The sequence below is a fragment of the Ostrinia furnacalis genome, unplaced genomic scaffold (assembly GCF_004193835.3).
Source record: "Ostrinia furnacalis isolate ACB-3 unplaced genomic scaffold, ASM419383v2 OfSCF7556, whole genome shotgun sequence".
Lineage (NCBI taxonomy): Eukaryota > Metazoa > Arthropoda > Insecta > Lepidoptera > Crambidae > Ostrinia > Ostrinia furnacalis.
The window spans coordinates 941,253-1,013,341 of record NW_021137795.1 but is presented as its reverse complement, the minus strand read 5'-3'; the positions used below and the strand labels follow the sequence as shown (position 1 = coordinate 1,013,341).

Genomic DNA, 72,089 nt, shown 5'->3' with positions numbered 1-72,089 from the left:
TCCACCCTGTATACCTACAAAAATTTATGTCTCTTGTAATGGGTAAACTTCAATGCGCATCGGTCTTTAGAAAAATTTTTTTTTTGTTTGTTTGTTACAAATCGAAATGTGACCGATTTTTACGGGTCTTATATTCGCAGAAAATGTGTTTTTGAGCTCATTTTATTGCCCCATAAGACGTGATGCCTTAGAGCATTGGTTCCCAAACTTATTTGAGACGCGCCCCCTTTCGACCATACAAAAAATTCCGCGCCCCTCCTCCTCCAGTCAAGATTATTAATTATTGGTCGTATCAAGCAGTCTGGAATGCATTCTCTCAGCGGTCGCAGGTTTTGGCCCCCCTTTAAAGGTCTTTGCTCCCCCCTGGGGGGCGTGCCACCCATTTTGGGAACTAATGCCTTAGAGTTGGAGGTTGCTTAGTTTGCTTGGAATAACCCAACTATTTAACTGAACCTCTATTTAAGAGTGTCTAGATATTTATCAAGAGATACATGAAACCCAAAATCTTGAAGGAGCAATGGACGTCCTGTGGCCGAGTAAATATTATGATGTCAAGCTTTTAGAATATTATATTAACCTACTTAGTTTCAAATTCAAATTTAATTTATTGCTTTACTACTTAAGTAACAATTTGTAATTTTTATTTGCCTTGGGGACACTTAAGTACTCGCACTTAGGCGGCACGGCTACAGGTACAGTCAGCTTCAAATAGTTCCGGACACCCAGAGCGGCCAAAAAGTTGACAACAAAACAACCTTATTTCCAATCCAAGTCTTCTCAAATAAATGAAGAATTGTAACAAGACGTGTTGCGAACTTTTTGGCTACTTTGGGTGTCACGAACTATTTGACGCTGACTGTATCACACGGTTTTGGCACGTTTTGGTTTCAAACTAAAACCATCATAGAAGCAAAGATTTAGGTTATTTTAGTTATTATTATGTGTTGTTTTCCTTCACATATCTTGTTGTTATGACTTGTAAACCGCAAGATAAAGTTTAAATGATAAATGTATTTGTTATGAGGTAAATAAACTCGGTTATGACACAAATGCAACCAGGAAATCGGGTAGTAAGATTTTCTTAGGCCACGGAGCTCTTTATTTTTATTTGTTTTTGAGTGAGTTTTTGAGAGACAGATAGCCCCTTTATCCACAAATTGTCAAATTCGCAAATTGTTAAGCGGTCGCAATCTGCCAAATTCGCAAAATGTCAAATTTTTAAAACTTGACATTTTGCGAATTTGACAATTTGCCCATTTGATATTTTGCGAATTTGGCAATTTGACAATTTGCGCATAAAGGAGATAGCCGAACCACGCCGAACGGTGAAGGGGTCGGAATCGGACTGGCCGGCCGACTCGTGTCGTAATCCAAGGAACGCGGGTTCGAATCCCGACTGTTGTGGTGAACCTACTCGTAACCCAAGCATATTTACTTAGCTTACCACGAGGGGTTAACGGTATTCTTTAAAAAAAAGACTAGTGTATAAAAAGTCTGTAATAAGACTATCTTTCAGAAATGGCCCAAAAATCTAAATAGATACGATGAGTGAATATGAATATCTTTGTTCCAGATGTTCCTAAAAGCAGCGGCAGTATGCCTGCTTCTAGCCTCCACAATGGGTCAACAGCAGCAAGGCGGGGACCTCGAGTCCATCCTGCACCAGATCTTTGGGGAGCCCCCCAACGGATCCACCGTGGGCCCCACACCAGCGGTGACGACCCCCCCTTCGGTGGTGGGGGATCGGATCCCACCGCAGCCGTCTACGCTTGTGCCGATCACTACTGGTGATAATGGTAAGATTTATTTTTTACTAGCTTTCCGCCCGCGGCTTCGCCCGCGTGGAATTTTGTCTGTCACAGAAAAACTTTATCGCGCGCGTCCCTGTTTCAAAAACCGGGATAAAAACTATCCTATGTTCTTTCCCGGGACTCAAACTATCTCTATGCCAAATTTCATCAAAATCGGTTGCGAGGTTTAAGCGGGAAAGCGTAACAGACAGACAGACAGACAGACAGACAGACAGACAGACAGNCGCGTCCCTGTTTCAAAAACCGGGATAAAAACTATCCTATGTTCTTTCCCGGGACTCAAACTATCTCTATGCCAAATTTCATCAAAATCGGTTGCGAGGTTTAAGCGGGAAAGCGTAACAGACAGACAGACAGACAGACAGACAGACAGACAGACAGACAGACAGACAGACAGAGTTACTTTCGCATTTATAATATTAGTTGGATATGACAATAGTAACTGAGTTTCTTGCGCTGCTCCTTCTCAGCACTGGCCCATTTATTGCCCTACCACTGTTTCAGACAGTGGTAGGGTTAATACTGGGAGCTGTAAAAGTGCTTTTTAAAAGCCTACATAATTATTTACAAAAATAAATGAGTTTTATGGGTTTTACTATTATCTAACTAGCTGACCCGGTTGCGGGTCCAATGACAGTTTAACTTTCCCCCGGGACAAATTTGACCTTCACTGGTTGGGTTATGACGGTCAAGCTGTAGATCCTGGCTACACAGGAGTTGCAGCGGTGGGAACGAGAGGTGGGAGTAGTTAGAATAAGAACTGACCCGGCGAACTTCGTACCGCCTAGGTATGTTCAGAAACAATGCCCTTTACAGTCTACTGCTGGACTATGAGCCTCCTACTATAGTGGAGGGTTTTGCCATAATCCCAACGCTTGGGAGGCGGGTTGGTTAGGATAACGCTGAATGATTTTTTCAAAACTACTTATGCAGTAGTTTCGGAACCTATTCAATAAAATAAACAATATTAGTGTAATGTAGATAAATAAGGTCGTCGTTCGTCGTTTCAGCCGAAAGACGTCCACTGCTGGACAAAGGCCTCCCCCAAGGATTTCCACAAAGACCGGTCCTGCGCCGCTTGCATCCAGGTACTTCCCGCGACCTTCACCAGATCGTCGGTCCACATAGTGGGAGGCCTGCCCATGCTACGTCTTCCAGCTCGTGTCGATAAATAAGGTGCCTTATACCTAATATCTGACCAGGTACAGTTAAAAAAATGTAGTTGAATTTCCTTTTTCTTTTTTTTATTTGCTAAGTATAGTTTCATTAAAGTTCCTTAATATTGTTAGTAAGGTACTGTTAGGTATAATAATTGTTAACGTTGTCTAACGATTGATTGATTTCAAATCAACTAAAAATCTATATTTGTTTATTAATTAAAAACTAATTTCATTTCCAGCGATCAATTAAAGTGATTTCTAGAGAAAAATTGTTTTCTTGTGGTTAAAGATCTGAGAAACCACTCAATAATCAAAGAAACCTCTAATAGCATAGTACATTAATCAGTAACTGTATACAAATAATTAAATAACTGGTTTTAAATATTAAAAATCTATTAGTTAATTACCATTTCGCGTTCAGCGTTAGTCGTCGAGCAAATAACAAATCTCCAGTTTTTTAGATCGTAATTCATAGTTATTGACTAAGACGAGGGTCAAACATTGACCTCCAGGATTATGCGTGAAAGAACATCGCAGGGTTGCCAAAAAGTATTAACTAAGTATAGAAACTAAAAAAAATGCGAAAAAAGTCATCTAAAAAGTAGAAAAATAGGGTCAATTGTCTAACAATGGAACAACGAAAATTCACCATTACATAAACCCTTAATTTTTCAAGATGGCAGTCTGTTTTATTTAATGATTTTTAAGCAATTTTATTGGGCGTTGAATAGCATTTATAGTTTTTTAATTAATATGTAGGAATTCATAAGAAAATATTTATAGCAATTTTTTTTTATTCAAAAGCAAAGCAAATAAATTCAACTCCATAGTGAACTTCTTTATGTAGAAAGTTACTACAGTAAAATCTGCAATTTCTTTCACCTGGATGGCAGTTATTTTGATTTAAAACGAACTCCTTTTGGATTTTTCTACCAATAAAAATATTTTGGCAATGCGACACAGCCCTGACCGACCCTCGCCTCGCAAAACAGGCCATTCGAGTTACTTCACATTTTATTTGCATTTTTATGTCAATATTAATAAAACCACAACTTCTTGGGAATATGTAATAAACCGTATGTTATGTAAATTATTTAAAAATTTTAATAGGTACAAGTTTTGAAGAAAGTGACGTCATAAGAAGGGATTATTACAGACTAGAGTATTTGTGTCTATTTGAAATGTCTGAACTATTTTTTGCGGGACTGTAAACTTTAAATTTTAATATTAAAACACGTCTACGGGATCCTGCAAATAACGGGATATCTCCCTAGGAAAGAACTCTTAAAATCTTGTCGATGTTATTTAACTTTTAATGAGCGAGTGGAAAATGAATTAGGGCGCAGGAGAAAAACTTAAAAATTATTTTTTTCCACAGCCGACACATCATGCACCACAGACAAAGGGGAAGTGGGGGAGTGCGTCAAGTACTACCTTTGTGACGTCAACAACAACACCATCAACACTGATGGCTTTGGCATCATTGATATACGGTCAGTATCCTAATTTATTAAAGGCCTGCGTAGGCGATGGACTTTTTTCCACAGACTACACTACTATTTGTAGGGGGTACCCACTTTTAGATAGTCACTCGACGGCACAAGCTTTATACAACGAGGCACCTCCCTATGAAAGCCGTGTGGTGACGGCAGAGTAGAATACATTTGTCACCAACCCCTACTCTTTCCNGCCACCGACGAAGCCGATTAATGTTAATGGAAGAAAGATCTTCATCGGGGACCGCTGTTAACGGTTCTAACGTTAAGAAATGACCTGGTGTCAATGCTGACAGATCGCTGGGATCAGCACTTACGGGACACAACGGTCTCGAATTTAAAATGGCTTCGATTTGTACGAAAAGTGTCGGCAGCTCTTCAAAAGTTAAGACTTGATCGCCAATGACCCGATAAAAATGACTTTTAGCCGCTTTAATTTGTATCTCCCAAACACCTCCGAAGTGGGGAGCCGAGGGAGGATTGAATTTGAATTCAATCTTCTCCGCTTGTGAAGCATCGTGCATTAAAGATGCAAGTTGGTTTCGAGTACCAACGAAGTTGGTTCCACAATCAGCGTGTTTAACTAACTGCATTAACGCGTTGTGACGTTCGACGTTATTTATGAAAATGTTTTCATGTTTATTACAGCGCTTTCGAAGTCGGTTGATAAAACGATTAACATACGATAAAACGTTTAAAAGTTTTTGTAAAGATGAAAATCTGTTCGTTAAATCGGTTAAAACGTTAAAATTGTCGCTTTCATTTACATTTCCCGTCACTAATGCCACTGACTTGCGAGATTCAGCTTGTACAAGATCCTCGTCCTGCTTTGATAAAGCAAGAGAATGAGAAGGCCATGACTCTTTCTCCTGTGACAGCCAACACGGTCCCGCCCACCATAAGGAATTATTTAAAATTTCGTTACGAAAAAGTCCGCGAGAACAGATGTCAGCTGGATAATCTCCAGAAGAAACGTGGTGCCAACATTCAGAAGGTGAGATCTCTTGTATGTGACTTACACGATTTGCTACAAAAGTGGTCCATCGAGAAGAATAGGAACGAAGCCAGGACAAAACGATCGTAGCATCCGACCACAAGAAAACTGAATCGATGGGAATGTCAGAAAGGTAAGTGTCACGAACATATTTGTATAGGTCAGCTAATAAAACTGCAGCGCAAAGCTCCAATCGAGGCAATGGAATACGTTTCAGAGGAACTACTCGAGCTTTAGAGCAAACAAAAAAAACTTTAACGTTACCAGTCTCATCAACTGTGCGCAAGTAAATGACAGCGCCATAAGCAATTTCGGAACTGTCACAGAAGCCATGCAGTTCATACGATTTTGAATTCGAACAGGTAAGTTTGCGTGGTATACGAAGACGAGTAAGATTCGGAAGTTGATCGGAATAAGAAGTCCATGAACGGACGACTTCGATAGGTGGCGTTTCGTCCCAATCTACACCGAGAATCCAAAGTTTTTGGATCAAGCATTTAGCTTGGATTGTGATTGGTGAAAGAAAGCCGAGGGGATCAAAAATCCGAGCGAGTTCGCTTAGAATAATTTAATTCACAAAATCAATTGCACACATTTAAAATAAAGTTTGTTTACACTTTGACAACAATAGACTGACATGCATGGTGACATGTCAATGAAGTTTTCAGTTACTGTTGCCATTAAAAGAAATTAGTACCATTAGTTTTCCGCAACATGGCGAGGGTTTTTATGTTCCTGGTCAGGCTATAAAGCTTGTATAGCCTGACCAGGAACATAAAAACCCTGTCATAGAGGCGCGTCAATTGCATTTGATAGTGCAACACTGAGTACAGTCGTACCTGTGTTAAATTAATAGGCTAACATTATGTATCAGGATTCAGGATTACGGGCTAATTTGTTACTTTCATAAATTAACGAAAAAATATTATTATAGGTAACCTGGTTTAAATAAATTAAATGAAACCATCAATCGAGCTAGTAGGATTTATTTTATTATTCATCAATAATCAAATTCAGAACTAGAATATTCAACTGCAATGTCTGCTCATGAACGCTTCAAACTCGGTACTTCTTTCCATAAAATTCAACACTTAGAAAGTGACAAAATTTTTTTAAGTAGGTAGTTGAAACAAACCACAGCTAATTTTCATAGTGGACTGTACTATACGATAAACATGTCAGTCAATTTGACAACCTTTGTCGTAAACATTATTCAATGAAAATATTGTCCGAACCCTTAGTATTTCTCTTCGACAAATACTTAAATTTTTAACACATTGTGAACCACTTTTCTTTCACGACTATAAAAAGATTTTAGCAATTTAATTCACAAAATCAATTGCGCACATTTAAAATAAAGTTTGTTTACACTTTGACAGCAACAGACTGACATGCAAGGTGACATGTCAATGAAGTTTTCAGTTAAAGACACAGATATGGATTAGAGTAGATACAGCAAGTTGCTAGTCAAAGCGTGCCATTCCGATATGTCCAAATGGACATACATGGTCGAGTGATGTTCATATAATCCGATTACAACAATCGGATACGATGATTTTACGAGGACAGTAGTACGAACACGGTAGAGAGAAGAAATTATTTACGGATTGAGAATTCTAATTAACAGCAACGAGTAACAAATATGTAATTAATTAGAATAAAGTAGCAGTAGAAGAATTATAAAACAAGTTAGATCAGTGATCGCGGAAGACAGAGTGCACTGTATAACGTCGAAATATACAAATCAAGAAGTTAGGTCAGTGATCGCAGTATACACTATTACTAGTCTATGTATACGACGCCCGAGATTTTGTCGTTTAGAAATATCTTCAAAACTAGGTACCTGACTTAGCTTTATGAAAGAAAACGTATTGGCAAAACTACGCATTTTTACATTTATTAAAAATAAAAGGCTTGAGTAAAATAGTCTTTATTTTATGAAACTAGGTCATTTACTTACTACGATATTTAAAAGTATGGAATTAAGTATGAATTACTAGTAGTACTATTTAACATAATGGAATAACGATCATTACTTTCATAAACATTAGACACAACAAAAATATTATTTGCAAATTAATAATGTAGAATTGTAGAATAACGTCTACCGCTACAAAATTATTTTAATCCACAGTCAGACAAGCTATAAATTTAAAGGCACTGGGTAACAAAATTTACCTTTCAAATGATATACCACAATCCATTGTTACTGTATTGTAGAATTGGTTTTAAGTTAATAATTCAACTGCACCCTTTTTTCTACACAGTGGTCGAAAACTAGCGTACACTAGGACAAAACTGATTTTTTTTTAAGAAAACTAGTGAAATCGCCTCTTTTGCATAAAATATTTTTTTATAAAAAAAACCCGTGGTATTTACTAGAGATGAAACGGATATCCGGTAACTATCCGGTAGGCCGGATATCCGGCCTACATTTACTATTCGGCCGGATACCGGATAGTAGCTCACTATCCGGCCGGATACCGGATATTAAAAAATTACGACAATTTCCTATTAATAAAATGAAATAGGACATTAATCTTTGAAGTAAACATCAATAAAAGGGCTTATAATAATGACGGCTTTTATTTAAAGTCCAAAAAGTTACAAAAAGCTATATTGAGGCCTTTAAAAAAACTAATTTATTTTTCTGGGCTATTCACTCTAATGACGAATGCATAAATAATCTGTTAAGTCGAAATATTGCCAAATAAAATAGGCGATCTTTTTTTCACTGATGGTCTGATGTCATGATGCAGTTCAGTCAGAGTATGCAGCAAGTAAACTAATTGAATTTTCGCTATTCAATCACACTCTCACGATGGCAACCGAAATCGTCCGAATTGATCTGCCCCCTAGACAAGTGGCAAACTCTGACATTCTATTCGGACTGATTCGATTTTTGAAAAGTGTGACTAGTCTAAAGTCTGTTCGCCGAGAGTTGATAAATATTATGAAATATCTTGCAATAGCGACTGTCGCTTAATTATCGCATTCTGTATGGCGGGCGTCGTTTGTCACAACGCGCACTGAGTACCATGGTACGAGCCACGCAGCTGTCGTCAAGCGCCCCGGCCGGCGGGCCGCAATGTGTGAAAAGCAATGTGTGAAACAGAATAGATTTATTTTACATAAGACCGAAATTAATGGTATGACAGTTGGTAGGGCTTTGCCCAACATTGGGATACACTATAAGCCACTTGATAATAATGAAATACTTTTTATCCAACACATGGACGCCACGTGTTTGATCCGTATCCCCACGTATGCCCTAACCGGAATAAATCCCGTAAATTTAAAAGAGATAATAATGATAATCTACCAACTTTTTCATTATATCGACAAAAATAATTAGCGGGCCGCAATTTATAATGAGTTTAGAACCTCTGATATTTATTTTTTTATCAACTCTCGGCGAACAGACTTTAGTCTACTAATAGACCCACTGATCGCGTTCGAAGCCCTATGCGGCGCTAAACTCGTCACGACATGTAACGAGACAATGGGCCAACTATCCGGCCGCCGGATATCCGGCTATTCGGCCTAGCAGCTGGCCGGATATCCGGTATCCGGTATCCGGCCAAACAACTATCCGTTTCATCTCTAGTATTTACTTATTGTCATATAATATGAACGTAAAGTAGACTATTTAAGGACTAAAATGACATATGATACATATGAGTAAGTGTATTTTAAGATATTCATTTCGCATCACAAAGTTGGCAACTCCGATAATTGGACGAAAACTAGCGCACTTACCCTATATCGTAAATAGTTTGTATTTCGCGCCAAAAAGGTGCACGTGCGTGCCTCGACACTGGTTTTCAGCGGGTGCCTCTGTGCCTCACCAGCCAACAACTGGTATAGCAAAACGATTTTATGGCAACGGACTTGAACGGACTCGCTCCACCTGCATTGCGCCTCCCGGGAATTCCCCTTGGTAGTCGTCAAACGTGTTACCGTGGTCTAAAACTAGCGAAAATAGTCTTACGCAATAAATGAATGACCCCATTTCGAAATAACTGTCACTATTAATATTTTCCTAGAATTTTTCAACTACAAGTCAGCCTGTCAGTCAGTTCTATAAAGATAACCATTTCCTATCACTTCTTAGTATAGCAGATGTATTGATATCATGTTATTTAATCTAATTCGACCATTTCGTTTAGGTATTCGAGAGATAAACATGTTATCACAATGTGCGAGAATACAGGGGGCTCTTACTAAGTAGGTAGATAGGAATTTTATTTCATTCTATAGAGTATAGAACATTTTGTGTCAGAAATTAGTAGCCCGTTTGCAAGACCGCACAAGGAAAATTGTATGATGATTGCGTTGGAATGAAAAAGCGGTCTTGCTAACGCACGTCCGCTTAAAAGTCTAATTTGAAAGAGCCCTAAGAGCATCCATTGCTCCGTATTAAAGGTGAGAGGTAAACTAAGGCGATTATCCGAAAAGTTTCATCTAATGCTAAGGGTAGGAGTTCTTATTAAAACAAATGTATACATGCTCAATTAATTATATTCATAGCTATATTGTAACTTGTTCATAATCTGAACTTCGATTTAGACACGCGTACATGTAACTGTTCGAACAAAACATTTTAGACGTGCAGGATTTTTATGTCTAAAATCAGTTACATTTTTACTGCAGTCAGCATAATAAAAATCACCGAATCATATGACAAATAAACTTCTTCGTTAACGATAATATAAAGGTAAGTAATTTTTGTAAACAGCACTAATTTAGACATAAATATCTTGCACCAAATAAAAAATCAACATTATTAACAATAATTTTGCCCCACTCTATTTACGATCAACATCGTAATACAACAAACATACACGCTAATTTAAGTTATTCGAACATAATAAACCACAAAAATAAATAAAACATACAAAAGTAACAATCATTCGGTAGCAGGTAATGAAAAAAGTATCTACGCGCATGAATTCCACACTACTTATCATACAAAAAAGTATTATTAGTTTTTCAAAACATGGTAGATCTAGATAACATTTGGGTTATTCTCCTAATAATACAGATGTTGATTTCAATGAGTGCCATATTTACGGAGGCCAAAAGTTCGTCCGAAGTTAGTTTTGTTTTGTTTTGTATCATGAAAATATTGATAGCAAATTCGCGTTCGTAAATATGACATACCTACATAGGAAAAAACCTAAACTATAACTAAAATTAGACAAACAACTGCGAGGTTCAAGGTGATATATTTTTTACCATGGTTTTTATAGTCCTCTAGTAACTACAAGTTTAGCTTTTTTGTGAGGACACAAAAAATCTGACTCGTCGAACACAATCAAACATTTTTAAACCGCAATAGTGGAGAACTCATACTCGTTCAAATGCCCAATCCTAAATAATAAATGAAAATAATACAAGTTCTAAAACTAATAGTAATGTTCAGCGAATCATATTTACCACTAAACCCAGATTCTGGCATTTGACAAACAAAATATTAAAAGTCCTTGTTTGTCTTAGGTTTACTTGCACAAGATTTATAAGTCTAGGATTGGTGGTTGAAACGGAGGTAATTAGAATTCAAATGTTTAAACAATTCCTATAAGAATTTGAATTAATATAACTTCTTATTCTCTTTCAAGTGCAAACGAACTGAGTGACTAAACATATTATAGAATGATGTTGTAATTAGTAGGCCAATCCTAGCACATCTAGATGTGCGAGTGGACCATAAAGAGGAACAATGACAAGCAGTTACACTAATTATAGTCTGACCCCTGGTGTCAAATACTTGCACTAATTACACAGACAGGCCTAGATAATGGCATCTTCGCTAAATTAAATCTACTCTAATTATTTCACACGCCACGATAATAATTATTACATGACTAGTTAAAAGTGGTGTTTAATTTAACTAAACAATCTACCATTTATAAATGACACAAAGATATCATATTGTTTACTTGGACCATACTACTTCAAACAATTTTAAACAATGTTCTGTATTCAGATTTCAGTAAAAATTATACCTAGCTTGTTTTGAGCTTGAGATACTTGTGAGTTTAATCCTATTATAATACTCTATGTGTATTAATATAATAATATGTATTTATTTATAACTAAGTTCTAAATATGCATTCCCATTAATATGGTGTATTGGTAATAAATATTCATAATCTTAATTAGGTATGTCTTTTCGTTTGACTAAATATATTAGCAATAAATTCGCAATATGTCTGCACAATGTCATTAAAATTAAATAATTTGGGAAGATTTATGTATCTCTACCTAAGTTGAGGTAAACATTATATTAAAACATTTTGATACTGAGAATTAATATAGGTGTTTTAAGTAAAAATATTATTTAAATAAATAATTAAAATTACTTAGTTCTAATATCTTTGCCACAATTCTGATAATCATATACAGAAAGATCATACACCAAAAACATATTTTTACATAATGACTTAAGTGTTCCATTCCATCCCGACGTAAGAATTAATATTGCGTCTACGAGTATATTTAATTTTTATAAAGGCCGCGTCACCAATACGCCCCAATATTCAGTGCGATGCAGAATGATGTGACAAAATCTGAATATTTTGATCACAGTTCATAAGCTAAGGATACTATTAGTGGAACTGTCTATACTGCATTCAAATTACGATTTTGAAATAATCAAAACCGAAAGTGCTGCGGAATTAGAGATGTGGGTACACTTATATCGAAAATGTTTTTCAGATTTTTGGGGGCTTTAGGCATGAATTCGACACGGTACGTAATTGACAATAAAAATACGCGTGAACACGTATTAGATCACTCTATGTAAGAAATATTCAGTGGTTTGGAACATAATTATTTTTCTATTAAGTACAGCACAAAACGCCAAGTCAACAATTGTTTCAAATCATATAATACTGAACAACAAAAATGTAGGTAGATATACCATATTAGTACTTCTCATTCTTTTATGGAAACGTATATACTCAATTAAACTGAAATATTGTAGGTAGGTACATATTAAACTTGCATCTTAAGCATAGTACAATAAAAAATATAAAAATTTGTAACAGTTGGTAGGTATAAAAATTTTAAGCCAGTGAAGAAGTATGTAAAAAGTTTATGTTACTTACTAAATGTCATGCATTGCATAGTAATTAATTAAGTACCTACCATTTTGTACTATAGATAGCAGTATGTCATCATTAAATCTATTCTTCCAGAAGTGAATTCTTCAATTTGTGACTATTAAAAAACCACTAAAGATCTCTAATGTTATTCTCGTTCACAATAAATACTTGGAAACTATTTTATTACAAAAATAATAATAAAAATGACTGTAATAGAAAAACATAAAAAAATAAAATTTACATTAAGTATTGGGTCATTCCATCGTTTCGGGTGTTACGTTCGTACACACATATTCAACAATTTCTTGTATTTTGAAATAGTATTTTAATAATATTAGTGCCTTAATCTGTCCGTTTTTAGTTGTTTTATCTAAATAATAAAGTTAGTACAGCTTAGAATGTAGGATAANTATTTTAGCATGTTCACTATTATCCCTCATTTTTACATAAATTGTGCTTAATAGCCTATGAAAGTTATTTAAATCTATAAGAAGAATATTTATAATTAGGTAATGCCAAAATTAAAAATAAGTTTGTTCCTAATTTCACACTTTGGTAACAAAAGCTATATCATTCAGTCACTTGTATAAATTTTGAAGATCTTACCTATCTTAAATAAACAATCACAAATGTTGAGTCATACAAACACTACTCTTACTTCTGTATGAGTGCAGGAGTAAAGTATTTGTGCACTTACACTATTAACAAAATTCAAAATGATATGATAAATAAGTGCCTCATACTGTCACTGGAATCTTGACCTCTTTGTTGACTATATAAAATTTGTGTTTCTTACCTAAAACGCCCCAAACTACTGCAATATTTTCAATCACAATATTGAATGGAATTGTAGCCAAAGCTCCACCAATGAATAAGAAGAATTTCAGTGGTCCAAATCTATATATGGGGAATGATTTTATAACACCAAATATGTACATGTAAATATTGACAGCACCTATGAATCCACATACAATGTCCAAAAGTGTAGGACAAGGTATGGGACAAACAGCGGCTAGTAAAACATTGCTTGTTGACAATGGCAGTGTCACCCATGAATAACATGATATTGCTAGGAAAATTTTATTAACGAGAGGTATTTCCTTAGAATGTACAACTAAAAGTATACCTTGAATCCATCTTTTTCTCTGCTGGATAAAGTCCCACAAAGTAAATGGAGATTTTTCCCACATTTCACCTTCAACAAAGTTAAATGAGTAGCCTTCCATGTAAGCTTTCATAGCAAAATAGCAGTCTTCAGCCACGGAACCATCCAGACCATTGTCAAAGGACACTTTTCTCTCAGCGCTGACCTAAAAAGATTGAATAAAATTAGACAAAAACAATAAGATTACAGCCATACAAAAATTTAAGCTGATTATACAATTCTTACCTGTGTAACTACATACGAGCCTTTCCAGCTGAACAATGGCTTGTGGAACAAGTAAAACTGAAACCGCAGCTTGCCCATGTCATCTGCCACACGAAAACTATCTGCTAATGTTGTCACCCAATTAATGATATTTTCATTTGCATAAGTAATAAGTCCTTGTCCAAATTGATGTTGACCATCTAACACAAAATTCAATATTCCTCTGATGGAGTTTTCTGTAAGCAGTGTCTCTTCATCTAAATGCACAATCCAATCTGTCCCAGCCAAAATATTGACACTGTCTTCCAAGCAATACTGCAATGCTCTTGATTTAAATAATGCTCCTGTCTTGGTCTTGTATTCTGAGGGCACTACAACTTCTCTCACTCGTCTGTGTTTAGGCAGGTTTATAGCCTTATCTGTAACTACTTCCACCATGAAATTCTCCATTCCAGCATCTAAGCACAAGTTCATATTTTTAGTGACATTCTCCTTCACAAGTTTTGGAAAATCACCTCTGGTTACCACTCTGATGCATATAAATGGTGCCAACAGAGGAGAACCTTTTAATTTCACTTTGCCGGGGAAAGCATTGAAAAATATTAATCCAGCAAAATTACATAAAACCTGAGGTATAGTGAGTAAAGTTAACAGTCTCAAAACATACAAAATAATTGTTCCATATATTCCATAAGCTTCCCAAGGATCAACTATTTCTTTCTGTTCATCATTCACATTTATGGCTCCGGCAAAAACCAGGAAGAAAAATATAAATGATAAAAATGAAACACAATGTAATAAATGTTTCACTCTTCCTCTTAACATCCTGAAACAAAATTATTCATATTAGGTAATTGATATATTTAATCATGACCAGTTTCAAATTAAATTGTTATAATTATTGATGATTCTACAATTGAGTAATAATGATAAACACTATCAAATCACAGATCTATTTGAGTAAATTTATCAATGAAGTTTTACAAGGAAAATTATGAAATCATATGACCTTACTTTTGCATCTGAGATTGTACTACGATTATTTTACGAATGCCTTGATAACTACGTCCAGTAAGTAATATGTATAATAAAATACAATTAGGACCGATATAGGTGGGTATATACCTGACAGCAGACATTATTATAAAAGCTTGAGGTCAACGATTACAATAATTATTTTTCACAACAACACAAGCACCAGACCTAAGCCTACTTTTTGCATTTCCAAATTGTTTCACCACACAAAAGATAAAAGATATTTTTGAAATTCAAAACGATCGATGCTTTGACTTACCTTGGAATTTTACAGTGGGTAATTATCACAGACAATCAAACAGGTAAGATTATCAAGAAACTTATTCTAAAGAGTAAAATGTCGAAAAATAAGAACAAACAATGGTACTAAAATTAAATTCACAAATTAAATTATTAACGCATAACTAAAGTCCACACACGCCCTAACAACACACCAACAAAGTAAATAATAATTCAATTTCAGTCATTCAATCAATGACGTTCGTTCATTCTCAAAAACTTTATGTACCCATTCTTCTCCAAAGACCTTATAAGGTCTATTATTCTTCTCACCTTCTTCTTTTTTGATGATGTTGGCAATACACGTCGAGGTCGACTTGATTTGTGCCATTTTCAAGTATGTGATACAAGTTACAAAATGAGATCAAGTAATAATATTATGAAGGATGATAGTGATACCCATTATAGAGTTATAACTCTATGGTGATACCCCTTCCCACCCTTTGAGTCTCAGTAAAGTTGTGGTGCTTTACTGAGACTTCATAAGGACAACTTGAGAGAACCAGAAGAATCACGATGCACTGTTTTGCTTCACTTGCCCACACTCATGCACGTTCACGAACACTCAATGGCTAATAATCCACCATTATTACACATTCGGTCGTGGGTTCAATTCCCGNTAGGTAGTTGAAACAGACTACAGCTAATTTTCATAGTGGACTGTACCATGCGATAAACATGTCAGTCAATTTGACAACCTTTGTCGGAAACATTATTCAATGAAAATATTGTCCGAACCCTTAGTATTTCTCTTCGACAAATACATTAACACATCGTGAACCACTTTTCTTTTACGACTATAAAAATATTTTAGCAATTTAATTCACGAAATCAATTGCACACATTTAAAATAAAGTTTGTTTACACTTTGACAACAATAGACTGACATGCATGGTGACATGTCAATGAAGTTTTCAGTTACTGTTGCCATTAAAAGAAATTAGTACCATTAGTTTTCCGCAACATGGCGAGGGTTTTTATGTTCCTGGTCAGGCTATACAAAATGAGATCAAGTAATAATATTATGAAGGATGATAGTGATACCCATTATAGAGTTATAACTCTATGGTGATACCCCTTCCCACCCTTTGAGTCTCAGTAAAGTTGTGGTGCTTTACTGAGACTTCATAAGGACAACTTGAGAGAACCAGAAGAATCACGATGCACTGTTTTGCTTCACTTGCCCACACTCATGCACGTTCACGAACACTCAATGGCTAATAATCCACCATTATTACACATTAATAGTCGCCCACACACGAATTTGAGGAAATAAAACAAAACCGCTAACATGACGCTTCAGATTCCCGCCAAAAAGTCTTCTCACCTTCTTCGTTTGATTCCAATATTTATTGAATATCATAAAATGGGCTAAAACTTTACCCTTACCTCTATAAGTAGGTAAATCTTTCTTAGGTTTCTTTTTATTATTAAAACCCATGTGGATTTTGAATAAATAAAAATAAAAGATGTATAATTTTATTCCATTTTTGGTTAACTTTAGTAGACAAGGCGAACAGATGACCCCTAGGGACTTGTGCCAGATTGTGCCATTTTTCATTATTTGGAACTATTCTCATGTCATTTTTCAATGTTAAGAAAATAGTGCTTAACTAATTTAGTGGACAATATCCACTGGACACCCAGTGCCCTGTGCCAGTGCTAAAATATCCGTCGGCAAAGAAAGCGTAGCAGTATTTTGACGTTTAACTTAAAAAAAACAACGTCATTCTTGTGCTTGTGTGACGTTTAGCATGTCTATCAATTTTGTGTTTGGCACAGTTTGGCAGCTGTTTAGTGGCGTAAAATGTGTTTCGCAGATTTTTGTTTATCTAATTAATTTACAATGTCTACTACGATTGCAAAATACGCGATTCAATAAAACGAATTCACGCGTAAGACATAGACTCTTTTGTAAAATGCTAATCAAATACGTTCAAAACAAAGCTTCGGAGAGAAAGTGTCTCGAATAGTAAATAACGGGTCGATAGAAATATGTCTGTCCCTGATTTATCCGTGGGATGTCGATTTGCAGATTATTTTTCAATATGTGGTCTCGACTTTGATTCAGGCTTGGAGCCTGATCGTCTGTGTGGTTTGTACACTATTTTTAGAACCTGCGTCTTTTATCGATTTATGTAAGACGACGAACGGGTACAGTATTTGGCTTTGCTTTCCATTTCAGGTGACAATTTACATGTGTCTCCTTTGGATCGCGCCTATAAAGGAAAGATTTTAGCCCACTACCCAGATAATATCCAGAGCAATCCTTTTGATGAGCATGCAGTTTGTATGGTAAGCATCTTTTCTTTGTTGCACATGCAGATGCTTACATACAATTCGTATTCTTTAAAACTACAACTCTGATATTGTTTATTCATAATATGTGCTGTGCAGAAATAATTGGTTTGTTTTTATACAGATGATATATACCAGTAATTGGACAGTAATTTTTATTAGTGTTATTTTGTTTAATGTCTTTACAGTAATGATGTAATTTATTTTTTACTAAAAAGTGTTAGGTAAATCTTTTTATACCCACAGAATACTTTATTGCAATATTCAATATGTTTATATTTTTATTTTGTTTAGAGTTAAGTTTGCCTTAGTTTAAAAAAAATCTGTTTATTGTAAATAAAGAACCGCTTTGATATGTATTGTTTACAAATTTTACATGCACAACGTCATTAAATAATTACAAATAACAATCATGACAGTACAAATGTATCCCTCTTTTCAGCTATGTCTCCCTGCTGGGTTACAATTTAGAACACAAAAACATTCTTTAGATCCTAAATTTCATAGTTTTGTTGTAACCAGAGAAAATGCCTCCAGATACTATGGATTTAGTCTTATATTTTATGAAGAAGTTAGGAATCGAAATATTTGCAGTGCAATGCATACCTTACAGGTAATTAAACTACTTTGGATCACTGTTTAATCTTAATTTAGTAATAATTACTGATTTCTTTATACATTTTCTTTAATTTTTACAGGCTATGTATATCACTGAACTGTCAAGCGGACAGACTCCTCCAGGTCACAGAAAGGGAACTGGCAAAGAAAGCTCCAGATCCCTTCCCAGATCATTCAAACTAACTCCGCACAGTGGAGCTGCACTCACATATTATGATATAGCCAAAGATAAACTCTATGTAGCCAAAAGTATAGCTCTTATATGCCAGTACCCGTATGTAAGAGTTGCACAATTGTTCTTAGAGAATTTATTTAGGTAAGTCACTTAAATATTGACCCACTCTCACTTAATATTAATTTCAATAAAAATCTTTCTGTTATTTTTTACTTGGTTAACTTTTATTACCATACAATCTTAATTGCAAATACAGTGGTTTGCTTTTTGGAAGTTTACAGTGAATAAAAAATAAGTTGTCTTTACAATTTATTAAAGTTCTTAAAAATCAGCTCCACAGTAAGATAATTTTGAGCAACTTTAAGGTACTTTTAAAAATCTATAATGGCCGTCTTATTTGGACAGTTTTATTCATTTTTTTCCACTGGGGGAAATATGCTGAGTATAGCATCAATCAACCACAAAAGCTACCTTATTTGATTCATGTTGTTATAAAGTTATTTTATACAGGTCATTGCCTCGTCAACCTGGGCCAGGCCTGAGTCCAGAGTCTTATGTTTACAATTTACTTTATGAAGTGCCAGTACCTCTATCAGGGCAAGCATTACGCCTCTATGTACCGCCATCGGAACCTCATCTTGACCCCATTCCTGTTGTAAGTATACAATACATGTTGAAAAACCACTGTTTGACCATCAGTAATTATACACTTACACACCAAACATTTTGTTGACAAATGCCTTAATGAGTTGCACTTTCTCTGAAGTAGCGATCTGAAGAAACAGCGACATTAGATTAATGTTATTTAATTTTTCAGGTGATAAGAATGCCAAACCCACCCGAAGAGTTACCACTGCTTGATTATCCTTTACGAGTAATGTTTCAAACGCTCGGTGTTGAATGTGTGGTGCAGCTCTTTACTTGTGTGTTGCTGGAACACCAAGTATTGCTTAGATCTTCTGGTAAGTTTCATCTCAATAACATGCTAACAATTTATCCCAACTAATATTATAAATGCGAAAGTAACTCTGTCTGTCTGTCTGTCTGTCTGTCTGTCTGTCTGTCTGTCTGTCTGTTACGCTTTCCCGCTTAAACCTCGCAACCGATTTTGATGAAATTTGGCATAGAGATAGTTTGAGTCCCGGGAAAGAACATAGGATAGTTTTTATCCCGGTTTTTGAAACAGGGACGCGCGCGATAACGTTTTTCTGTGACAGACAAAATTCCACGCGGGCGAAGCCGCGGGCGGAAAGCTAGTTCTAAATATGTAGTTTATGGAAAAACAAGTTAATAAAGTTCAGAATTGAAACAAGGTAAAATCTAAATAATAAAATACGCTTATAACTTTGTACTTTGTATTTTTTTATAATTCTCACTTATTATTTATTAAAGCACTGTATTCCTCAATCCTATAATCAGATAATTCATTCAAATCCGATTGTAATCATAGACATATTATTATTGTGTGAATATTACTATTGTGTACATTTAAAAATAATATGCTACAAGATAAATGAATAATGAATAAATAACTATACCATTCTTTTAAGACTTGACATAAATGTAAATAATGAATTGTTTTTGCAACTCACGAATGCAAGAAGCTTTACTTGTGTGTGAACGTGTGCATGCACATAACGATAGTGTAATGTCTATCAAAACTTTTGAAAAACGAACAGTAGCGAGCCACCACACATGTAAAGCTCACTCGCCTTTGTGAATGAGGGCTATCGTTTTAGCGCTCACCAGTTAGCGCCTCTGTAGAGTAAGGTCCTGTCACTTGCTAGTAGCGAAGACAGTGGCGCCAACTTGTGAGCGCTAAAGTGGTAGGAGGACTATCGCATTTGCACTCATCAAGATGGCGCCACTGTAGAGTAAGGTCCTGTCAATGGCCAGGGGTGCCAACTGTTAAGTATAAAAACGATAGCCCTCATTGCAACAACTATAATTACAATGAAATTCCTCGTAGACTACAACAAGCTGATGCTGGTGGCGGAGTGCGCGGTGTCTCTGCTGCTCCCGTTCTCGTGGGCGCACGTGTACGTGCCGATCCTGCCCGCGCCGCTGTACCATTTCCTGGACGCGCCGGTGCCTTTTGTCATGGGTGAGCGACATTCTTCTTTTCAGCCAAAAGACGTCCACTGCTGGACAAAGGCCTCCCCCAAGGCTTTCCACAATGAACGGTCCTGCGTTGCCCGCATCCAGGCTCTTCCCGCGACCTTTACTAGATCGTCGGTCCACCTAGTAGGAGGCCTGCCCACGCTATGTCTTCCAGCCCGTGGTCGCCACTCGAGAACCTTTCTGCCCCAACGGCCATCGTCTCAACGAGCTATGCCCCCCGCCCACTGCCACTTGATTTTAGCAATTCTGCTTGGTTTTCTTGCGGATCTCATTTCTGATTCGATCACGCAGGGAAACTCCGAGCATAGCCCGCTACATATAAGCCGCCGCCCATAGTAAACGACCACGTTTCAGATCCATATGCCATCACTGGCAACACACACTGGTCAAAGACTTGTCTTGAGACACTGCGGTATTTCGGACGTGAGTATATTCAGTCTTTGACCAGTGTGTGAGCGACATTCTTACATTACATTAATACTTTTGTGTGACCGAGTGTACTTCTTCTTAGGCACATTTCACATCGAAGGGTGCGACGTTAAAGTACTTTGTAAATGCGCTTTGTGGCGCTCCGCTACAAACAGTCTTACTCACCCTTGCAGTTAACTGCAAACAATTCACGGCAGTTTTCTGTGTAGGGCTAAAAAGCTAGAGTTTAAAGTTATTTCTACGATTTCTTTGTATGTTTATCTTTTCAAATTAGTCGTCTTTAGGAATGTGGTCAGATGAGCTGTTTAATAAATCTAATGGAGCTGCATCGCATGTCTCGCATTAGATCACCTGTACTGACGACTGACTAGAACTACGAGCGACATCTAGACAGACCGAGAAAATGAAAGCTTTCCCCATATTAACATGACTTTCCAATGGGTGATAGTAATTCGTAATGTAAAATATATTATTTTCCGCATATATGACGCTCTGCAGGTGTCAATAGACACCCTAAGGAGACGCCTAGACACAGAGCAATTGCTTATTTCCCGGTCCAGTTTGAAAGGCTAAGGAAATCTGATGACAATAGAATAATCAACTTTCGGCATTGTTTTGTTCAATTACTACCGAAACGGATACTGAACAAAACACTGGCCTAACCTTGACATGTTGCTGTAATAAAGATTTAGCAGAAAACATCTTACATTTATATCTATTTAATTATGTACTATGATTATGTATCCTGATTTCACTATTATTAGACTACACTATTATAGTCATGAATAAGTATTGTTCGTTCGAATGACATTTTATGTGAAGTGTTTATGTGTGCGTCATCATTATTTCATAATAGAATCACCTTTTAACATTTAAAAAATATTTACATTTATTATGATCATCAATTTTGAGTTGTGTGAGGTGTTTCTCACGTATAGAGAGGTTCATAGGTATCAGACTCGTCACATTGCAAAACCAATATACTACACGTGTAGGTACCTACTCACGACATACTGGTAAGATTGGAATCGACGACGTGACCTATCTTAAGTTTCCAACCGAGGCGTCCTTATACGAAACAGTATACAAAAAAACTCATACTCATAGCTCATAATTATGGTTATTGAAAATCATTTGTCGTGGTACCTTATCTTAAGGACTTGTGACCATGCGTGAAACATGTAGCTGCGGGCAGCGCAGGACCAGTCGTTTTGAAAATCTTTGGGGAAACACACTTTTGTCCATTAGTGGATGTCCTGTTGAAACGAGAGAAATTAAACAATTTGGTAATCCTCAATGTCCACCTTGTCAGGTCTACACGCCGAGAGCTCAGCGGCAGGCATGGGCCAGCATGGCCCCCGGAACGTAGCCTTGGGCTCGGAAGCAGCTCTGTGCTTGGTGGACATAGACAAGCCAGACATACAGCTCCCGGAAGAGCTGCCAATATTCCCGCACCGAACCCCCTTCGTGGAGGAACTCAACCATGTCCTAGATAAACATCAGGTGGGTCCTAATTTTATTATACAGGTTGTTTTTTATTTAATTTGTGTGTGGCAACTATAAGATCCGGTTTCACCAAGGCGGAGCGGAGAAATATTTTGAATAACCAATCAGATTTCATTCGGATTGAATGAATTGACAGAATGAAATCCCATTGTTATTAAAAACATTTCTCCGCTCCGCTTCGCCTTGGTGGAAACCGGGCCTTAAGAATACAATAGGTAGATCTTTTCATCCATTAAAATTTTCGTTTTTGTGTATTTTTTTGCGTATTTTTATAAAATTTTGCCAATTAAAAGCGACCTTATGCTTGAATTATTGCACTAAATCATAAAACAAATAGTAATTTAAACTTTTGTTTGTTGTTTACAAGATCCAAAGACCAGAAACGGAGCCAACGAAACTCGGCGTGCCCTTAAACGGAACATCGTACAAGAGCATGAACGATAGCATGAGCAGCAGTTGCACTTTGCCATCAGGTAATTAAAATTTAAGGTCAATTAGCGTAGCGGTATGTAATTGTTCCTTTGTACGTCCAAATTAACCATTAATTATGTGCTCTTTGATGAATCAAACTTAGGTAATTGGTAACATAATGATATGTATACATTTTTAGAAGATGATATTCACATACATATAAATGTTTTTTTGGTCGGTTCGATATGTTGTTGTTCTAATACTAATGTTAATTATACGGGATTAACAAACTTGTAGTAACTTATTATGTTGTTTTGACGACTTGTACATATTCCTCGATGTACTAGAGTAAAACGCATTGCACCAGCGAGAATCCAATCCACTGCCGCTGGCTTTCTAATCCATAAGTGAACCACCAGGCGGCCACAAATTAGCACATTTAGCCATATTGGCATTTTATGTTGTTATAATTGAAACACAAAGTGTACTCTGATGGCAGCTGCAAAATGGGTTGTTAACGAGTCAAATGTGTCTCCAGGTGGGCTGCGTAGAAAGCACTCATTCCACGACGTATTGGAATGGGAAGAGAGCCGGCCATTGAACGCTTCGCCGCCCGCGTCGCCGACTAGGCGCGCGCCGCTAAGAATGGACGCGCTGCAACGCATTGTTGACATCGTCAAACGGACTGGTGAGTTGACTTGGCTAAGCCTAGGCGCAGTCTACCGATTTTTAGTCGGCCGATAGTTGGACCCGATTTCAATCGGATCCCAATTCCATACATGCCCATACTGATTAACTGCCCGACTAAACTATCAGCCGACAAAAAGTTTGCAGTCTGCGCCTAGGCTAAAAGTTGAGGATTCTTCTAACCCTTCTAGTCTCTCTAGATTTCGATGTATTTACTTTGGTAATAAAAATCACTATTCAAAAGAATAAGCGCGATACGTTGACATTAGCGTATTTTGAGTGCTAGCGTCCTGTTACAGGAAATGGGGAAACTGTTAGTTACCTCACTGTTTTGCATCTTATATTTCCTTCAATATCATAATTTCAGCCATAGGATGTCCACTGCTAAACATAGGTTATTTCCTAAAAAAAAACTGAAGCTTAGAATCGCTAATATTTAGGGCAGATCTTTTATAGGTTATAAAAGATCTGACTTCTGTAAATGGGATTACTCTCTGCATTTCTAATCGTTTCTGTCTTAATTTGTAGGTGTAAACATTGATGACGTAGACGCGGAAACTGTGATGCCCACAGTGAAAAAGAAAATACTCAACGACGAAGAACAATACAACGAAGATATCCGCTTCAATGTTGCCATCAGGGAAACATTTTTAAACAGATTTGTGCACATGTTTCTCATGTATGAAAACTTTGTCATCATGCCCGATCAGGTAAGTTTTTTCTTCTATAGAAATCTATAAAAAGGTCTTTTAAAATAGGATCTCCATACTCTATGCCTCTATCTTCCACAATTTGCAATGTAACTTTTCAGAAAATTGCCATTAAACAAACTTTAAATTAATTAAACTACTATATCAAACCCGACCAATAACTTCATGTAAGTAATACCTATGTATAAATCAATTTGTTATACGAAGACTAAATACATTTTCGACTCTAATGAGTAAACATGACGTCAAATTATTGCTTTTCAATTGAAATGTTTCTCTGTAAGAAAATAGAATACATATTTTAAAGAGCTATATTTATAAACTAATATAATTTATTTTCAGATCATAAATTCAAATCAATTAATTGGGTATATATTTGCGGCATATTCCACAACATCTACATTTTTTAATTAATATTGAATAAATAAATAAGTACTTACAATCAAATCAATCACCAATTAGAATCAAACTAAATGTAACTTGTACAGTCGACTGCTGCCTTTGTTGGTGTGCTCATCAGTCACTTCTTTGCAAAATCGCACTTATTACACATAAGATTGCACAGCGTTTGTTTTGGTGCCGACGTTTATTATTCCAGCATGATAACAGATTAAATAGATAGCTAAATAAATATAATAATATTTTTATCATGCCATAAATAATTAACCATCCATTACAAAGTGTTATAGTTATTCTAAAGTTTAGCGGTATGTGTATTCGCTATTGAACCTGTGTTCCGGTACATGAACTGGCAGACCAAGTAATAATAAAAATAGAAAGACACGGGTCTTCACTCGACGTTTATTAATGAGTTACAATATTATGTACTCACGGCTTGACGTTTCGGCTGCTATGCTGCAGCCGTGGTGGTCACAAGCTTCTATTTTAGTTGAAATGGAACGCGAAAGTTTAAAATCTTATAAATAATAAAAAATATTTTACTAGTGTCCGACCGAAACTAGTTTTACGACCGAAACCGAAAACGAATTTCGGCAAAGGTGTCTATTTCGGCCGAAACCGAAACCGAAACTTCCTTACAAGGCAAGGCTCATATTTTGAGGGAAAAATAAAGAAAAAGTTATTACAATCAGTCAGTCTTTATGGTTTTCTCTTTAAATTGCATTAAAATTGAACTTATAAAGTGCATTTTTACTCTAAAAGGTATCAAATTATGTATTAGGTATCAAAAAAAGAAAAAGAAGGATTTATAGTCTAGATTTTTTTTAATTACTCGCAATATTCAGGACATCTACATAACCCGTCCCATGGTCGGGTTTTTTACCTTAATAATTTCTCAAAACAAAATTGGTAGTACGTAAGTTCGTACCTACTATACTTGCCACTTGGATACCTTGGTGATAAATACTAGAATGAACTTTGAAACTCTGAATCCATAATATTATCACCATAAAATGCACTTCAGTAATTAATAACTACTTACTTAATGTTTGTTTACGTATAGCACTTGCGAACCAAAAAAAAAATAGGTTAGATATTTAAACTTGATTATACTTTTATCAGTCATATTGAATATTTATTTTTATGTTTACACCCGCTCTTATGTTATAACGACATAAAACGAGATAAAACATACCAAATTCAAAATAAATCACTTGAAAACTCGCCACCACAACAAAACAAAACTAACAGCAAGCAAACAAACAAGCGAGCGAATCACGACATTTGGCTCTGATCGGATTCATTCACTCATTCAACGCGCCGAACATGACCGATAACAGCGCGGAAACTCCCGAATGCACATTCGGTTTCGGTCGTAGTTTCGGCAAGTTTGCCGCCGAAAACGAAACTAAACCGAAACTCGTGTTTTTACCGAAACTCAACCGAAAACGAAACCGAAACCGAACATTCGGTCGGACACTAGCATACTTATTATAATTGTCCTATTTCTCTTAAATCCCAGGACCGCGACTCCTGGCTAACGGCGCGCGAGTCTATGGTAAACTTCGACAAGGCGTCGTTCCTGTCAGACCAACCCCAAAGGCATCGGCCGTTCCTGTCTCGCTTCCTCGAGACACAGATGTTCGCCACTCTCATAGACAACAAGATTATGGCCAACTGGGGAGAGTATGACGCCAACTTGCAGGTCTTCGAGCATCGCATAAAGGCGGTCAGGTTAGTGTCGATAAAGTATTTTTACAGAGTGAAGTGACGTCATGACTAACAAGCAACTATGATGCCGCGTCCACATACTAATTTATTTGGTTCCAAGCTTGGCTCCAAAGATTTACCGTATCAAAAAGTGCACTATTCATTGGCTCCAATCACTTTTACACCAGCACTTCTTAACCATCGCGCACTCTCGCTTTATTCCATTGTCTTTGGTCGACTTACAGAAACTGGTACTAAGCGGGTTGGCCCAAGAGTAAAGTAATATTAGTTCAAATGTGGACGGGGCATGATAGGAAAACTTAACGCATGTAATGATTGACTGCAAATGGGATCAAAAATTGTAAGGTTTTAAAAATAAATGGGATTATTATATTGGTGGATTTGATTATGCGTTTTAGCATGTAGTATGTTACAATGGCACATTACAATCAAAGTGCTAATGATATCACCAAATAAGCGTTATCTTTGCACGGAAAATATTTCAGGAGAAGATACAGCTCAGTCAATTATTCACGGGGAGTGTTTAAGGTGATGGGTGTGTTGCCAACTGTCACCGACTAGTGTTGCCAGATTGGAAAATTTGTAATATTTCTATTAAAATAAGTTAAATTAAGAAAATAATATTAAGTTAGGTGGAAGAACGTTTCAGTCATAATTGGGTATTGGGATCTGGCAACACCAGTCGTGACTAGAGCGTGTTTTGCAGACGTCGGCTAGGCGAAGGGGGGCTGGCGACGCGCGGTTACAGCGTGTGGGCGGGGACAGCCAGCGGCTTGGGGGGGCTGGGGGCTGAATTAGAGGTGGGGGCTCCCGTGGAGCGTCTGCCCCACCGGGCGGCGTACTACCGCGCCTTCCCCGCGCGGCTTGACCCAGCTGCCCTGGCCCCGCCGCCAACAGCCGACCGCAGGTCAATACCGGACTTCGGACTTGTCTCCGCCTCTAGTGACGCAGCTAATGCATGACCCCGCGTGTTAGCCGTAGCCTCCGTATCTCATTTAGGGTGCATGACGCCATCAATGTTTAATAATGCCGATATTTTATAAGGATTAAGATTTTGCAGAGAAGCTCCGTTACGATTTTTAAAATCAATTTATTTACAGTCGGTGGATTCAAATAGAGTACTAAGGCGTGACGTCAAATCTGGTTCAAAATAAGCAAAAGACGTTCACTGTTAGACAAGACTTCCCCAAGGATCTTAGTGCTTGCAAATTCGATTCATTTTGATAGTTGAACTGTCAATTGAATGGTGACGTCATGTTACCTTATCAAATCTACTTATTAGACCTGTCATCCCATATTTTTTTAGGTGGACTATTTAATTAACAGTGCCACAGTTTAGATAGATTGTTATTTTGAATAATATCACTAACATGTGTGCTCCAAGAGTACCATAGCATAACAATGTCAGTAGTATCATGCATACCAACAGTATTTGTTGCGCTAATCGCGAATTTATGACTCTTTTGCCATATAAACCATGATTTGTAAAAGAGTTTCATGAATATCATATTTTATATTTAACGAATAGCTTCTAATTTCCTTGAACCTTCGTATTTGACGTTTTCATAACATAAGTTACTACTTAAGCATGTGAACGTTGCGTGATAACGTCTGCTATTTGTTTATAGTACAAAGCTACATAGTTTTTCATACAAAAATAACTTATACGTATAGTGCTAGCTGCCTCATGAGAGTCGCTGAGATTACCCCAACTTTTAAGTCGCAAGTGTGAAAACAGTCCTGTGTCGCACCTTCTTAAAACATTTTATGACAATGTTATTGTGTTCTATGTATTGTTTTCGTCCTTGTGGCTCCTTTTTCTGTATTTTGTATCGGTGTCAACGCTTGCATGCAGCCGATACTCGCGCACCGAGATGACATACATATGTAACAGTTATAAACTCTATTATGTTGGCTTAAGGTATATCCACATAGTAGCGTGCCGTTTGGGGGGAGTACGAATTTTGTATGAGCTATCACGCAAATGCTCCAAGATCCGCGCACGCTACGTCAATGTGAATATTATTTAATTACATTTGCAGTAGTTACATTGTTTACTAACATTTTACAAGCTCATATTGCTCAGTTAATTAGAAATTGGCACGACATTTGATGTCTTAATTTGAAAACTGACTGTTAACTCGGTGAGCACTATTTTAGTGTTGTTAAATTTATTAATTATACTATGACGAATTAATAAATGTGTTAGTTTAAGGCAGCTTTATGTGATAGCATGCGATTGTACCAGCCTGGACTGTGGTTAGTGATTGTCTTTTAGTTAATTGGCACTACTGTGTAGTGCATGTAATGTAACGTATATGCTTACGTTTGAGTAGGAAAAGGTATTAAAACGAGAGTTTGAATCCATCTTTTAAAACTTGGAATTTACAAACCCGGTTTTCCAGTGTCTGCAATCCGAAATTTGCTCATTTAATATTTTATTTTTAAGACTCAATGCATGCATCGCAATGCTCAGAATGTCCTTGAATAGTCTCATCACCAACATTACAGTATTAACATTTAGAATTCGCAAGGACCGTCGAGTGACACACGTCAGACATCAAGGGTAAATATTCAGAAATCTCATTATTATAATCTATACTTTGCTTACTCGTAGACACACTATCAAACACGCAAAGACTGAAACATTATTACAAGTATCAAGAATAGTCGCTGAAGCTATTGCTTCTTGCAATTTTTAACTTATTGTAAATTAAACTATGCAGCTTCACAGGCAGCTTTTCACTATAACTACACGAGCACTTTTCGGAAAGCAGGCTAACTTAGCTATTCGATTTAGCTTAAATCATTGTAAATGAAAATAAGTTAAACTTACAGAACCACCTCCTCGGTTAGATCGCCAAATGGAGACGAGCGCTCGTTGCAGTATTTAGAGATTTATGTTACTAATTATAATCTCATACCAAATGGTTTGTATTCTATACCATAAACAAGAATCTCGATCTTTTGATTATATTTTAAAATTTATTTTAAGAGAAAGTAAATTAATTTTATAATGGTAGAAAGAAAAAATGATCCATGCATGATTGCAAGACTAAAAGGTACTCGTATGTACCATTTACTATAAATACGAACTTCATTTAGAGAAAAAATACTCTTTCTACTGTTATTTATACAAGTTAAAAATATTTCGATTACCTATTTGTTGTAATAACGTATTCGTGCTCTATATCAATGTTGTGCTATTTTTTATTATTTACTTTTTATTGTGTATTTGTCTTGAAGGTTCTAAATAATATTATTCATAGTAGGTAATATTAAGCGTTATGATTATGATATATCTTGTTTGCTTTACTGCATGTTTTATGGTGTAGTATACCTAAAGTAAAAATGCTCATAAAATTTGCAAAATACTCTACGCATGTCCAAGGTGCATGTATAAGCATAATAATTAAAATTAATGCTCAGTTTTTATGAATTTAACTTATGTGTGTATTGTTTTGATAAATACAGGGTCTAAAAAATGAGGTTAAACATTTTGAGGTGTGATTAAGTATCGAATGTAAAACATCAGCACCACATCAGAATAATTTTGTTGCACAGTTTTAAAACTGTGTAATATACCGTGTACTATGCTGGTGGTGTTAAAAAAGCAGTACCTGAGTGATAGATCTCTTGAGAATGGAATATTCGATACCTAAATCATACTACATAATAATCCAAACGTCATTTTTTACAACTTGTGAGACAAAATGTATTTTGTTTTTTTGGTGTAAATTCTCATTCACCGTGTCATATCGTGTGCATTCATTAATGTTTGTGAATCATTTTGCATACATAAAGCCTCAGTTAATAAACTAAAAACTGATCTCTAAAAACACATTGCATTTTATTGGCTTACAGAAGTTTCATTTTAAGTTTTTTACTTATTTTTTTTGTACTTGGAATGTTGTGATAAATGTTTATGTTGCATGCGTTGTAAACGTGATTATGTAATCAAATAATTAGATTGATTGTAATTACAAGTTACAGTAACGTAGTTATTTTGACGTAATATTAATTATTTATCATTTAAAATCAATACAGAAGATGTAATACCTATTCATTAAGAAAATGACCTACTTAATGCCGTTTTAAGTCTTCCGAATAGAAACGATACGAAGGATCCTTCGTAAAATATTTATGTTACTACTTAGTTGGAAATTTTATTATATTTATTATGTGTTTAACTATGAACAATAAAGGTGTTGAACTTATCCATGTATTTTAAATAATTATCCCAAATATGTATGTATAATTAATTAGGCTAGCATGTCTTCTGTTAAGTTTCCATTGGAAGATATAGTCTTCGAATAGAAGCTTACATTACAATAGACATAAAGATGAAATTCGCTTGTTCAATGTTGCGGGAATCCGCGGTAAACAAAAAAGGAGCTATTGTTAGCAATAATTGTACATGCACGAACATATTAGTGTTGTCTTGGAGTTTCACGGTTTGCTTTTCGCTTCATGTGCTTGCTTTTTCTATATTTTTTTTGTCAGTAAGTTTAAATTGCCTTAACATTTCAGGACGAATAGCTTGAAGCGGATAAAGAACGCGAAATGGCAAGTAAAAGACTGCCCACCGGAATTGTTGCTCGGTGACATCAGCAGAAAGCTGTCTACCGACGTCACTCCTGCAGCTATCGCCCAGAACAACAGGACCTTTGTAGAAAAGCTTCTCAAAGTAAGTTATATTTGTCAAATAAATGTCTAACTTGCATAATATATCTTCATGCTTTCGTCTTTAATACGTTATTTGTTTGCACTTCCCAGGAATGCAAAAGTAAAACTAAACGCATGCTCGTTGAGAAAATGGGTACGGAGGAAAGTGATCTAGGGTTGGGAAGCGAGGTTTCTATAACAGGGGTTGAAGAGAGCACTATGATTGCGTCTCTCTGCGACTTATTAGAGCGACTATGGTCCCATGGGCTGCAGCATAAGATGGGTAAATCAGCGCTGTGGATGCACCTCACAAATTATCAAGAGTTAGAGCAGTGCAGTAACTCCACTAAACCGATAGACCCGAACTATCTTACTCCAGGTGAATATTTTTGGTTGTTAATGCAATTAATAATTAACCATTTAGTTACAGATCTCATCGACTATTTATACTTATTATAATTCAATCACTATTATAATTCTATGTCTCATTTTTTTTATACCTAACATGTTCATTGCTTTTAAAACATGCAGCTTTGGCCTGGTGTGTGTTGCGTAAGCGTCTGGATTGTAAGTAAATTATTAGAATCTATATTTGATAAATGAATTCGACACGAGAGCAGAGGATTAGAGTACATTTTTGTATTGACAAAAATAGTTATTACCTAAAAGAAGTTTTCTACTTATCAATCAAGAAAACAAGCACCGACATTATGTTCCAAAGAGTGAATAGAATTCAAATCAGTTTTATTTTAATACGCAATTTAGCTTAACATGACCATTTTTCCAGCAAAAAATACCCTAATGTCATTGATAAAGTAACAGACATCTTGGATTTTAGATCTATCGTCCGTGGGTGCAGAGGTAGAAGCTCAACAAAGCACTAGTAGCGGGAGTAGGTCCCGGGACAGTTCCCGGGGTGGATCCCGGGATAGTTCCCGGGACCGGCTCAGCAACTCCGGGACTTTGGAGCGGAAGTCTTCGCAGCCACCCAACCCGATGAGGCCGCTGCCTGAAAGTCTGACATTTGACATGAGGTAAATAAAATCTTTCATACTTGAGCAGGAGTTCTTAATGAGACAGTTGACACCACTAACCAATGATTCCAAGACACAAATTCTCTAAAGGAACATAAAATTCTTGCCTTTCTTTGACATCAATAAATATTTGTTAATTGAGTCGGCAAAAAGTGACGACATAGCTAGTCTTTGCCACACAAAATCTATAGAAGAATCTACATATTATCTATCTCTATATCTTTCCAGGAACGTCCAAGCTATGACCGACATAAAGACTGAAATCGGTTACGCTCGGGCGTGGGTGCGCCTATCTTTAGAGAAGAAGCTTCTATCGAAGCACCTTCGGGAACTCTTAGCTGACACCACGTTACTACGGTCCCAGTACAAACGGACCGCCTTCTTGCGCTGCGAGGAAGAAAGAGAGCAGTTCCTCTACCATTTGCTGACGTTGAACGCTGTCGATTACCACTGCTTCACCAATACTTATCCCACCACAAGTTAGTATTCATTTTATTCTTCTTATCTTATCGTTAATCTCGCTTTATGGTGCATATTTCATCAAACTACTTTATCGTTGAGAGATTTTTAAACTTCAAGTGGCAAAAATCGGAGCTAATAATCCAGTATCGATAGTAGCGCCCTCTTGACAATATCAGCTGGAACGGTTCAGTGTCGGACAACTATATGACGTTTGATCAGTTTCAACATATGCGACAAATGACCTCAGCAGCAGATTTTTATACAATCTCTATGACAAAACGTTTTGACAGCTCGTTTTTCAAATCGCCATTTTCTTTTTAGAACTTCCATACCGAGTTCTCATCGTACCATCACGAAAGGCTAGTCAGACTACGGCGAACTGTTGGATATCGATATCAGGAACAAACAGAGAGTCGACCCCGAAGATACCCATTCCACGCAACACTAACGAATTTGTCTTCCACGTAAGTATAGCAAATAAGGAAATAGACTTCAATTGGAACATGACTTTATTCACACATTTATACAAATAACACACTGGATTTTTTTATCCACAACGAGGATTTAAATTGATGTTGTTTTATCTTTTAGCACAAAAACTTGGGTATTCTATCAACATTGCGCATCGGCCATGATAATTCTGGGCTGTCTCCAAGATGGTTGCTCGATCAAGTCTTCGTAAGGAATGAAGTTACGGGACATACCTACACGTAAGTCAAATGAATGATTTTAATTAATGCTAATAACGGCATTTGTTTAAATTGATATTATTTGACGAGCTCTTCCACGGCATCAGCGCTCACCAGTTGGAGCCACTATTTTAGTTAATAGTGAGTGACTAAACTGAACTTACATACAGTAACGCCAACTGGTAAGCGCTAAAACGATTGCCTTCATTCAGAAGTAAAATTCTGGCACAGTACACATCACATCAGGCTCTATTGCGAAAGTTATTATAAAAAAAACGCATTTATTTTTGCAAATAGGCTTTTAAAAAGCACTTTTACATGTCCCAGTATTAACCCTACCACTGCTTCGGGACGATAAATGGGCCAGTGCTGAGAAGAAGCAGCGCAAGAAACTGTCACATATTAGGTACAATTATAATTCTAGAATCATCATTTTTTCACAGGTTCCCATGCAACCGCTGGTTAGGTACAGGAGTGGACGACGGGTCTACTGAGCGTCTTTTACTAGCGGCAAGAGTGCGGGGTTCCCGCGCCCGCACCCCGCACCCGCCGCCCGCGCCCGCCTCGCACCCCGCCACGCCCACCACCCATCTGTCCACGGCCACTATACAGCACATGATTGGTGACTATAAACATTTTTCTATCTTTCTTCCTAATTGTCATGAGATCGATACCGACTGAGAGGCTGTTAGCAGCAACGCCACGACCACCACGCATCTGTCTACGGCCACTATACAGCACATGATTGGTGAGTGAACCATTCCCATTCAATGACTGGCTAGGTAAACAGGATTAGACGACGAGTCGCTTGAGAGACTGCTGCTAGCAGCAACGCTACGACCACCACGCATCTACTCATCTGTCTACGGCCACTATACAGCACATGATTGGTGAGTCTATTACTCGATCGATGGATGCTAGGCGTCGTGTGTTCTGACCTGTAGAATATAATATTTGAGTATTTATGAAAAAGTATTTAGATATGATTATCCGTTGTCTGGTAACATAATACAGGCTTGGCTGAGACTAGAACTAGATGGCGCTGTGTAATCCTACCGCTCAAGAGTCGTTTTAACTGTCATTGACCCATAAATAGGATGAGTTCTGAACTAATAATATGACCAGGAACATAAAAACCCTGGCATAGAGGCGCGTCAATTGCATTTGATAGTGCAACACTGAGTACAGTCTTACCTGTGTTAAATTAATAGGCTAACTTTATGTAACAGGATTCAGGATTACGAGCTAATTTGATATTTTCATAAATTACGAAAAAAGATTACATTGGTAACCTGGTTTAAATAAATTAAATGAAACCATCAATCGAGCTAGTAGGATTTATTTTATTACTAGCGGCCGCCCGCGACTTCGTACGCGTGGATCCCGTTTTACCCCCTTCATCTATCTTACACGGTTAAGATTTTTTCATACAAATGTTTTTTCCAGCTAACTCCCGTTCCCGTGGGAATTTTGCAATATCCTGTTGTAATTAAGCTTTAAGTTTACTAAGGTACATGCATGCCAAATTTCAAGCGTCTATCTTACGCGGTTTAGATTTTTTCATACAAATGTTTTTTCCCGCTAACTCCCGTTCCCGTGGGAATTTTGCAATATTCTGTTGTAACTAAGCTTTAAGTTTACTAAGGTACCTGCATGCCAAATTTCAAGCGTCTAACTTAATCAGTTTAGATTTTTCATACAAAAAGATTTTCCCGCTAANAAGAAACTCAGTCACATATTACAACTATAATTCTAGAATCATTTTCACACAGGTTCCCATGCAACCGCTGGCTAGGTACTGGTGTGGACGACGGGTCTACTGAGCGCCTTTTACTAGCAGCAAGAGTGCGGGGTTCCCGCGCCCGCACCCCGCACCCGCCGCCCGCGCCCGCCTCGCACCCCGCCACGCCCACCACGCATCTGTCTACGGCCACTATACAGCACATGATCGGTGAGTCTATTACAGTACAGTTGTAATGGGATCGCTGGCTAGGTAATGGGGTGGACGATGAGTCGACTGAGCAGCTGCTGTTAGCAGCAACGTCACGGCCACCACGCATCTGTCTACGGCCACTATACAGCGCATGATTGGTGAGACTATTACCATGCAATCTCTGGCTGGATACAGGAGTGGACGAGAGTTGACTGAGCGACTGCTGCTAACAGCGACGCCACGCCCACCACGCATCTATCTACGGCCAGTATACAGTACATGATTGGTGAGCCTATTACCGTTCCCCTTTAGCTGGCTAAGCACAGGAGTGGACGATGGGTCTGCTGCACTATACAGCACTTGATCGGTGAGTCTATCACTGAAGGATAAGATAGGTCGACTGCGCTGCTGCTAGCAGCAACGCCACGCCCACCACGAATCTATTTACAGCCACTATACAACACATTGGTGAGTCTACTACCGTTTCCATTCAATCGCTGGCTAGGTACAGTGGATGACCGGTCTACTGAGCGACTGCTGCTAGTAGCAACGCTACGCCCGCCACGCATCTGTCTACAGCCTTTATATACCACATTGCTATGATCGGTTAGTCCATCACTATTGTTATGCGAGCGCTGGCTAGGTACTGGAGTGGACGACGGGTCTACTGAGCGCCTTTTACTAGCAGCAAGAGTGCGGGGTTCCCGCGCCCGCACCCCGCGCCTGCCTCGCACCCCGCCACGCCCACTACCCATCTGTCTACGGCCACTATACAGCACATGATTGGTGAGTCTATTACAGTACAGTTGTAATGGGATCGCTGGCTAGGTAATGGGGTGGACGACGGGTCGACTAAGAGGCTGTTAGCAGCAACGCCATGGCTACTACGCATCTGTCTACAGCCGCTATAAAGCACATGATCGGTGAGTGTTACTATTGTCATGCGATCACTGGCTAGGTACAGTGGATGATGGGTCGATTGAGTGACTATGTACTGTTAGCAGCAAGAGTGCGGGGCTCCTGCGCCCGCCACTATACATCACATGATTGGTGGTCTATTACTCGGCCGATGAATGCTAGATAATGAGTGTTCAGAGCTGCGGAATATAAACATTTGTGGGTATTTTGTTTTAATTTTAATTTTTCTGAGCATTTTCTACATGAGTGTTTATGAAAAAATATTTAGGTATGATTACCCGTTTTCTGGTAATAAAATACAGACTTGACTTACTTTCGAACCGCCATCACCATCCTAGACGCTGTGTAACCAAGATCTACACCCAACCGATCACAAGTCGTTTTAACTGTGATTAGCCCATAATCTTATCTCCTGTAGATAAGATTATGATGATGAAAATAAAAATAGAGCCTTTTAACGATTCAAAAAAATGATTTATTTTATTATTTTCAGGTGACTGTGTAAACGCTATAGTGAAGTGGCACTATCAGTCGAAGAGAGAGAAAGACGCAAACTCTCTCAGCGTCCTTCTCTGCGGCGAAAACGGATTAGTGAAGTGTTTGGAGCAAGCATTCCTTTGCGGATTTAAATCTGCGAGATTGTTCGGGAAGAACCTCTTCATTTGGGACTACTTTGGTAGGTATAAAAAATATAGTCTATAAAATGGAATAAAGTGCTTGTAGCGCTGTAGCGAGAAAAGCTGAGCGTTTTTATATCTCAGTGTTTCGACAGGCACGTCAAAAGATGGTCTAGCCCAAGGTTTTTTTTTCCAAAGTAATTTTTTGTCAATTCACAAACTGTTACTTTTCCAGCGAGGGTGAAAGATGAGTTCAAAATGAGTTTGTGCGACGAACAAAGCTCGCAAAGTAACAAGAGTTGCGGAGTAGCCTACAACTGCAGGCAAGACCAGGAGCACCGGTCCATTTGGAGATGCTACTGCCATCTGATGGATGAAATAAACACTGTAGGACGGACCCTGGGCAAGGACGGGAAATTCCAACTCTTCATTTGCCTCAGCCTTCGGTGAGTTATTTAAAAACTTTTATTTAAACAATTGAAACAATTCTAAAGTCCTCTTAATTCGATGTTAATCGCTGCAATTTTGCTCAACTTGGTTATAGTTATAAATATGTTTCGATTGATAATGTTAAAATTGGCGTGCGCTATTGCGAAATAAGATGGGCCAGTAATTTGGTGTAGTCTAAACCCATATTACATTTCTTATATTTCAAGTTTTCGCTAACATTCGGCTAGTCGGCTAGTTCGGTAGCTAAATGCCGAACTAGCCGACTAGCTAGTCTCTCTGAGACTTCTACTCCTTGCTGACCGTCGAATCTTCATACGAGGACCTAGTCATCTAGCAGAACTTTCGATTTTGAAATGATACCTTCTTTATTAAACCACGTTCAAAAATACGAGCAGATTCAAGTTTTCAATGACGTTTCAAAATACATACGAACTTTAAAATGTCGCTAGTTTTAGGATGAAAACTTTTTTCTTTTCTAGTGAACACTGGCTGCACAGAATGCTGGTTCCAATGTCGATGACGCGGGTAACCACCGAGATGTACGAAGAACAGAGTTTCCTTCGCAAACGCGGACTTCTCACATTCCTCAGGCAGATCCTCGAGCCTTTGGACGAATTCGATATCGTGCTAGAAAACTCACTCACTCAAGGCATTTAAACATTCAGTAAATGTGGTTAGATATGCCAAATGTAGGTAAGTTTTAACACCCATGTCATAACATCAATACAGACGCGGGTATTTTTGAAGCAGTTCTTACACTATTTATAAACGTCGAGTAACAAGTTCTCATGTATAATATGTTCAAAACTAAATGCTTTTCTTTATAAGACAATGCAATAATTGATCATATCATTTTATTAAACTTATTTACTTCTAAAGTTACAACAACTTTAAAAACATTGTCATGACAGACAAATGATCCTGGAAAGGCAACAATATCTGATTATTTTGTGTTACTCGACATAATATGAAATTACTTATTTAATATACTTACTTAGTGAAATTTATATTTGCCATTTTGAATCTCGACTGACTGCAAATTATAATACTGTCAACTTTTGATTAGGAGTCCATTCTGAGATAAATGCGTGGTTCAAACTGCGTCATTTGTCTATGCATTTCATTAATTAAAATTGGTCTCGTTAGAACGAACCTATAATACTCGTATGTGTACAGAAATCATGGAATAACTGATTCCTTGCCCTTTTAAATATAATAGCTGTAGACAAAGAAATTTTATTTAGAATATGACATAGCATAAATCAATGGTTAAACCAATTTAGGTCTTATTCTTAGATTTACGCGAACCTGATTGAAATGAATCATAATTTACGAAATGTCAACAGATAACACATTTATTTACCACAAGATCCCTTTATAACGAATAATACAGTAAACTAAAAACTAAGGCAGAATAAGACAAGACAAATAGTGTAAACGTAGTTTGTTTCATTTCAATCACTTGGTCATGTTACATGAAGTTTTCTCTGTAGTTTCCATCCTGCATAATAAAAAAAAGTTCTTAGTTTTAAGATAAAAATGTGTAATACTCAAAGATACACTCATTTGATAGATATTATTAGTTTTGGAAAAGGAATAACATTAATGGAAGTGAATAATTGGACAATGGAAATTTCAAATCTTATTGGAGTGGGGTGTTGAGGGATGAGGTACGAGGTCTGTACGGGGGACGGAGTAGAGCACAGATAATAATGCATAAAAAACTGGTCATTTGTTGAAATTTTCATTGGCGAATCATACAGAATGATATACAAACACAAAAGTGTTAATTTTATTGCTTCAATAGAGCGATATCGAAATGTTACTTGTGTCGAATGTGCATACTTTATATTCTTACCGTTACCATTCGTAATGAGATGCATATGTTACGGCTAAAGATAGGTGTGAACATAAACTTAAGATAAGCCGGCTAAACTTAAGTTTATCTTCGACGAGGTGTTAATGTTAGTTTCTTCTATCTTTAGCCGGCTAAACTTAAGTGTAACCGCAGGCCCTTGGCTAAAAATGTAGAAGGAAATGGAAAAGGAAACAATGTAATAAAGTTTACTATTTTGACACGAAAACTTTATTAAAAAATAATCATTTTCATTACACATACTTTTATCTACCTATGTAGGTATTCAAAATTACAATTATTACAATAAGAAAATATTAATTACTTAAAACAATATCTACCTAATCATTAAAGTAAAATAATATGGAACCATTTGGTCATTACAGAATCTTCTGTAGGTATTTAAAATTACAAAATAAAACTGCGCGCGCGTTGTCTCCCCACCGCCCCCTCAAGCCCTCCGTCCGCCGGCCTGGCGCGCCCATCGAATACATTTTTAGCCGTTTCGTTTTGGATAATGTGCACATTAGCCGGCTAAAGATGGAATATCACGACGCAAACTGACATGGTATCGAACTTTAGCTGCTTCTCGAAGATAAACTTAAGTTTAGCCGGCTAATCTTAAGTTTATGTTTACAACTATCTTTAGCCGTAACACATATATTTTTACGTTTGTCGGTTGAAGGAAATGTTGCTGCATTTTTAAAATAGAATCAACGCTTTATTTGTGCACGATATGCAAAAACATCTGTATTGCGTAAATGCTATCAGCGTAGGTATCAATGAGGTGTTGTTTAGTTATTTTTGTTGAATTAATTGTGATTACGTCATTTGTTTCAGAGCATGCTTAATTAAGCATGCTATAGCGTGTGCTTGTGAATGTATGTTTCCATTCGTACTTTAGGCTATTTGTGCTAGTACTACCAAACTTATGAAATTGATATTATTTATCAGGGTCTGATTTTTGTGTACCTAGCTTTTTTATTTTTAAGTTTTAAATGTGATTGTTGTTTTTATTTTCTTGCCAGTTAAACCCAAAGATTATTTATGGTGGTGCATGTGGCATAATGTTAACTTATTTTTTATGATGAATGCATGGTGGTGCATGTTATTTTATATAATATTATGAACATTTTCACTGTATACTTAATCTTTATTGTAATATAGGTAAATGTGCAGCATTTATAACACTGTCAATTCGAGCCCCACAACATGACATGTAAAAAAGTCTTCGAATAGTTTTAATTAATATGATCGAACATCGATTAATTACTTAAAAGTGATATTTATATTTTCCAGTAGAAACGCACTCCAGTGATTGTTTATTAGGTTTCGATGTCAATCATCTACTTAATGCACATTTTCACAATAGTTATGTAAGCATACAATATCTTTCGTGAAACTTACAATGTTTAGCATTTAGTTAAATATTTTAGCATAGTCAATTGATTTTAAATATTCAATGTCCAGTATAGAGTTCACATTAAAGTTACTCTAAAATTAACAAACTTATAAAAAAAGCTTTTTTGTAGCACGTCTGTCTGTATCTCAATTATCATTGATTTTGCACTTTGATTGTAATAATTGTCTTAAAATTGTTAGAATCTTTCTTACATTGATGGTTGTTTAGAATTTTAGCCGTCCTATTTCATTGTTGTATGTAGGGTTGCCAGGCGTCCGGATAAAGCCGGACATAGTTAGGCTTTTTGATTGCGTGTCCGGCCAAAATAACCGATGTCCGGCATGTCCGGCTTTTGTTAGGCTTTTTATATGGCTGCTGCGCCAGGCGAAAGTCGAGCCACAGAATAAGGCACGCACGCATCAGGACGTTAGGCAACCGATGATGATAGTACTCACTTGTGAGCTCACTAATTGTCCGGCTTTTAGGGTAAAATGTCCGGCCAAATGAAGCACAGAGTCCGGCTTTTGTGTTTTTGGACCTGGCAACCCTAGTTGTATGTATGCCAAATGGAAATAAATAGCTANGTACGAGGTCTGTACGGGGGACGGAGTAGAGCACAGATAATAATGCATAAAAAACTGGTCATTTGTTGAAATTTTCATTGGCGAATCATACAGAATGATATACAAACACAAAAGTGTTAATTTTATTGCTTCAATAGAGCGATATCGAAATGTTACTTGTGTCGAATGTGCATACTTTATATTCTTACCGTTACCATTCGTAATGAGATGCNAATAGCTCGCTACAACTTCAAGTTCTGTATGTGACACAAGTTAAAAGATTGCCGTTTGATGGCTGCACTATCGATAGATCTGTCTCAAGCGCAGGCTACACTACGAACTATAAAACTGAATATAGTCGGGGGAACGGGGAAGCATGGGATTACGACCGGGATACACCGAACGTTGCTGCATAGACTGGTTGCAATTGTGCTTACGTAAGTTTATTATAGAGTGGGCCCAGAATTTTTGCAAATACTAACGTCCAACACTCGTTTTCTTGAAAACAGTTTGAGGAAGGGGCGCGTGGGTGGCGAGAAACAATAAAATGTACCGGCCAAGTACGTACAGTACGAATCCCTAAAACTACTTTGGGACATAGTGTGGCCTGCGCTTTTGTATGCTTATTTTTATACCGATCGTCCAAAGTGAAAAGTTCTTGTGCCAAAAACATGCTGTCTCATATTATAAGTATGAAATTAGCATAGAAGGAAAACAACCGTGCGGTTCTAATTTCCACCGTATAAAATCTCATGTTATCATGGAATCATTTATGATTATAATGAATTATTTTCGGTTTAATAAGAACGACGCATATTATTTCTGAAACCCCAAGCTGTTGGTCTCCGCGTCCATTAGCTGAATTAAACAAAAGATGCGTGCAATACAAGAAACATTTATAATATCAAATTAGTCGTAGAAAGTAGAAACACTGTTCGTAAAGACAGCTGACGAAAAATGTGTTTTATTAACACGGTCCAGATCTTAATTTGTCACACTGGATGCGTTCTGGGGTCCGGTCGTCTTGCCGATTGCCCTGATCAACAAAGTTGTTCATATACATAATGTGGGCTGTGTTTACTTTGGCTTATTGACCTGACCGCATACGCCGAACGCATTCAGTAGGGTAAAACCTTCAAGTTGCGTACTTGTATGCTCTTTTCACGACGCATAAGTTACTTGTAAAGGTTGACGGTAGTAAATGTAATATGCTTCATTCATTTGTAATGCATAAGGTTACAGTTCAGACAATAGAATATGCAAAAAAAGGATTAGATATGAAAACGTACCGTGTTAAATATCGGTATTGTAACTTCCTTTATTCTTTCAGAGATAATAAATCATTTTAATTTTAAATTCAGTTGGAAATAATAATTAAAAGAATTACTTACCTACTATTTACTCAATTCTTAATCATATCATGAACTACTTATTTTGTTGTTAGTATCTATTCTACAACATCTCGCTAAAAAGTAATTAAATTTAATTTATAAAAATAAACTAATTTCATTAAACTACTTACTTATTTGTTTAAAATGTTATGTAGAAAAATAGGTAGGTATTTTTTTCGAAAGTCTTCCTGTAAAATTACAAATTATTCCAACGCATATAAATACCTAATACCAAAGATGAATCATGTGTTATTTTGTACATAAATCATTATTTCTATACATGCATTGTATAACTGATAAAAATGTGTCCAATAAAAATTTTATCCATTATAAAATCTTTTAATTCGAAAATAACCGACTAATAATAGCTACTGACATGATATTCTAGTTTTGTATTGCCGAGAGAGATTAACCTACTACTAATAAATGATTGAGCTCTAGAGATTGGTTGGTTTCCTATCCTATGTGTTTCCCTTTCATTTCTATTCCAAATTTCATCAAAATCCATTCAGTAGTTTTTACGTGAAAGAGTAATAAATCCATCACAAACTTTCACAGATATTTTATTTGCACGTAGAATACTCTAATCTGTGCGTAGAATAGGATACAAAAGACGAACTTAATGCCATATGGCATTCTCTCCCAATTAACCTTAGGACCGTTCTAAGATTCCGAAGTGACAAGCCCAATGGTGTCGATGTCGGACTGGCCAAATCTAGATCTGAGGAACGTGGGTTCGAACCCCGCCGTACCGCTGGATTAATGTTCTGAATCGTGAGGGACAAGACAATGAACTCGAAACATGACGCATCCCTCAAAAAGTCGTTAGTGCTCTTTTTCACGTCTTTGTCTCTTTCATTCATTAATACCAAGCAAAAATTACGAATAACGGATTGAGCCGAAAACAAAATCACTTTTATGAGTAGGTAGGTTCAATATACGAGCCCTGTCTGGGAACGCGAATGGCTAGGAGTAAGGAGTTGAAATACAATAATTATCATACATGTTGTTGTACCTACTCCTGTACCATTATTGCCCTAGTATCATTAGCAAGTTTGGTTGCACACAAACAACGGTTTGAATGGTGGTTAAAGCCACCAGCCAGCCACCAACACCATTAGGTACGCAGTGACTGTGAGGGGCGGGGTCGCCCGAATGAAAAATAGGAACAGGTTTTATCTCGTTCCTCAAACCGCTTAAACAGCGATACGCTGGCGTTGGGTTATTAGGAAAAAAATGTTTGCATGGAGTCTGTACCGTGTAGTAGTTAGAGCCAGCTTGCTAGCGGAACTTGGAAAATGTGACTTGAAGCAGAATCAGTACCTAGCATAAATAATGCTAATGCCAAAAATAGGCCATTGAAGATAAATTGCAAAGTTCACCTTTCTTCCCTTGCGATTTTTTCTGAGTTCTCCGAAGTAATTACTTTACTCTTTGGTTCTCTTCTTTTTTGATTTAGTTAAATTCAAAAGTTAGTTTAGTTAGGAGGAAATTGAACTTAACCTAAAAACGTTATTATGTATCGTTATTTTAACAATAACGTTATTACTGTTATTGTTTGTTTTATGCTTATTTTTATTTGTTGTTGCAGAGAACAAATTAATTGGGAAAAAATAGACGTTTTTGTTGTTTTAAAATGTTTGAAAAAATCCGATTATGTTTACGAATATCGTTAAATTTATATTTTTTTTTATTAAAAATACCAATCTAGATGGCGCTGTTTCGCTTGTTGTGTGCGGTTGTTCGACCGACAGACATTCGACAAGTAAGATGGCGGCGATTAATGTGAAAGGCGAAACGTTGTCGTATTTCTACTTGTAAATAAAGTAATCGGTACCTTTTAACATTGATAACCTTACAGAAACGTAGCAATAATATTAACAAAGTGTTAAGAACAAAGTGGACTGTTGTTTGTATCACAAGACTTGAGTGGAGTTTCGTTTCACAATAGACAAAACCCGTCGCAGCGACCACTCGAAGAGTCCTAGCGAGGCCATATTTATGATGTTATCTGTCGTGTGAGCGTCCCCTGAAACCACATTGATAAATAATTGTTGAAACTAAAGGCGATGGTATGTTTCTTTACACAAATGCAGTCTTAGAAATAACTATTTGTACAAAACGATTCGCTGTATTGTTCCATGCCCCTTGACGCTTCCATGGCGAAGCGGCGGTATTTTTATATCAATACATGGTTGCAGTGTTGATGTCTCTCTAAAAATAATGTTTTTCTTTATTTATGACAGATGTTTTAATGAAAGTGACGATATTTTAGATATTCTTCAGTATTTGAGCATTTCCAATAAGATCATTTTATTGATGTATTGTTCTGTAATTGCTAATGTCCTCTATTCTTTTCAGGGGTGTTTTCTGTCAGTGAAGATCGAATAACAAAGTCAAGATGACTATTAGTGCTCGGATTTAGTGGTAATACAATAGATTTCATGTGTACAAACTATGGATGAAAGTGTGGACTATTGACATAATACATACATTGACACTAAACATCACATCACGGAGGTGGTAATGGATCCAGTAGGACCATGGTCAGCATATGCTTCTTACAATCGGCTAGCAGGGGTCCAGGCTGGTGCTGCGAGTGGGGATTTCCATCACCACCTTGCAAGTGGTGGCTCAGGATTAGGCAGCCAGTCAGTGCCGTCTACCACAAGCCAACTGCTGCTACAAGCTGCACATACTACAGCATCGTTAGCAGGACAGCTTGGCTCATCAACTGCATCGCCCTTCAATCCAGGGGGATTCCTTTCTCCACCTGCCGTGGGCTATGATGCTGTGTTCTCACCATTGTTTCATCATGCCAACCCAAAACCTGCGCATTACAGTTCGTCTCTTCAGGCACAACATCGACAAGTAATAGCACAAGCTGCGGCTGCATCTAAGCAATCTTCAGTAGAAACAGAGCTATCTTCTCTAAGGGAAAATTACTCCCATCAAACACTAGCTGCACAAGGAACTTCCTTTTTTGACCAGCCATCAACCCCTGGCAGTACAGCTGGATTAAGTTGGCAAGGAAACAATCAACTTCCAAGTCCTTTTGGAATATTACCTCACGAAAGTGTTGTGCCGTCTTCACCGAGCCCAGCAACAACAAAAGCTTCATCATCATACGAAAACTTTAACTTTGCTGCAGCTCAGACTTTAAATAATCATCTTAACTCCCAGATTTCTAGTGCAGCTAAACAGAGCAATAGGTCTGGCTCACCAGCGACTGCATCGAAACAGCCAGCATCGTCAACATCATCATCAACATTTTTTCAATCTCCGTCATCATTTGGAAATCAGACTGATAATTCATATAGTACAAGCAGTGCAAAGAGTGGTCAACTTTCATCGCAGCAGGATTATGCTGGAAGTAAGTCATATTCAAGTTCTGCAAGTACAACTGCTCATTCCCAACAATCGTGTATTGTGTCAACTCCACCTGTGACATCATCCTCTACTCCTCCCAGCAAAGATTACCGACCTTCCTCCAGTATAACTTCCAGACCTTCTTCATCAATATACAATTCCCAGTCTCCCAAAAGCACAAGTAGTGAAAAAACAACACGCCCCCCTACTAGCAGTACTAGTACCAGTAGTTTTGTTTCTCCTACATCTAAACCTCCCCAAGTGCAAACTAAAGCACAAAGCAAAATTTATCCAGAATTAAGTAATGATCAAAGAAAGAGTTGTGAATCAAATGATAAACTGCAACCCCAATCTTCTCCCATAAGTTATTCTATAATGGATGCACCTGGAAGATTAAGTTATAGTAGTGGTAGCTCCTCTAAATCAAACAGAATTGGCAGCTCACAATACACTACTCAAGGGTCTAGCTTTAGACATTATCAGAGTGGCAATAATGTTGAGACAGATTACCATGTAAGAGCAAAAAGTAGTTCTAGTACAGATACTGGCTATTCAAGTAGCAGTTCTCAAAATGGTCCCGATTGTGGGGTAGTAGTTGCTAGAAGGAATAGTCCTTCACAAGCTCCTGCCCAGACATCACCATTGGGCCATGGGTCTAGTCCTGCTTATCCTATGTATCATAGTCCAATGAATTCTATAAATTCTCCCCAGCAACATGGGGATCACTATAACAAAGCTAACAGCACAGCTCCGCGATCGCCACTTGACGCGTCTGTTACTCGGCCGCCGTCACAGAACAGTCAAGTGGCATACCCCTCTGTTATAACCAGAGCTCTTGGTATTGAACAGAGTAAAAATTATTCTGAAAATAGGTATGAGCGCAACCAAACTCAATCTTCCAATTCAAGCTGCTGGGAAAATGACCGTCAGTCATCCAGAAAATATACTAGTAATAGCAGTACTAACAGTTACAATAATGGCACGAGTCTGCCTGAAAATACTCATGCTGAAGAACCTGCCCCTCAGAGTCAATCATCAACCCATAGACTGAACTTAACTGATAAACCCCATACTTATTTTGATGCTAACAATGTTGCTTTACAAGATCTATCTAGCTGTCGAGGTGATCCCATGACAATAGTGAAAAATTTACAAAGTTTACAACAAAGTTGTCAATTACAAGAAGCAAAAACTACTAAGAGTCAAAATCCAACCACCCCTTCATCAAGTAAATCGATTCCGCGGCGAAAGAGCACAGAAAAACCGGTTTCTCATTCAAACATGAATGAGATATCAAATGCTGTAATGGCAGATTACTTGGCAAATAGGATACCTCCTCCAGCACATAGCTCAACCAGTAATCAACAGCAAAATGGTAGCTATTTTGATTTTGAAAGATGGAACCTTCCACCTCCTCCACCCAAAATGTTTCCTGGCACATCTGCTTTTGGGTCCCAAGCTTCCTTACACGCCACGAACTTCGCCAACCAACACCAATTAGCTATGCCTCATGGACATGCACTAACATATTTCCCGCCCTTTCATCTAGGACCCCATCCTGATTTCCAGTCTTCCGTGGAGTTAACACCACTTTCGTCATTTAGTGAGACACCACCTTCGGCTTCCTCGTCATCTTTTTCTACGCCTGAAACACGTGAAGAGGAACAGCCTAAGGTGGTAGTACCTAATATAGAGGAAGAACTTGGTTTCCTTGCAGAACAACGGGCAAATACGGCATCTTCGGTAGCACCCACTTCACAGCAGCCGAACATAAACAGCACTTCACAAGACACTACTTCAAAAATAATGGAAAAAAAATTCAATGTCCCAGTCACGGGCCCCGGTTCAGGGTTCATGGCTTCTTATTTGAAATTCCTTCAAGGAGAGCGGGATACATCTCCACCGCCGGCCGGCAGAGGCGCCAGAAAGTCGACTTGGTCGAGAACAAACACCAATAGCAATACAAATAATAAACCGTACTCGCAAAACGATCACAATAAGTGTGATTCGCAGCAAAGTTCTAATGGCGCCATGGGCTCGCCTAATGTTTTAAACTCGGGTATGCCGTTGAGCAATCCTATGAGTTCAAATATGAGTTCAGCAGGCTTGTTGGGTGCTAACCAATTACATGGTGCGGCTAATCTACTCGGTTCACAATCGAAAGGTGTAGAGTTGGACGATCCGCGTTATTATAATTTGAATAAGGATAGAAAACGTAAATACGACGGTAGCGACGAGTCTGCCTATGACGCAGAGGAGGAAGCGAGAAGGCTGAACAAGCCTGTCCTTAACGTGCCTAGTACGCCTTTGAACGACAAAGGCAAGAAGGGCCGGACGACAATGAACAAGCCGACGCCGTCGGCCGTCGTAGCGCCTCAGCCGGCCGCGCCTAAGAAGCCACGACCGCCTGCGCCGCCGCCCGTGGCCTCGCTGCAGGCAGCGCCACAGCAACAATACTATTACCAACATCAGCCTGACGAAGGTGCGTTCAATTTATTAGATTTCCACTTAAGAAGTAGAGCGCGATGGTGAAGAGCTAGCCCTGAAGCTTGTATGACAGGAGCAAGCTAGCTGCCGCTTAGGCAGTGCCGTGAAAACTTGTTACATTTTAACTGTGATAATGTAAATTTTTTATTAGATGAAATCTATGATTATTAATTTGTAAATAATTTCTATGAAGAAAATGTGATGTACCTATCTTAGTAGAGGTTGATATTTTAGGGTTAGTCTGTAACAAGATTTCACTCACATTGTTGTTAATGACACATTATTAGTGCCATTTTATTGTAAATTGTAGTATTTGTGACTCTTGTCATACTCGCTATTGAAGGGGTGCTACCATTAATAATTCCAAAATTGTGGTATATTTTTTTATGGAATTAATACCAGTGGGTGTCTGTTGTATATATAAATATATTGTATTGTATTTTACAGTATTTGAGTTTAGGAGGTACTTACTATAGTGTATGCATATTCTTTAGCTGAAAGTGATTTTTATATTATAAGGAGGAAATGAATTGCATAATAATATGACAGCTACAAGTAAGTGCAAAATAATGTATTAGATGGCCATGCCCTGAACATAAGTTTTTTTTGTATTTCTATTTAATTGTTATTTGTTTATGCACAATTCTCAATATTTTATGTAAATAATTTTGTATAATAGGAGGAGACCTAAAATAAACACGAGTATATTACTGATGATGTGTTAAATAATTTTAATTTGTAATTATTCCTGGTAGCACCCCTCATTTCGCCGACATAGGGATAACATGTACATTGTATTAATATGTAAAATATCTTGTTTAAATTTATTCAGTAATAATCTTGAAACCACTTTGAAAAATATTTGTCTGTATTGTGTACATGTTATCGCAATGATGATGATGACAAGTTCATCATTTGGCCTCCCAATCCCAACCTTTCCCACCTTTAGTATCATTACACAGTATGAACAATACTATTGTGAGATATACCAGGTAAATATAATGCAACTTTATAGCCTCTGAACCACCCCACCTTCTATTATTTTGTTTTTTTTTAAATTGAATAATCTAAACCACCAAAGGTGCAGTAAATTTTTTTAAAACTTACTGTAGAAATCGAATAATACATAACAATTAGTCTCTACAAAACAAATAGTAGGTGGGTGGTGATGGAATAGTAAAAATGCGTTTTGAAATTGATATTTTTGAATTCGAACTAAATAAAAGCTTATAATTTATAGTTTCTGCACACGCGGCGAGCTTGGGCTATGGCATCTACGGAACGGACAACGAAAACGCCAGCAGAAAGTTGCAACACATAAAATCTCATCAGCAAATCTCCAATGCGGGTCAAATTGACAACAATAGACCAATAGAAGAAATGCCTTATCAGGTAAATATCACAGTAAAGGGCGAATGCCTGAGTCACATTTCTTGACCTTGGAGGAAGCATTTAGCTAGTTCTACAAAAGGTAACTGCATAGTACAGAACAGAGCCCTCTAACGAAAGGACAGTGTAATCGCACACTTCGTCTACTTTAGGGTTCTAATTATTACTGATTTTTGTGCAGCTTTGGATACCTACAGTTTTTGCCAGACACACATTTTTGAACCATTAAAATTCTTATTTGCATACGACATTATTAAAATGCAATACGATACTAAATTGCACAAATCGTATACGCATTCCTATACATTTTTTTCGCACTGGTAAGCTAAATGATTGCATAGTGTCAAATAAAGCCTACATACAAATAAAGAAAAAAATAGGTAAACCATTAGTTTCTACGTGAGCTTTAAATAATAGCTAACAGTACCCTGAGCACGATTACACCCGCAGTCGTATAGCAATCGTATTCGTTCGTCGGCCGTTTGGTGTAGTGGTTCAGAACGGACTACTATGCCGAGAGGTCCCTGGTTCGATTCCCGGCCGGGCAGAAATTGAAATGATGAATTTTAATTTCTGTGACGGGTCTGGGTATAAATATGTATGATATGTATGTATTTAATAAAAAAAAAGTATATTTATAAGTAGTATATCCGTTAAGTTAGCACCCATAACACAAGCATTGAGTTGCTTACTTTGGGGCTAGCTGGCGCTGTGTGAAATTGTCCAAAGATTATTATTATTTATTATATTCCTTATACAACCGTAGTGGCAATCGTGTTTCATACAAAAAAACTGATTACCATAACCTAACGAAAACGATATTTAGTGCTCAGGGTACAGCAGCTCTCGTTCGCATATCTACTATAAATAGCGATCGAGAAGTATCAAATAATTTCCTTGTAAACGTTGTATGAATATGTACACTATTTTTACAGTCTGGTGAATTCGTGGCAATAAAAAGTGAACTTAATGAAATGTGGCCAGCTATTTGGCGAGTAGATGGTAAGACGTTGTTACAAAAGTATGAGCCTTTTGAAGAAAACGGTAAAGTTTTGTACAGAAATATTTCTACGGTGAGTAGTTTATTACTAACACATAATGTATTTATTTATTTATTTTATGTTCATTGTTTTATGTTCATTGTTGATGAATTTTTGCAATATTTTATAACTTTCCTCCACAGTATGCAGCATGGAATCCTGAAAATAAAAAGTTGTACACTCAAGTTCCAGTGAAAGTGCGTACACAATCTCATTTGGAAACAATAGTAGAATTAGTTAGGAGTGAACTGCCATTTGACGATTGTAGTTTTATAGAAAAAAGAATGTTAGAAACTCAAATGTACCAGGAAAATTTCGAAGTCTACATACAGACTTTGATTTCCCATGCACTGGACCCCAATTTTCTTACTGAAATATTTCAAGAACAAGGTAAGATGTGTTAATATTTTAATATTTACTATAAGTACATCTTAGATTATCATGCAAATCTTTCTGTTAGAGCTGGAGTTAAAGACTACAATTTCATTTTATAGTAATATTATTGATTAATTCAGGTATTATACAGGCTGTCCAAAAATTTGTATATCACAGTGACATCGGAGCTCTTCTGCCTCCGATGTCAATGTGACGTGCTAATTTTGAGACAACCTGGGAGGACTGTCAAAATTAGAGACTGGCGGAATTCATTGGGAGGTCACTCTGTGGGCCGTAATATCCCAGAACTGGCCATAAACGAAAAAAATACATTGAAAAATAAAAATGCTTATTTCCAGACGAGTACTTCCTATCGAACGTCAAAACGGTCGACGAAGTAACGGAGACGATGCGAGCGCGCGTATCTTGCAGCGCGGGCGGCGCCACCGCGGCGGGAGGCGGCGCGCGCTCGCTAGACGCCGCTGTAGGCACGTGGCCTGGGCTCAGCGTAGCCGCTGGCGCTGGCGTGTGTCGCGCCTGCTCGCGAGCAGCTGTGGCGAGGCTGTTNACTCGATGCAACGAAACGGACCAGTCAGCTAAAAATGGGCGTGGCTAAAAGTAAGACACACTGTTAAAGGCGTACTCCAACGCCCACTCTCTTGACGCGGCTGTAGGCACGTGGCCTGGGCTCAGCGTAGCCGCTGGTGCTGGCGTGTGTCGCGCCTGCTCGCGAGCAGCTGTGGTGAGGCTGTTGCTTTACGGGCAGCCTTACAACCCTGCTACGTTGGAGCCTGTGCAACCAGACGCGAGATTGGCGTACGAAAAGGTCAGACACGCGCATAGACACCTTGCTAATATTCCAGCAGAAGACTCGATACGACGCAGGCGCATGTGATGTCTACTCGTTACAACGAAACGAACCAGTCAGCCAGAAGAGGGCGTGGCTAAAGGTAAGACACTGTTAAAGGCGTTCTCTAACGCCCCAGTGGGCGTAGACGCAGCTGTAGGCACGTGGCCTGGGCTCAGCGTAGCCGCTGGTGCTGGCGTGTGTCGCGCCTGCTCAAGAGCGGCGGTAGCGAGGCTGTTACTCTATGGACAGCCTTATAACCCAGCTACGTTAGAGCCGGTGCAGCCGGACGCGAGATTGGCGTATGAAAAGGTCAGTGACGCGCCTAGAAACCTTGCTAATATTCCAAGCAGAAGACTTGATACGACGCAGGCGCATGTGATGTCTACTCGTTGCAACGAAACGAACCAGTCAGCCAGAAGTGGGCGTGGCTTAAAGTAAGACACTTTTAAGGCGTACTCTAACGCCCACTCGCTAGACGCGAACGAGACAAAGGTGTCGAATCGAGTAACGAGTCTTCTCAGTTCCAATGTGTCAGAAATGGGCGTGGCTAAAGGTAAGACACACTGTTGTAGGCGTACTCCAACGCCCACTCTCTAGAAGCGGCTGTAGGCACGTGGCCTGGGTTCAGCGTAGCCGCTGTAGCGAGGCTGTTACTCTACGGACAGCCTTACAACCCAGCTACGTTGGAACCGGTACAGCCGGACTCGAGATTGGCGTATGAGAAGGTTAGTGTAACTCAATACTCACTCGATCTTTTTAAGATTTTTCCAGCAGAAAAGTCTGGTGAAACGAGTCGAGACGACGCCCTGTACCTCGTAACGTTAGCACCTTTACAGTTGTAGTGTGCCAAAAGTGGGCGTGGCTAAAAGCGCGCTCGTTAGACAAGGCTAGAGACGACGTTGCTAATTGTGGCCCGTTATTGTACACTTCGTATCGTTGGATCCCGTGCAGTGTGCCATAAATGGGCGTGGCTTAAGATATATTACTCTAGGGGCGTATATCTCAAAGTGAAACACACCTTTAAAACCTTTTTACGCTTGCGATTTGCTGGACCAATCTGATTAGATGTGTGACGTTTATTTATCAAATGAAAGGAAACCTACCTGAAGGACTAGAAAATAATGAAACCATTATTTGCTTACAGGAATTCTTAGTGTGTGCATCGTGTTGTGGAAGGGTACAGTTATACTCAAGAATATCACATCAGAAGTACCTTATGTATGCGGAGTGCAGTAAAAGAGTCGCCGAGAAGAGAATGCAGAACCCCAGTAAAGACACCACAGTAATCCTTAACGAATTATTGGCAGACGAAGTCTGGCTATCACAAGTGAGTTTACTACGTTTTCATTCTGGTAGAAAATTATTTCATAAGTTTGCACGTCGATATTTTCACTTGATCAATATGCATGCATATGCACGATAAATCAGTTTGTTAAATATCGTTCGTAAGTTTTTCTTACTTATGCCTTTATAAATGGCACTATACAGGGTGGAAACGACGAAATAGTATGTGTGTGTTACTAAATGTATGGAAGCTGGTTTATTTTGTAACCTATTTACCGTTTGATAGTGCTCGTGGAACACTTTCAGGATCAGTAACCAGTTTTTTCGATATCTTGTGTAGTTTAGAAATAATCGAGTAAGATCACTTATCGTTTCCACCTTGTATATAGTGCTCAAAGAAAAGACTAGAACAGGAATTGTAATACAATTTCTGTGATTTTATATATTTTAGTTGCGTGATGTGTCAGTTGCGTAATATTATTCGTGTGGTGTTCCAGTTATTCCGCGACGTAAGACACGCGTGGGCGGAGGCGGAGGCGTGGGAGCGGAAGCTGCGGCAAGTGCTGGGCAGGCACATGTAACCCCACCACCCCTCCATCCCTTCCCCCCCTCCCACACGATACCTGTGAAATAAGTGCTGTATGTATATCTACTTGTTTTTGTATTTTATTATACGACGTATTAGCATTTAAAAAACATATTTTTTACAAAACGGGACAGGATAATTGTTAATTTTGTGCGAGCTTTAGACGTGCGGACTAAAACGGGATTGCGATTGAGAAACTCGTATCACAATTAAATTTTGTTATTTTTAAATGGCAACGTGGTGATGGATATTAATACTCCCTAAGGCGAATCAGCTGCTCTGACAGTTGTTATTTTTGTACCAAACTGAGTAATAAAATAAAAACGGTGGTTATAAAAGTTGACAGTGTCTAGTATCGTAAAATGGGTACCATATTAATTTTAGGGCACAATACATAAGGCAGTATATTATGTAGATTGTAGATGGGTGCTGTCAATGAGGGTTTTCGCCAATGAAAAATCCGCCAGATGGCAATATGTAGACGCGAGGTCCAAATGCTGCATGATTGGTTATTTTTGACATGACATTGACACATATGTCAAAATCCACCAATCACGCAGCAGTCAGACCCCACATCCACGTCCCGCCATCTAGCGGATCTTTCATTCGCGAAAACCCTCATTGACTCGTGGCATCATGAAGTTCCCATAGTTATTAATCTGCGCGTACAGTCAGCGTCAAATAGTTCGTGACACCCAAAGTAGCCAATAAGTTCGTAACACGTCTTTGCTACTGGAATAAGGTTGTTGTCAACTTTTTGGCCGCTTTGGGTGTAACGAACGAACTATTTGACGCTGACTACCTACGGGGCGGTTTATGTCTATTACACGCCCTTACGTAAATGACCCAGATCTCTTTACCCGGTCTTATGGTTTGGTTTTACAGCTTTGCTTGGCTGCTAATCATTGCCGGTACCTACAATTTTTTTACTTTTTATTGCAACATCTTTATGATCTGGGTTTGGTCTACTGCATCCATATGAGCTATCAGACTAGGGGACTAGTAACTGACGACTCCAGTAGGCCTAAGATGCGCGCCGTGATAGGCCGTTATCACGCTATTTTATCGATTTTTCCCATACAAATTGACGTCGATAAAAATTATCACGGCGCGCATCTTAGGCCAACAGTGATAAGCTGTCTAGAGTTAAAAGTCATGTGACAGTTTTATGTCAATTATAGTTTGCTTCAAATAAGCCGATGCCACTTAAATTTTATTAGTGCTATAATTTTCTAAGAAACCGTCTTGAAATTTAATCTACATTTTATTTGTGTATATTACAGTCCTATCGATCTCTTACTCATACACATAGTATCCGAGTGAAAGAGATAAGTCAAACATTTTTATCAGCTTGTTTGAAGCCAATTGTACAGAATTCGTTGGTAGAACTACTTACACTGTCTGGCGCTTGCTTATGCTTCGACGAGCGACAGCTTCTTATGAATTACTTAATATTATTTGTGTGATCCATCATTTCCTTAATGTGGCCTAATAAAATAAATTATCATCAAGCAATAAATTGACCAAGTATAAGAAAGGAACGTAATACAGAGCAGTTTACTGTTGTCAAATGACTAGACGTTAAATATAACGACAATTTCGAGACTTTTTGTATGATTGTACAATATAGAAGTTGGTATAGAGAATCTTATTTATCAATACATTATTATATTGTTGAAAGTACAATATTGAGATCTACCAGTATTTTAACTTGATACATAAGAATAACTAATAATGCTTCGAATGGTATAAATAAATACATCAATAACAGTTATTGAATAACTCTATTTATCTATGATCAGTGTCATCAGTCAGTCGCCATTTGAGCATGCCCAGGCGAATGAACGATTCATTTGGTTGATCCACTAATTAACCTAACAGTGGGTTAGGTTAGGTTAGATTGTAATTTAACTACGTCAGATTATAATCTAACGGAATTCACAATTTTACGGTGACAGATACAAGGCTTAAGCTGTCACTTGCAAGTAACATCCGTAAATAAACAGCTTTTGTCCACGGTAAAAATAAGAAGAATAAAGAGTTTGCTTTGAGTAAATTTCAACCAAGTGCCGGTCGGGAGATTATTAGTTCTTCTTATGTTTATTTTCACTGTATTGTAAAATGCCAACACAAATCGTTGTTAGTTCATAGTTCAAGAATGATTAATGTAAATTCTTTGAATGAAATGTTTTTATTATGTGTTTTTCTACTTTTGAATAGGGAAATGTTGAAAGTTTTATACGTAATATCCGCTGTGCCACGGACACCGTCTATCAGTTAGTTAGAGTATGCGCAAAGTTGTGAATACTTTTAACTCTACATCAGACTATGTAAATACTCAGATGTTTTAAAATTATATTATACTAGCTGACCCGGCGAACTTTGTTCCGCCTTAATGGCAATAAATAAGCAGACTTTTTTTATTTCGAACGGGATAAAAAGTATCCTATGTCCTTTTCCTGGCTCTAAACTACCTCCCTGACAATTTTCAGCTAAATCGGTTCAGCCGTTCTTGAGTTATAAGTGGAGTAACTAACACGACTTTCTTTTATATATATAGATTTCATCATTTCTATCCTTCTAGCGCTATAAAACCCGACATGCAATCATAAAATTGGTCATTACTTTCAAGAGTCATATATGTTTTGCAGCATAATACGGCACAATTTCTTTGAGTATTGCTTCTGTGATTTGACTGTCTCTGTCCACTGTGACTATTGTTGTAAGACTATTGTGTCGTACTGTATTTACTGATATTTTTTTTATGTTATTGGAATATTTATATTATTTCAATTACTGTAAATAATGTCCGTGGTGCTCTTTAGTAGCGATCGCTACTAAGTCCACGGTCAGCCAGACGGGCCTTCACTATTTAGACGACTGGTTAGGTTGGTTTTAGTCATACCGCAGCACAATACAATGTAGATTGAGGATCTCTATTGTTGTAAATAACTTTTAAGTTTGTTTATTATAGTTAACTCTACTGTTTATTATCAAAATATTAGTTTTGAATTCTTTCTATTTTGAATTTGCTGTAATAATACTTAATATTGTGTAACATACATACAGGATGGTTCTAAAATATGTGAACATTCATTTAAAATAGTCTTCCTGTAGGGTAATTGAATATAACATACAGAAGTTTTAAATAAAAATGAATGATAATTCGTTAAAATTATTTCAATGCTATTTTTAGCATATTTTGCTTTGCATTTTCATGTTACGACGCGATCAAGTTTACTTCCAAATTATTTACTAATTTCTTTAATTTAGCAACTATCTGTAAGTTATGTGGCCTATTCGAAATGAAAACTGTATTATCACCACTCGTTTGCTTTATAACCTGTCACACTTCGAAACGCAGTGCTTAGTTGATACTTGTTAATAACATTGTTTTGAATAATTTATATAACTTCTAGAAATGTTCTACCATTATGTTTTATTCCAGTGTTTTATATGATCAACTATCGCTATATTTTAAACTTAGCCATTGGTTAATTGTGATAATTTTATGTATGTATTTGTAAAACTTAAACAAACTAATGATATAAAATCTTTTTGTATCTGTTGTAGTCGTTATGGAAGTTCGAAGGATCTGATTTTCTTTCAAATTTTATATTAATGTGGGCAAAAAATTACCTGACCACCCTAAAACGCACTAATTAAGTGTAACATGATTTTAGGCCTATTTTCTCGGATTTAAAAAGTTGACGCGTGCATATTGATTGCATCAAACCAGATGAGACTCTAATTGGCACTTCGTGTATCACATTCCGCATTAACGGGAGGTATGAAGCGGCATAAATTTACCGTTTTGAAACAAATCATTTTAGTCTTATATTTTAAAACCCGATTAGTCTGCCCTAACTTATAAATGAACAAAATGTGACGATATTATATTTCTACCTTAAATAAGTACAGTATGAGAAGATATTTTGTATAATTGCATTAGGTTGTATAGGTTATGATGAATTATGATTATGACAACTGCAATGATGTGGTTCATAATCCTAGTAGATTTAAGTAGCATTGTAAAAAATAACAGGTTCTTTCTGGTAATTAAAGTTAAAGAGAACTTTATTTATTTTGTTCAGATTGGACAGGTTTATGTTGATAAATACTACATCATTTCTTACTATAAGACATCCTAATAAATCGCAATTTTATCGAATAAAATCTTTCAATAGCATAACGTTTTCTTATTTACCACACACAAGAATAACTAATAACTCGTACGGCGAATACCGACGGACTGAAGCGCATTGCTGCGATTTTATAAGCTAAACTAACCTACGGTTTTTAGTTATTCTTAATCCTTTAATTACGTAGATTGAGTTGCCTGGGATATGCTTCAGAGAAGAGCTCTTAAGAATTTCCCTGAAGATATTGTGCATAAAAACCATCTTTTCTTGCATCTTAGCAGGATCTGGGACAGTATTCTACAACAGGATATTAACACCCTTGTTTTGAGTATGCAGAATCGCTGCAGATGTATCAATAGAGTCCTAGGTGGATCCACGGATTAATAATTTTAAGTTTTCAACAATTTTTATTTAAAAAAAATGTTTGTTTTGATGTTTCAAAAATAAAGTTAAGCTTGTCTGAGTTTTTCCTCTTCTAAGTTTTTTTTAAATTTAACTTTATCTAAAAGTTTATTATCAGATAAGATATAGGCTATTAAACGAGGTTTATTTTAATGTGTAGGAATCTTAACAAAAAGTTAATAGAATTTTAGTTATTATATTTATTTAAGTATAATTGAAATACCCCTAAAGTACGGCCAACTAGTAGCGATACAAAAGGTCGATACGACTGTCGAGTTGACAATATATTCTGTCTCTTCCCATCTTGTGTATTTGTCGTAATGTCTCGTTCTTCTCCCGCCAAAATATGTTAAAGTCAGACGAGTTCACCCATGGTTTGTTTACATTTGGTATCGCTTCTCGTTGGCCGTACCATCCAACATGGTCTAAAGTTTAGACCATGTTTGATGTGTGTATTATTGTGATATAACTTATATCACAGAATAATAATGAGTACTTGGTTATATGATCAACCGGCACAGTAGGTATCCTTTTTTATACATAATAGGGGCTATCGTTTTTATTAGTTGCCACTACTGGCGAACCTCCTACCGCTTCAGCGCTCTCTAGTTGTCACTGTCTTCGCCACTTGCAAAATGACTGACCTCACTATTCAGTGGCGCCAACTGGCGAGCGCTAAAATAAGATTGTTGACCGGAAATCTGACCTAGATATTTCTCTATCAGCTTGTTGTGTCCAAAAACTAATTTTCTATTTTTAGGTACTTTTCTACTAAATAAAACTATCATGGTTGTAGAATACTTTTAATTTGCTTGCACACAGCCTCTATTGAGAACAATGTTAAGAATATGTTGTGAGGAAGCTTAGACAAAACAAAAATAATAAAACTCCACAGTGATACCAATCACAAGAATCATGTGGACCAGATTCATTAAAAGTCGCAAAATCAATTCTCCTCATATTTTCTGAAATTAGTTTTACAAGATGCAATCATGTACTTTTCCAGATTAAATACATACTTAAAAACAAAATACTCAAAAATGTAGTGCCTAATAGTAGCAAAATTAAAATGTTTCAAGTTTCATTGGGTCATGAAAAATAAACATAGAATGTCTTAACACATTATGTATTACCATTTAAATAAACTGTATTAAAGTACAAAGATTATTGAGATTTGGAAAGGTCCCAGAAGACAAGTGTTTCAGTTGTGTGCATCTCCTGTACTTAAATTATCACGAGGACGAGGCACGCAAGAGGTACTGCGACAAGCGGCGGCCGGCCCGCTCCCGCCGCGTCATTTGGCCACTTGTGTGACCATAACCTATACAAGAATCTAGAATTACGTAACTTATAATAATTGCAATATATCATACATCTAAATTCAAGTAACTTATTTTTTATTGAGTTTCACGTTTTATTATTTTACTTTTTTTTTATTCTTTTTTTTAGTTTTCTTTTTTACCATAATCTCTGTTTGTTGTTACCACAGCGCGTTGTTGCCGGTGAAATCTGCCTTCCACGAATGATTTAGTCCATCATAGGTTACAGTCGGGTGACGCAGCCGCCAACGATGCGGCGCATCGTCGCGGTCCACGTGAACTATTCGACGTTTTCTGGTTTACGATTGTACTGCTGCGGGCGGGGCGCGCGCGGGGCGCCGCGGGACCCGCCGCGGGGCCCGCCCCGGCCGCGGCTCTTGAACCCGCCCTGGTAGCCGTTGTCGTTGTACCGGTCGCGGCCGCCGTTCTCGGTCTCCCGGTGATCGCCCGCGTCGCCGTTGCCGTAGTAACCGTCGTCGCCGGTGCGGTTCTGATAGCCGTCCTTGTGTCTGCTCTGGTGGCCGTCGTACTGTCTGCTCTGGTGGCCGTCCTTGGTGGCCCTGCTCTGGTACTCGCCGGCGTGTCGGCCGCGGTACCCGTCGCCGCTCTGCCTGCTCGGGAAGGCGCCGCGGCCGCGGTGGCCGTTGGGCGCGCCGCGACCGCCGCCGCGGTTGAAGCGCCTGAAGCGGTTCTGGCCGTCGCCCTGGCCCTGGGTCTTGCGGTCGGCGCCGTCGTCGCGCTCGGGGCTGGGCGCGTCCTTCCACTCGTCGGCGCTCCTGTCCTCGGGCGGGGAGGCGGGGCTGGGCGGGGCGGGGGCGGGCGGCGTGCAGGGCGGCGGGCGGCAGCGGCGCGGGCGCGGGCAGCGGCGCCACGTGCGCGGGGAGCAGCGGCGCGGGCAGCGGCAGCGCGGCGGCGGGCGGGAACGAGTGCTCCGGGTGCGGCGGGAAGTGCGGCTGCGGCGGGAGCGGCAGCGCGCCGCCGTCGGGCACGCGGACGAAGTGCTGGTTGGTGAACGTCTGAGTCGGGATCGGCGCCGGGGGCGACGCCCGGTTGGGGATCGCCGGGGGCTGGGGCGTGCCGACCGGGCTGTCGATCTCGGACTCCTGGAGGAAGAAGAAGTTCTGCGAGCCTATCACCTCGGCGATCGGTCTCTGTTGGGGATACTGCTGGGAGAAGTAGGCGTGCTCGACCTCCTGCAGCGTGATGGGCGGGAGCGGGCGCAGCGGGTAGGCGGGCGCGGGCACGACGGCGGGCGCGGGCGGCACGGGCAGCGCGGGCGGGTAGAGGCCGGGCGGCTCCGCCTCAGTCTCCTCCTCGACCGGCTCCGGCGCCTGCTCCTCGGGGACGGCGACCTGGCTCTCCTCCACCTCGCACGCGGCCTCCGGGACCCGATCGAAGTATCCGCACTCGTGTACGGAGTTAACGATCTCCTTGATGTGAGTGTAAGTGGTGCCCAGGACTTCTTTCGGTTTCCCGTCGATGATGGCGTACAAGTGCTCGGCCGCTTTGATGCTTAGATTGGGAAAAGCTGGCAAACCATCTTCCGCCACCTCATGTTTGGGAGTCACCTCAGGGTACCTGAAAATGATATATTGAAAGTTGAAACGAGATAGTGATGATGGCACAAGAAGTGAAAACATTCTACCCCTTTAGTTTAAGATAAAGTGCAATGAACAAAATGATATTATTCTATGAATGAATGTTTAGTAGGAAAGTAAAAGAGTATGCAATATTTAACCAGTTTTATGACATACTAATTTAACAAAAAAGAAATTAAATAACTTACAAATCATCCAAGATTTTTAAATCCTCTTCAGTAAGTTTAACAGCACCATTAGTACCATTAAGAAAGTCGTCTCTAGCTTCCGAGTTGCCCATTTGCATGAGGCAATCCAGAATCAACAAGACTTCCCGAATCTTATTAGTGTCAGCTGCATAACGCACCCAGGCATCCTACAGCAGAAACAAAAATGTATTTTATTTTATTTAGGATAACAAACTAGAAAAAACCTCCAGCTCATAACACAACCATTTGGTACTACTAGAACTTGCTGTTATTGAATTTAACACTGGTAGGGCCCCAAAGAAAAGGAGACATGTAAAGTGCCCCATAAGGGCTACATATTTTTATTATTAATTTTAACGTTCATAAGTGCCAAAATATTGGTCTAAGCTGACTAAAATATTTGTGATTTGATTTATAAACTACTATTTAGGAACAAACTGTATATCTCTATGGTAATAGATGGTTCATAAAACAAAATTTTTACTAGTGTCTAGGAAAAAATCACCAAAAATTATACAGGTTTTGTTTTAACAGAATAATATAACATTTTAATTATAAATGTTACAGGCTAGGCTAGTTAAATTAAGTTCTCTTCATGCAAGTAGGCATTTTTTTCCTGCCATACAGCAGCTCTACAAAGTATGTTTACCTTCTTTGCTTGCTTCTTGGCATCTCGTTCAGCTGCTGTAGCAATAGATGTAATTTGTTTCGACAAATCTCTCGCAAACTCCAAAGTTTGAGCCACTTCATCATACTTGGCAACAGCTACTCTCTGATCAGAGTTTAACTCTTTCCCAGCCTTTTGCAAGTCGCGATAAGATGTCAGCTTACTCTGAAATTGTAAGAGTTCCAAACATGTTTATTGTACAATGTTAACATTTATGTACCCTTGGGTACATTACATCTTATCATGTGATTGCGCAAAACATAATTGATTAGAACATAAACATTATGAATCATAGTGATAAAAATAAGTTTATAGAGATACTTTTCATAAGATTATGAAATGTTTATGAATAACCACAATAAGCCTCAATATTATTTTCAATAATAAATGTCTAATAAATATATTTTTAAGACCCTGTGCTGTGCACAAAGCTTAAAATCTTCATTGAATTTATCTCTTTGTAAAGCAGAATAATTTGATTATTAAGTAGTATCAGTATAGTAATACATAATTTTCCTGGCAATTAGCCCTATGAATACAATTACTTTTCGGTGAAATAAACATTTGCTACATTCAATGGTATTTTTGTAAGCAAAAGTTGTATGGTAAGACAGTAACAAATAAAGGTATTTAGATGAGATATCGGCGTAGGATTCAGTTCAATGATTCTGATGAAGAGCAATTTACTAAAGATATAATAAAAACCATCTATAACCATCTTCAATAATGTAAATAAATGTCAAAATTTTGGGCGTCATAGTTTTGTGTAGTCAACATTGGAACGAGCACATGTGTAAAAATGGCGTCAACGGTTCTCGGCAACTCATTTTACATACAAAATACGAAGCCCTACGGCATATACAGCAAAGTAAATCAAGATAACAACGTTGTCGCACAAACATTAATGAATACGAAGCATTTAAACTACTAAATGACAACAATAGGAATGAGCAACTGTATCTCTCGGTAGTTTACATACCTTTCTTTTCTCCAAATTCCTGATTTTGTGTTCAATAATCGTGATAATTTGTCGAATAGGTGAATTATCCATCGCCTCCGAAGAGGCTGGTTTTTCAGATTTTGCATTCGCAGCTGAAGGCATCCTTCACAGGCAACAACTTTTCCTGGATTGGGTGTATGGTGGTGGTGGTGGTTGAACAGATAGATAGAGATAGATTTTTATCTATCTATCATAAATCCACCAACCAAAATCAACTGAACTGTCATTTGCAAAACGACGCAAGGCGGAGAACCACAGACTAAAATAATGTTTTTGTTGCCATTATGTTGGTACTACTGAAGACCGCAGACATGACTTAAAAAATAGTGCCGGTCAAACCAAATAGTTATTAACGTTTTTACTATAAATTAATCTTTTATTATTTTTGCAAACATTAATTTTTGGACTGCCCACTGTTGGTTTAATTTAGTTTCGGTACAATTTGTATTTACTTAGTTTCAGAAACGAACGAAGAAATTAAATTGTGTACAGAATCCTAATAAGGGATTAAAGCAACCCTTTATTCTAAGCCTTACAAGAATTTTATAACTCAATACAAAAATAAATCAGCCTGTTTAATAGTTCATCTCTCAACTTACATAATCTCTGGAAAGAAAACATTCGTTTTAATTGTCTTGTCATTGTCAAAGTCAAACCTTTTCTTTGTAATCTGTGCACACAATTCTTGGTCACATTTTTTACATTTTAATTTTGCAAATAATTAATTAAATAATACCATTGTAATTGTTTATTTATCAATGTCCAGTGATTTTAAAAGTGTTATTTCTTAATTGAAGTGCAACTAGCGAGACGATATCACAATGTTTACCTACTTACAAGTAAGTCAAACTTTTGGCGCCGGCTTTCGTGTTTTCTTGCCTGTTTTTGTGTGATAAACAATTTTTTAAAATAATTTTAATGTGTTTCCATAAAATAAATAGCCTAATACAATTAAATTGTTATAATGTAATTGGTTTATTGAGCGTTCATTACACTTTAATGTACTCTGCGTTTATAACCTTTCTTTTAACTAAACTAACATTAACACAATGCATGTTTCTGGTTGGTCATTGCATAGAGAAATTGGTATACAAAATTGTAACCTGTGTGCTGCAGTAGGACGGTAGGCTCGCTTACTAATATGCTTCTTTTTCGTTTTTGTGTCATGGTGGTCACTATTGCTTTTTTTATTATTATAATTATTACAATTTAATAGGTATTTATGCAACTGTTGTACTCAAAACAAGTTATTTATTTAATTTGCAGAAAACAAGGCCGATCACCCGACTTCTCAGAGCTCCTCAAACTGGAATCCATACATCCACTGTTGTTCATGAAAGTCAGAAGTCAGAAAAAAGTAAATGAAATAATAGGAATTATGAAATTTATGTTACATTTAGCTTATTAGCTGGCTTAAAATAAGAACCGATTTTTTATATTTGATTTCTTTCACAGCTATAAATCAAGTTACATTATTGGGACGAGTGGGAGCAGATCCTCAAAAGAGAGGTTCTGAAGCACATCCAGTAATCAATTTTCCACTTGCTACTCACTTCCATTATAAGTATGAGTCTGGAGATATTCTTCAAAGAACTGATTGGCACAGAGTCAGCATTTTTAAACCTGGTCTACGCGACACAGTGTACAAATATTTGAAGAAGGGCCAGAGGGTTTATGTCACTGGAAAATTGTCATACGGAGAAGTCAAACTGGATGATGGTCAAGTAAGGACTGCTTCAACAGTGATAGCTGATGATGTAATATTCTTCCAGAACCAGCCACCTGAAGATTAAAATAAGATTTATGTTTTGTTTTAGTATTATGATAAGTAATTACTTTAGAGTGTAAGCAGGATCTGAGTGATGCTATTAATAAATTGTTGAATCTGTATCATTGTAGTCTGTGATCTTATTCATTTACTATTTACAAATCATGTTATGTTTGAGTAATGGGAACAACAAAGGATGACAATTACCTTTAATAATATGATAGTTATTCTAGCTAGGAGTATGTTTTCATGGCAGGAGCAGATAATCTAAATTTTTATTTGAGTAGATTCTATAATTTGTTGTAGTCTGTCGCATTGCACTTTTGCAGTATAGGTACTTACGTTTTCTTTACGGTCTCGTTCAAGGAGACGCGGGGCGTTAACCGGCACGGTGCGCTTAGCGGGCCGCCAGAAACACAAACATACAGGAGAGTTAGGAGCGTTCAAGGAGAAGCTATTTTGTAAGCGTTTGTTTGAATTGTGGCGTCGCATGCGACTAACGACGCCGCGTATGACGCGGCAAATGAAGCGGCGAGGGACGCCGCGAAAGACGCGGCGTGTAAACTACGGGTTTCACAATCAAATGGGGGATCGCAATATTCAATGAAGTCGCCCACTATTATAAACAAAATACAAGTTTTCTCTTGGCAACTAGTCGAACAAGACTGAAAGTCACAACGGGTGCCGCACTGAACGACGCCGTATACGCCGCTGTGTACGACGCGGCGGGCTCAGCGGCGTAAACTGCTATACCGCAATATCGTCATTTCTTTATGTTGAGTTGGTGCGTGGGACGACGTAGGCCGCTGCACGCGCCGCCTCAGCATAAACGGTAAAAACGCCCGACGCGACGGAGCACGCCGTGCCGCACGCGACATTCAACGCCCCGGTGCAGTCCTGTTGTCCTCCCCTGCTTGGCCCAACAGCCTACAGGATTTCGATTGGGGGTGGCCAACCACGGGGGACAACAGGACTGCACCAACGCCCCGCGTCTCCTTAAACGAGCCCTAAAGCTTCTTAGTTGTGTGGTGACATTATTCTATCAAGTATTGACTCAATACCACAAACAGGTGGCAGGCACCACTCAGTAGATGGCGCTGGTGTAAATCCCCGAGTACGTCGCTACTGACGCTACTGCGCACGGTGGATCGAAATGGCATTAAAGTGGACATAGGGATTTTTTCCGGAAAATCGAATTTTAAAAANAAGAATGCCAACACCTCATTTATCACTATAGTTATTACAGTTTACACACTTCACAGTATTGGTAGACATTTTTCTCTCTCGCGAACGAATGAGTCACCGCTTCAACGACAAGCGGTGCGCGCGCGCGTCCGTATGCAGTCACACGAGACTCGAGACTCGATCGACTCGATTATGCATTTTTCGATAAAACGAGCCTTTCATGCTTAAAAAAAATATGACAAGAAAATTTGTATGGAGAAAAATCTTTTTTATTTTTTTTCTGGCTACTGTTGCAAACTGTAGCGGTCAAACCTTATGTAGTCGTAAGTACCTATGGTGCCTAACATTACTACATAAATACTTTTTGCGGGCACGCGCGGCCTAGCGAGTAATGGACATGCAAAATTTTAAAATTTTTTATTTATTCATTATTGATTTTAATGCATTTAAAGTAATTATTAATAGATAAATATACTTAGTCTAACTTACTACAGCCCCCTATTACCTCATTTCATGCTAAAACCTTTCAAACTAGAACCTAAGATTGTAGGTACTAGGTAGCCTAAGTCGATTATTGTTAGTATAATATTCACTACTGGTCTACTGGTTATCGTGTAAGATAGATTAGGTAGATATCAACCCTTTGCCGAGGTATATACCTACTTCTTGGCACTTATAATACCGACATACATGATTAAAAAAAGTCTTCAAGCAAGAACCCTTGACTTCAATGGTTATGAAAGATTTTTTAACTTTCTAGAGTAGTCCTGAATAGATCCTTAAATCATTTTGACTGTCATAATCGATTACAGTAGGTAGTGGGTTCAGTAAGGGTTTCAACCCATATGGTAAACAATACATTTTTATGGCTCTCCATTCAGTTAGTCAAATAATTCCATCATAAATGGAAATATCCGTAACCCTCTTCTACACATTATTCATCATCCATCATCATTTCAACCATTGAACGTCCACTGCTTAACATAGGCCTCCCCCAATGATTTCCACAATGGCCGCTTGGTGGTGCCCTGCATCCACCGCCTTCCTGCTACCTTTATGAGATCGTCNTACATTCTAAGCAATCTTCTTCCTGTGCAAGAGATGTAAGTTTGTGTAGCATTTTATGAATTTTCCACATTCTTACAATCTACTAGCCAAATAAGGGGTTTTACACAAAACTGAGAATCGACGCGATGAGAATTCGCAACGCAAAAAGAATTGCTATTGGAAGACACAAGTTCACAGTTTCAGTACAAGCCCTTAATGGCCTAATGGGTAACACGAAACTAAATCTGTCGCGGATTTTATTGTTGTTACTACGAGAGTTAGTAATCTAATGTACTGCAACTGCATTATTAGTTAGCAAATACCCTTGCTATCACTTTTGTGTCGAGATAAATAAAAGATTGAGCTGCAGCATTGAGTTATAATGTACTACGTACTAGAGAAGACATGTCAACTAGACTGTTTCTGGCATGTAAATAGGTCCACGGACCGAAATACAATTAGTATGTGCTCAGCGGTTGCTGTGACAACACGCTTGAGTGCAGTTTTGTTTTTTGAAATATGCCATCCTATAGACGAAAATACTGTTCAAATAACTCCAGATACATATTAAGTAAAAATCAAGGAATGACTTTTTACCATTAAGTTGTACATTTATGCACTTTNATTGTATTTTAGTTCTTTTTTTTAGAAAAAGCTTCGATTACGGTACTAGAAAGTGATTTTATCGTTAGGTGACAATGTTATCTATTCTCAGAATCTGTTAAACCCTTTCTTTCCTATCAGCACATGACTTTAAAACAACAATGAAGTTACTCATACCTCGTAAATAACGTGTTTTGCGAATAAGCAGATAATGGTCAGGGGTAGGGGGTAAAAAACAGATAAGGATTGTTTATTTGTTTTAAATTTAGTTTGTGCTGTGTAACGTCACCAATAACATTCAACTTTAAATGCGGTTTTTAACATGTAATTACAATGGAAGCTATTGTGAAGTGTTAAGAGCGTTTACGCCGTGGCGCAAAAACAGTACTTTTTCAACCCGTTACAATCATTAACCAGTTACATTACAAATATGTTATAGGCATAAATAATTAGGCAATTTTGTCGTCTAAATAGTTAGTTGAGATAATATTTCGATTAGTATAGTATTTAAGAATTCTATCAAGATAAGTCCTCACAGGTTTTCAAATTTCCACTTTAGCGTCAGTTTACAAGCTGATTTTTTTATAAAAATACTGTGAAAATGATATAACAAACATTTATATCCTATAGCATAGGTCCTTTAGGCAAATAGTTAGTTGAGAAAATTCTTAGATTTAAGCATTTTACAATAAGAAATCACAAATTCAAAGAACGTGAAATACCCAAAAATCAAAGTGATTTTTACACCATTATTCTTCTTGATGATGGACAACTGTCATCCCATCAAAAACAATACTTGTCAAAAAAACCAAGTCTCGCAACTCAGTTGTTCTAGGGTAAAAAGTTGTGAGATCCATGTAATACCAAGTCCAGGCCAGGAAATCTTTAACGTTTTACATAAATTATTGACTTGGCCATCGCACTAAATAATTTTATTTACACGTGTTTTCATGCGATGGCCAAGTCAANTCGCCGCTAAAGCGCCGCGCGAGCTGCCCGCTTGTTTCGAGAACGGGTCTGCGTTGCCCGCCCCGCTCCAGCGCCGCCGCCGCTCCCGCCCCGCTGCCCGCTAAGTTCGAGGCTGAGGCCTAACTGCTACACCCCAATATCGTCATTTCTTTATGTTGAGTTGGTGCGTGGGACGACGTAGGCCGCTGCACGCGCCGCCTCAGCATAAACGGTAAAAACGCCCGACGCGACGCTCAACGCTTGTATTTCGACATCCTGTTGGCTCCCCCAGGGTGGCCAACCAGTATTCTATCAAGTATTGACTCAATACCACAAACAGGTGGCAGGCACCACTCAGTAGATGGCGCTGGTGTAAATCCCCGAGTACGTCGCTACTGACGCTACTGCGGGTGCCTCGTTTTGTGCGGACACAGGTCATGCCCACCTCAGAATGGTCTAGTGCTCACCCCAGAAAATCATAAAAATAGAAAATCCACATACCTACTTTATGATACTAATCGCACGGTTTTTTGCGCTCCTCCTTACGGACAATCTTTTATTTTTCATTAAGTCGTTTTAAAATAACGTTGATATCGTCATAACAACACAACACCTCGCACGGTATTTCACTTTTCTCTGATTCTGTCGTTCTCGAGCAGCTTTTTTGTGCTACGGAATGCTGATGTCATGGCCATTCGGATTTACTACGTTGCGGCAGGCCTGGCTCACTCCGCGCGGNAATTTTCATTAGTTTGAAAAAGTGAAAAATACGAGTAGAGTATTTTTTGATAAGTTAACTGACGGACTAATTAAAACTCTTGCTTTTTGACCCAGGCAACATCCCCACTTGGTGGGGGCACTGCCGTGCCCCCAGATCTATCTCTTCCCCAATTTTTAAGAAGAAACAGTGATTGGCTTGAATCTCCAATTAACTGGTCTGGCAACTAGTTTTTAATGAAGACAAAATTGAGGAAAATGTTCTGTTTCTGAGTTAATTTATGTAACGTGTAATACATCTTTTTTCTGTTTCTGAGTTAATTTATGTAACGGTTTGCTCGGGATAAAGGAAGTAGTCGATGCATGTAGTGTAGAAGTTGGCATGTTTTCTGTAATAGCATCTATATTTGATGTTGTTTTTTCACTAGGTTCAGTAATTGAACCAACATTTTCCTCAATTTTGTCTTCATCAAAAACTAGTTGCCAGACCCAGTTAATTGGAGATTCAAGGCAATCACTGTTTCTACTTAAAAATTGGGGAAGAGATAGATGACAGTTTGTCCATCGTCCATTAAGATTAGTACAAAAATTCCGGCAAACTTTTTTTATCTTAACACTGTTTTCTTCTGACAAATGTACCATTTTCTGCTAAAGGTGATTATAAAGTTCCTCACTGTCCATGAAAGGTTTTAAGGTATTTCTTAAGACTACGAACAAATCTATATTATTCACAATAGCTTCCATTGTAATTACATGTTAAAAACCGCATTTAAAGTTAAATGTTATTGGTGACGTTACACAGCCCAAACTAAATTTAAAACAAATAAACAATCCTTATCTGTTTTTTACCCCCCACCCCTGACCATTATCTGCTTATTCGCAAAACACGTTATTTACGAGGTATGAGTAACTTCATTGTTGTTTTAAAGTCATGTGCTGATAGGAAAGAAAGGGTTTAACAGATTCTGAGAATAGATAACAATGTCACCTAACGATAAAATCACTTTCTAGTACCGTAATCGAAGCTTTTTCTAAAAAAAAGAACTAAAATACAATTACAAGAAGAGTCAATTTTAATTTTTTTCGGAATCTTTTAACAGGCTAAGTTGCGGTTTGGAGCAGCTGGAAATAGCTTAGAATATTAATAAATAATGCAGTTATACCGACCTAGGTTGTTTCAAGTCACGATCTAGCAGGTCTTCGGAGAAAATTAGCACTTTATGTCTCGTTTCATACAAAAAGAACACAAATTATTTTTTTTAAGCAAAAGTATCAGGTTTAGAGAAAAATGTGATATGACATGTCGTGATGAGTGAGCAAAGGACTATCGATTGGCAATTTTTAAAATTCGATTTTCCGGAAAAAATCCCTATGTCCACTTTAATGCCATTTCGATCCACCGTGCTGCGGGTGCCTCGTTTTGTGTGGACACAGGTCATGCCCACCTCAGAATGGTCTAGTGCTCACCCCAGAAAATCTTAAAAATAGAAAATCCACATACTTTATGATACTAATCGAACGGTTTTTTGCGCTCCTCCTTACGGAAAATCTTTTATTTTTCATTAAAAAATTTCAACGAAAGTCGTTTTAAAATAACGTTGATATCATCATAACAACACAACACCTCTTGCACGGTATTTCACTTTTCTCTGATTCTGTCGTTCTCGAGCAGCTTTTTTGTGCTACGGGATGCTGATGATATGGCCATTCGGATTTACTACGTTGCGGCCATCATTGAGCAGACCCCGGTGCGGTTCGGAAAGTGTTGCTGTTCGGAATTCTTTATATTTAATCATTGGCGATTCTATAAATTCTTGTTAACTTTAAATCCCTTTAAAGAAAAACGAAACATGTTGTTCACTCTGCAGAGAATTCTCAGTCTCATAGATTCTCATTTCCTACATAATACTAAGAATCCTCAGTTTTAAAAAGGTATGAAAGAATATTATGCTTTCTCCTATCTGAATTCATAATAATAGAAATATTAATTGCGTTAATATTTTTCGATTAAGCGTATCGAGGCGTATTTGGGCGTTAAATAAAATAATTTATTGAGATAACGTTATTTCCATTTATTTTAAGTTATAATAAATCTGACACAATATTGAATATGAAACATGTTTATAATATTGTGTACAAACAAGTTGGAAATTATGGCATGCACTTGCCGAAATAGAAATTATTGTAAAAATACAAACTCAGTTGTAATTCTTACTCATAAACTAGGTACTTTGATAAAGCTCCACTTTTGTTTTACAAATCATACATACTCTCTTTACAGTCTGTTTCTTATAATCTATCTTACGTCTAGCCTTAAATAATATTTACAAAACATAGCTTTACTCTATGACGTTTACCTATATTGATAAAAGAGATCACAGAAAATTGTAGCTGGAAATCTTTGAGTAAAAGCCCTAGCATACTCTATGTCTACCACTTTATTTTTATCACAGTGGACGTTTTTTGTAGATTTAAAGGCATTTTTAAGTAATAGATTGTTTGCTATTATTGTCTTTTTTATGTCCCAAACACCTATTTATTAAGCCCTTTACATACACAATAATGTGAAATCAGCTACATAGTGGCAATCAATGTGACATTTTAATAAGGGTATTTGGAAGTGAATTAAATGTGGTAGATTGTATGACGTGTTTTCTGATCATGCTACAATTGAAATGTTTGCCAAATATATTCCATGGAAGACTATAAACTCTAAATTTTAATGATAATAATATTCTCTTCACGAGTTTTCAATTTAACTCTTTTTAGAATTTTATAACCAAAGATAAACATAGTTACAAACTAATT

At 37.8% G+C, this 72,089-nt stretch overlaps 6 protein-coding genes across 10 annotated transcripts in view; 3 read left to right on the top strand and 3 right to left on the bottom strand.

The window, feature by feature from the left end:
- Positions 1-12,999: 12,999 nt before the first annotated feature.
- _Bre3 (glycosyltransferase) lies at positions 13,000-15,424 on the bottom strand. The gene is made up of 3 exons (XM_028321615.1): positions 15,234-15,424; positions 13,961-14,765; positions 13,000-13,880 (listed from the first exon to the last, which is right to left on the bottom strand). The coding sequence occupies exons 2-3, from the start codon at positions 14,762-14,764 to the stop codon at positions 13,308-13,310; spliced, it is 1,377 nt and encodes a 458-aa protein (XP_028177416.1). The 5' UTR covers position 14,765; positions 15,234-15,424; the 3' UTR covers positions 13,000-13,307.
- A 1,590-nt stretch (positions 15,425-17,014) lies between these two features.
- On the top strand, positions 17,015-42,281 carry pns (DENN domain containing pinstripe). Of its 4 annotated transcripts, XM_028321587.1 has the most exons (26): positions 17,015-17,348; positions 17,439-17,548; positions 17,994-18,164; positions 18,250-18,485; positions 18,855-18,999; positions 19,162-19,306; positions 20,314-20,448; positions 22,207-22,397; positions 22,768-22,873; positions 23,350-23,499; positions 24,027-24,208; positions 26,130-26,341; positions 27,045-27,245; positions 30,869-31,025; positions 31,115-31,382; positions 31,842-32,037; positions 32,266-32,516; positions 32,821-32,963; positions 33,091-33,209; positions 34,961-35,139; positions 36,533-36,715; positions 36,892-37,102; positions 37,586-38,987; positions 39,620-40,615; positions 40,915-40,946; positions 41,168-42,281. In XM_028321587.1, the coding sequence occupies exons 1-23, from the start codon at positions 17,249-17,251 to the stop codon at positions 37,761-37,763; spliced, it is 3,969 nt and encodes a 1,322-aa protein (XP_028177388.1). In that variant the 5' UTR covers positions 17,015-17,248; the 3' UTR covers positions 37,764-38,987; positions 39,620-40,615; positions 40,915-40,946; positions 41,168-42,281. The 4 variants fall into 4 exon arrangements, with proteins under 4 accessions (XP_028177388.1, XP_028177389.1, XP_028177390.1 ...); XM_028321588.1 differs by lacking the exons at positions 34,961-35,139; positions 39,620-40,615; positions 40,915-40,946; positions 41,168-42,281 and adding an exon at positions 33,632-33,810 and having other exon boundaries at positions 37,586-38,631; XM_028321589.1 differs by lacking the exons at positions 27,045-27,245; positions 39,620-40,615; positions 40,915-40,946; positions 41,168-42,281 and having other exon boundaries at positions 37,586-38,631.
- Positions 42,282-44,064: 1,783 nt separating this feature from the next.
- LOC114365163 (mucin-19) lies at positions 44,065-55,220 on the top strand. Of its 2 annotated transcripts, XM_028321661.1 has the most exons (10): positions 44,070-44,389; positions 44,679-45,690; positions 47,404-48,168; positions 49,414-49,565; positions 50,498-50,635; positions 50,746-50,992; positions 51,337-51,474; positions 51,994-52,136; positions 52,972-53,154; positions 53,609-55,220. In XM_028321661.1, the coding sequence occupies exons 2-10, from the start codon at positions 44,844-44,846 to the stop codon at positions 53,690-53,692; spliced, it is 2,697 nt and encodes an 898-aa protein (XP_028177462.1). In that variant the 5' UTR covers positions 44,070-44,389; positions 44,679-44,843; the 3' UTR covers positions 53,693-55,220. The 2 variants fall into 2 exon arrangements, with proteins under 2 accessions (XP_028177461.1, XP_028177462.1); XM_028321660.1 differs by having other exon boundaries at positions 44,065-44,389; positions 44,679-48,168; positions 51,337-51,465; positions 51,985-52,136; positions 53,609-54,098.
- Positions 55,221-59,030: 3,810 nt separating this feature from the next.
- Capr (caprin family member) lies at positions 59,031-63,115 on the bottom strand. Its single transcript, XM_028321616.1, is given in 5 exon segments — positions 59,031-60,387; positions 60,389-61,138; positions 61,347-61,513; positions 61,996-62,178; positions 62,993-63,115. Coding segments are annotated over 5 exon segments (1,770 nt in total). The 3' UTR covers positions 59,031-59,840.
- Positions 63,116-63,664: 549 nt separating this feature from the next.
- mtSSB (mitochondrial single stranded DNA-binding protein) lies at positions 63,665-64,911 on the top strand. Its single transcript, XM_028321634.1, has 3 exons — positions 63,665-63,852; positions 64,280-64,370; positions 64,469-64,911. Exons 1-3 carry the CDS (start codon positions 63,835-63,837, stop codon positions 64,804-64,806), a joined length of 447 nt encoding a protein of 148 aa, XP_028177435.1. The 5' UTR covers positions 63,665-63,834; the 3' UTR covers positions 64,807-64,911.
- Positions 64,912-71,499: 6,588 nt separating this feature from the next.
- Positions 71,500-72,089, bottom strand: part of aop (ETS variant transcription factor anterior open) — a 4,473-nt gene continuing 3,883 nt past the window's right edge. The window contains exon 5 of the mRNA XM_028321599.1: positions 71,500-72,089. This exon is cut by the window's right edge and continues 809 nt beyond it. The gene's annotated coding sequence lies outside the window, so the exon portion shown is untranslated.

What these genes read in the sequence shown, in the direction of transcription:
- _Bre3 (XM_028321615.1), bottom strand. Translation starts at nt 14,764, where the DNA reads ATGTTAAGAGGAAGAGTGAAACATTTATTACATTGTGTTTCATTTTTA. An exon ending in GCTCGTATGTAGTTACACAG is followed by an intron (nt 13,881 to 13,960) that starts GTAAGAATTGTA and finishes CAATCTTTTTAG; the next exon opens with GTCAGCGCTGAGAGAAAAGT.
- pns (XM_028321587.1), top strand. Translation starts at nt 17,249, where the DNA reads ATGTCTGTCCCTGATTTATCCGTGGGATGTCGATTTGCAGATTATTTT. An exon ending in TGACATCGTCAAACGGACTG is followed by an intron (nt 23,500 to 24,026) that starts GTGAGTTGACTT and finishes CTTAATTTGTAG; the next exon opens with GTGTAAACATTGATGACGTA. An exon ending in AGTCTGACATTTGACATGAG is followed by an intron (nt 32,038 to 32,265) that starts GTAAATAAAATC and finishes ATATCTTTCCAG; the next exon opens with GAACGTCCAAGCTATGACCG.
- LOC114365163 (XM_028321660.1), top strand. Translation starts at nt 44,844, where the DNA reads ATGGATCCAGTAGGACCATGGTCAGCATATGCTTCTTACAATCGGCTA. An exon ending in TAGAAGAAATGCCTTATCAG is followed by an intron (nt 49,566 to 50,497) that starts GTAAATATCACA and finishes CTATTTTTACAG; the next exon opens with TCTGGTGAATTCGTGGCAAT. An exon ending in TGAAATATTTCAAGAACAAG is followed by an intron (nt 50,993 to 51,336) that starts GTAAGATGTGTT and finishes GCTTATTTCCAG; the next exon opens with ACGAGTACTTCCTATCGAAC.
- mtSSB (XM_028321634.1), top strand. An exon ending in AAGTCAGAAGTCAGAAAAAA is followed by an intron (nt 64,371 to 64,468) that starts GTAAATGAAATA and finishes TTTCTTTCACAG; the next exon opens with CTATAAATCAAGTTACATTA.